Here is a 72,089-nt window from a genome sequence, read left to right on the forward strand (position 1 = left end):
TAATAAGTTTCATTTTTTCATATTGTGACTAATATTAAGTTGCTATAAGTTTTAAATAACTTGTTATAACAATCGGATATTTTTGTAAGTCCTTTGCTAATCACAAAGCAAACTTATAATAGATACACTATTTTTTTAAAAAAATAAAATATACCACCAGAGATAAAGGAAGACAATAATAAATACAGCAAGAAAGCAAGAAAGAATGAAAACAGAAAAGGAAGGAAGGAATGAGGGAAGGATGGGAGGAAGGAATGAGGGAAGGATGGGAGGAAGGAAGGGAAGAAGGAAAGAAGGAAGGGGAGGAAAGAAAGACAGAGAGAAAGAGAAAGAAAGGAAGGAAGGAAGGAAGGAAAGAAGGAAGGAAGGAAAGAGAGAGAGAAAGAAAGAAAGAAAAAGAAAGATGGGGGGAAGGGAAGGATGTTATAAAACAACTATAAAACAAGTAGTAAAATGGCAATAGTCCTCACCAATCAATAATAGCAATCAATGGAAATGGACTAAATTATCTAATTAAAAAAATAGAATAGCTGAATGGATTAAAACACAAGACCCAGCTATATGCTACTTAATAAAAACTCACTTCAACTATAAAGACACAAATAGACTGAAAGTGAAGGGATTGAAATAATTACTTGCAAATGAAAACCAAAGAAGAGCAGTCTGCCCCTTTCTATTTTATCTGATAAAGTATAAACTATAATTATATCAGATAAAATAGATCATAAGTCAAAAACTGTAAAAAGAGACCAAAGGGTCATTACATAATGATAAAGTGTTCAATTCAGCAAGAGTATATAATAATAGCCAATATGCAAGACTGGACCACCCAAAATATATAAAGCAAATATTAATATATCCAAAGGGAGAGAGAGAGAGACTGCAATACAATTATAGTGAGGGACTTCAACAGCCTGCTTTTGGCAGTGGATAGATTATCCAGGCAGAAAATCAACAAAGAAACACTAGAGTTAAAGTATACTGTAGACCAAATAGACCTAACAGGCATTTTTAGCAGATTTCATCCATCTGTGGCAGAACACAGATTCTTTTCATCAGCACATGAACTATTCTCTAGGAAGGCCATATGTTAGGCCACAAAGCAAGTATCAATAAATTCAAAAAAGTCAAACTCTTATCAAGTATCTTTTATGACCACAGCAGAATAATACCAGAAATCAATACTAACAATTTTGGAAACTGTACAAATACATGGAAATTTAAAAAGATGTTCCTGAATGAACAAAGGATCAATTAAAAAACTAAGAAGTAAACTAGAAAAAAAAATTAAAAAATGAAGATGAAAATGAAAACAAAACATACCAGAATTTCTTGGATACGTTAATAGCAGTACTAAGACAGAAGTTTAATAGTAATAAACACATGTATCAAATAAATAGAAAGACTTTAAATAAATGATCAAATGATATACTTCAAGGACTAGAAAAGCAAGATTAAACCAAATCCAAAAATAGCAGAAGAAAAGAAATAATAAAGATCAGAGTGGAAATAAATAAAATTGAGACCTAAAACAATAATACAGAAAATTAACAAAATGAAGAGTTGTTTTTTTGAAAAGATAAATGAAATTGACAAACATTTACCTAGACTAAGAAACAGAGAGAAGACCCAAATAAATAAAACCAGAGAAAAAAAAATTATAACTATTACTACAGAAATACAAATAATTATTAGAGAATACTAAGAACAGCTTTATGCCAACAAAATGAAAAACCTTGAAGAAGTAGATAAATTTCTAGCCACATACAACCTACTGAGATTGAACCGGGAAGAAATAGAAAACCTGAACCACCAGTAATGAGTATCAAATTTGAAGCACAAAGATTCTCCCATCAAAGAAAAGTACATGACCTGCTGGGATTACTACTGAATACTACCAAACATTTAAGTAAAAGTGAACACCAATTCCACTCCAAATATTTCAAACAAAATGAAGAGAAGGAAACACTTCCAAACTTATTATATGAGGCCAGCATTACCTAGATAACAAACCAGAAAAAGACACAACAAGAGAAAATGATAGGCCAATATCTCTAATTAGAGTATAGATTTAAATATTCTCAACAAAATAGTGGAAAAACAAATTCAACAACATTTTAAAAACTTCACTCATGGCCAGGCACGGTGGCTTACGCCTGTAATCCCAGCACTTTGGGAAGCTGAGGAGGGTGGATCACCCCAGGTCAGGAGTTTGAGACCAGCCTGGCCAACATGGTGAAACCCTGTCTCTACTAAACATACAAAAATTAGCTGGGCGTGGTGGTGGGTGCCTGTATTCCCAGCTACTTGAGAGGCTGAGGCAGGAGAATAGATTGAACCCGGGAGGCAGAGGTTTCAGTGAGCCAAGATTGCACCACTACACTCCAGCCTGAGTGACAGTGAAACTCTATCTCAAAAAAACACACACAAAAAATCCTTTACTCACTATGATAAAGTGGAATTCATCACAGGGATGCAAAGATGGTTTAATGTACGCAAATCAATAAACATGACACATCACATCAACAGAATCAGGAATAAAAGCCATTTGATCATTTCAATAGATACTGAAAATGCATTCAATAAAATTCAACACCCCCTCATGACAAAAACCCTCAACAAGTGGGTGTTAAAGAGCTATAACTCAACATAATAAAGGTCACATATAACAAATCCATAGCTAATATGATACTAAATGGGGAAAAATTGAAAGCTTTTCCACTAGGATCTGAAACAAGACAAGGATGCCCAGTTTTATTCAACATAGTACTGGAGGTTCTAGCCAGAGGAATTAGTCACGATAAAGAAACAAAAGGCATCCAAACTGGAAATAAAGAAGTCAAAGTATCCTTGTTTGCAGATAACATGATATATTTAGAACGACATAAAGACTCTAACAAAAAACTCTCAGAGCTGATTAATAAATTCAGTAAAGTTGAAGGATGCAAAATCAACATGCAAAAATCAGTAGTATTTCTGTACACTAATAGGATTTTCTGAAATAGAAATCAAGAAAGTATTCCCTTTTATAATAGCTATAAAAAATAAAATACATAGAAACCAAAGAAGTGAAAGAGCTCTACAAGAAAAAAATTATAACATATTAATGAAAGAAATTGAAGAGGACACAAAAATGAAAATATATTCTATGTTTATTGGATTTAAACAATCAATATTGTTAAAATGTCCATATTACACAAAATGACTTACAATTCCTATCAAATTGCCAATGACATTCTTTAGAGGAATAAAATAAGAAACCAAAAATTTCCTATTAAATCACAAAAGACCCTGAATAGTTAAATTAAGCATCAGCAGAAAGAACAATGGTAGAAGCATCATACTACCTGATTTCAAATTATACTACAAAGCCATAGTAACTGAAACAACATGGCACTCTCATAAAAAACAGACATCTAGACCAATGGAACAGAATAGAGAAATCAAAAATAAATTCACACATTTACAGCCAAATTATTTTCAACAAAGCCAGCAAGAACACAAACTGTGGAAAAGACAGTCTCTTTAAAAAATTGTGCTGGAAAAACTGCATATTCATATGCAGAAGAATAAAATTAGATCCCCATCATTCACCATATATAAAAATTAAGTCACAGTGGATAAAGACTTAAATGTAATTCTGTAGGGAAATGCTATTGAATATTGGTCTGGGCAATGATTTTTGGGGTAAGACTTCAAAAGCACAGACAGCAAAAGCAAAAATAAATATATGAGGTTACATCAAACTAAAAAGCTTCTGCACAGCAAAAGAAACAATTAATACAGTGAAAAGACAACCTACAGAATGGGAGAAGATATTCACTATCTATTTGACAAGTGATTAATAATCAGAATATATGAGGAACTCAGACAACTCAATAGCAAAAACCCAAAAATCCAAATAACAAAAGGGCTAAACCTGTATAGACATTTCTCAAAAGATGACATACAAATGGCGAATGGGTATGTAGAAAACATGCTCAACAGCAGCAGTTATCAGGGAAATGCAAATCAAAACCACAATGAGATATCATCTCACCCAAGGTAGGATGGCATTTATCCAAGAGACCAAAAAAAAAAAAGAAGTTGATGAAGATGTGGAGAAAGAGAAATGCTTGCATACTATTGGTGGGAATATAAAGTAGTACAGCCATTCTGAAAAACCTTTTAGAAGTTCCTCAAATGAAAAATACAACTATAATATGCTCCAGCAATTTCACTACTGGGTACACACCCAAAAGAAAGGAATTCAGTATATTGAAGAGATACATGCAAGCCCATGTTTATTGCAGCACTATTCACAATAGCCAAGGTATGGAATCAACATCAGTGTCCATCAAGGAATACATGGATAAAGAAAATGTGGTACATATACACAATGGAATATGATTCAGAAAACAAAAAAAAGTGAAATCCTGCCATTTGCAGCAACATGGATGAAACTGTAGGTCATTATGTTAAGTGAAATAACCCAGGCACAGTAAGACAAATATCACATATTCTGATTCATCAGTGAGAGCTAAAAGAGTGTATCTCAAGGAGGGAGAGAGCAGAAGGGTGGTTACTAGAGATGGAAAAAGAAGAGGAGAGGGAGAGGGAAGAGAATTTGGTTAAAGGACACAAAATTACAGTTTGATAGATGGAATAAATTCTACTATTTTATAATACAATAGAGATATTATAAGGAATAATTTATTGTATATTTCAAAATAGCAAGAAGAAAAGAATTGTTATGTTTCCAACATAAAGAAAAGATAAACATTTGAAGTGATGACTATCCCACTCACTGACTGGATCATTACACATTATATATAAGTATCAAAATATCACATGCATCCCCAAAATATGCACAACTACCATATACATTAAATATATATTACAATTATATAGAAGGTTTTTTGGTAATTATCCAATTTTATAAATAATTCCATAAATTCTGTCATCAAGAAATAAGTCACCAGACTCTGGAGCAGATATTAAGCAGCAGCTGTAAAATACATGTCAATAACCATTAGGGAAATTCATATTTTGGCTAGCAAGTTGGAGTATTTGATCTCCAAACCATTATTAATTTTAAGTTTTTCCATTTTTTGTTGAAATGTAGATGGGCTTAAAAATAACAACACAACATAGAAACATATTACTAGATATACATAGATACAGTCTAACAGTGAACTAGTTTTACTATTAGTGCTTTAATATACTTTTATTGCAGATTCCTAAAATTAGAGTGCAAAACAAGTTTATCTGAACAATTAAAATCTGTTACCTCGTATTTAAAAGGTTACCCTTATAAAATGCAGAGAGTCATAATTTCAAAAGAAAATAGATCCTTGAATTTGTATATTGGACTATTCATAGGGAATGGCTTTATGGTTTACTTTATTTTTCATTGTTTCACATAATTAAAGCAAATATTTTACATATATACACACACACACAAAAGCCACATATATATAATACATTATATTGTATAATTACATATAATTATATAATATGAATATTACATATAATTATCTATTGCATATAATTAAATATATTATTTAATATTGCTATATTTAATATTAATATAGTTACCATAAATTACTATAAATCTACTTATATCTATATTATATATAATTATATTACATATAATTATATAATTACATAATTATATGTCTATCAATTATTATATAATTATTTTATATAATTATATGTAATATATATTATTATATGATATATATTATATTTCATACTTATTAAATAATATATATTATATAAAATATATTAAATACTATATATTATATAAGATATATTAAATAATATATATTGTATTTAATATATATTAAATATTATATATTATATATCATATATTAAATAATATATGATATATAATATATACAATATATAATTATATATTGTATGTAATTATAAATAGAATTATAAATATAATTATATAAGTATATGTAATACATGATATATTATGTATAATTTTATATATTTTATAATTATATTTATAGCAATTTATAGCAAATATATATTTTATTATATAAAGATATATATTATATAAATTACATTATATAAAGATATATATTATATATTATATTATATATAGTTATATATTATATTATGTATTTATTATATAAAGATATATATTATTATATATCCATTATATTATCTATTATATATAATAGATAATATAATATATGTTATATTATCTATTACATATATTATATATAATATAAAATGTATTATATTATATATTATATAATATAATTATATATTTCTATTATACATAATATAATTCTATATTTATATCATATATAATATATTATATACTTATATATACTATGATTATATAATTATAGTATATACCATAATTATATAATTATAGTATATACTATAATTATATAATTATGGTATATACTATAATTATATAATTATGGTATATACTATTATTATATAATTATGGTATATACTATAATTATATATTATAGTATATACTATAATATATAATTATCTTATATATTATATAATATAATTATATATTATATTATACATAATATAAATATATAATATAATTATATATAATATAATTATGGAATTATAGTATGTATAATATAATTATATATAATATAATTATAGAATTATATTATATATAATATAATTATATATTATGTATAATATAATTATATATTATATATTATATGTACTATAATTATATATTATATATTATATATAATACACATATTGAATATGCTATGTATCCTATATAATATATAATTATATAATATGTCTATATATGTTTTTTATATATTATATAATATATATTTTATATATATTCATATATTTATATATATTTACATATTATATATTTATATTTTATATATTTATATATTATATATTTATATATTTATATATATTTACATATGTTCATATATTTATATATATTTATATATTTATATATATTAATATATATTTATATGTATTAATATATATTTATATATTTATATATTAATATATATTTATATATATTTTATATATTGATATATATATTTATATATATTTACATATATTTCTATATATTTATATATTCATATATATTCATATATATTTATATATATTTATATATATATTTATATATTTATATACATTTATATATTTATTTATATATTTATACATTTATTTATATATTTATATATTTATGTATTAATATATATTAATACATATTTATATATTAATATCTATCCATATATTTATATATTTACATATTCATATATTTATGTATTTAGATATTAATATATATTAATATATATTTATATATTTCTATATATTTATATTTATATATATTTCTATATATTGATATATTCATACATATTTATATATATTTCTATATATTTATATATTCATATATATTTATATATTTCTATATATTTATATATTCATATATATTTATATGTATTTATATATTTATATATTCATATATATTTATATATATTTATACATTTATATATATTTATATATTTTGATATATTCATATATATTGATATATTTATATATTCATATATAGATATATTCATATATATTGATATATTCATATATATTTATATATATTCATATATATTTATATATTTATATATTTTTATATATTCATGTATATTTATATATTTACATATATTTATATATAGATATATTTTATATATATTTATATATTCATATATATTTTCATATATTTATATATTCATATATATTTATATATATTTATATATGTATACATTTTTATATATTTATATATTTATATATTTCATATATTTTATATAATATATAAATGTATTAAATTTTTATTATAGATTATATTATTATATTTTATATAACGTTATTATATTTTCATATATTATATTATATTATTATATATAGTAACATATTATATTATATTATTTTATATAGAAATATATTATATTATATCATTATATTTTGTATAATATATTATGTAAAATATATACTATATTATATAAAAAATAAAATGTATACTATATTATACAAAATATAAAATATATACTATATTATAAAATATATAATATATACCATATTATATATAAAATAGATAATATATATTATAGTATATAAAATATATAATCTATGCTATAGTATATAGAATATATAATATATACCATATTATATATAAAATATATAAATTATATATATAATTATATAATTTATATAAATATAAATTGTATTTATAGCAAATATATTGTATAATGTGTGTTGTAGTATATGTAGTATTTGCTTTATAACTAAAGCAAATATTTCATATATACACACACAAAAACCACATATATAATGTATTATATACATATATAATTACATATAATTATATAATATAAATATTGCATATAATTTATCTATTGCATATAATTAAATATATTAATATTTAATATTGCCATAGTTAATATTTATATGTTTGGTATAAATTGCTATAAATATAAATTATATAATTATATAACAATCAATATAATTATATAATAATATATTATTATTTATTAATAACATAATATATAATAATATAAAAATAATAGAATTATATTTATAGCAATTCATAGCAAATATATATAACTAAATATTTTATTATATAAAAATATATAATTATATATAATAGATTATATATTTTAAAAACAATATATTATATAATATATAAATACATAAATATATAAATTATACAAGTATATATGTACATAATTTATATAAATATAATTTATATTTATAGCAAATATATTGTGTATGTGTATTGTAATATATATAGTATTTGCTTTAATTATATATTATATATTATATATAATCTTTGCTTTTACATATTTATAATCTTTGCTTCAATTATATATTATATATAAATATAATTATATTTGTATGTAAATGAGAAAATATAGAGAGTTTAGAAATTTCAGTAAAGTGAGTTTTTAATTATATGCTCTTACCTTATACTCTTTAGATATATTTGTTATTTTAAATTTTTTGAGCAAATATAGATAGCACTGAAGATCAATATTAATAGGGGGCTTACAAGTTTTAATGAACTTAAAATGTAAAACAAATTAGTATTCAACCAGCTAAAATTAATAACAACATAATTAACAAGTAATTAATTTGATGAGTAATTGGCTTTCATAAATACATAAATTAATTTTAGCATGGAAGCATATTGACAATGACAAACGTAATTCTTCTTGGAGCCTTGTGTATGAATATGGAGTGTCTATGACCGTGCCACATAATAATACATTATTTGTAGTAAATTGAATTTTTTTGCATGGAAACTTTTTAAGTTATTAAATAAAATCCTTTCCTTTTTAAGAGAAACCCGACTACCACAATAGATATTTGAAAAGCATAGTTTCACAGGTTGCTACACAAAGTAAACAAAAAAAAGTTTGTTTTAAGCATAGAGATATATTTCAAACTTCATGATGAATGATGCCACTGTTATAGTTTAAACGATCCCGAAGGTATTCCCAAAATTCATGTGTTGAAAGCTGCCCCCAGTGCAACAGTGTTGAGAGGTGGAAACTTTAGAGGTAATTAGGTTATCAGAGCTCTGCCCTCTTGTCATTATTGTGGGAATGTATTAGTTATTTTGCAAATCTATTCATGACAAAATGATGAGATCAGCCCCTTTCCCCACCTTCTCCCAGGCATGCACATGTGTACAGATTCTTTTGCACTTCTGCCTCCTGCCATTACGTGATGTAGCAAGAAGGTCCTTGCCAAATGTTGGCCCCTCAACCCCAGCTTCCAGAAATAAACCTCCGTTCTTTGTAATCCAGTCTCAGGTATTCTGTTACAGCAGCCCAAAGTGGACTAAGATGCCAGCCATTACCGGAAGCGTTTTGTCTAAAACTTGATGATTAATTCTTTGCTTGTTATGCTTGAAATTTATTTATCTTATAGCATTTTACTTGAGTGCTTGTTATTTTAAGTCCTGCTGCAAGGTAAATTGAATGTGGTACAAGTTATGCGTACATGTATAACCGGAATTCAGCTTATGAATCGTGGACAATAAAATATCCCATAAGAATATAACATGGATTAGTTTTAGAGAGTCTAGAAAAATCAAATAGAACATAGCCTCAAAAGTCCATGTGACCTTTTCCAATTGATGCTTGAGAAATGATTTATTTATGAAAGAAATTGCTTACTCTTCAGATAATTGGCCAAACCAGCGAGGTAGCTTCTATTTGGCCAGTACGTTTCTTTCTCAAAGGTAACCTTATGTGGGTTAGTTCTGTTTCCTAAGTTGATCCATCTTGCACATAAATGTGTACTTTGGAAGTTATGCTATAGACCAAAGAGTGAGAGTAAAATGTACCATTTAAGTGTATATATATTTATTTTGGAATTTAGAAAGAAAGAAAAAAAAAACAAAAGAAAGAATAGGTGGAATTCAACCCAGCAATCTCATTACTGGGTATACATGCAAAAGAATGTAAATCATTCTATTATAAAGATTCATGCATGCGAATGTTCTTTGCAGCACTACTCACAATAGCAAAGTCATAGAATCAACCTAATGCCCATCAGTGATAGACTGGATAAAGAAAACTTGGTATCTATGCATTAGGGAATATTATGCAGCCATAAAAAAGAATGAGATTATGTCCTTTGAAGGGACATGGATGGAGCTGAAGGCCATTATTCTTAGCAAACTAATGCAGAAACAGAAAACTAAATATTGCATGTTCTCATGTGTAACTGGGAACTAAGTGATGAGAACACATGGACACGCAGAGAGTAACAACACACACTGGGGCCTATAGGAGGGTGAAGGATGGGAGGAATAAGCGGATCAGGAAAAATAACTAATGAGCACTAGGCTTATTCTCTGGGTGACAGAATAATCTCCACAACAAACCTCCATGACACAATTTTACCTAGATAACAAGCGTGAACACGTACCCTTGAACTTAAAAGTTTAAAAAAAAATGAGTGGAAAGGAAAGGCCTTAGCATTTTTTTATATATATATGGTTCCTGGCTGGGAAGTATAAGGGGAAAATTTCAACTGCCTTTTAGCTTAATAGATTTCTGTTGTTTTCTATAGGTATGATTGCTATAGTTACCTAAAACTTGATCTTATTTATAAGTGTTATCTTACTGTTTATTACTTTTTTGAATTTAGAAAAAAATCAATAAATAATGAATCCTGGCAAGTGTTTAATGCCAAGAAAAAAAGTATATAATTTTTATTTCTGTTTTTCATTCAAATTAAAAAATCAAACTGTAAAGTAAATGTAGAAGTTACTATTTAACTGTTTCATTTCCTCTGATATTTTTCTGCTTACTTTGTAAATTTGTGTAGTTTTAATGATATGTTTATTTTACTTAAATTTTAATTTCATGCATTTTCTTTTTCATCTCAACAAAACTTTCAATTTTACATAATCAGAATGAAGGGAATTACCAGCTAAAACAGAATCTTTGGGAGGATTAATTTAGCTTTGTAAAGTCAACTCCTTTGAAATGACTTTTTTGTTGAATTGGGAGAATTAGTAACTTTTTCCCATGAGTTATACAAATAGCAAAAATAAACAAACCAAAAAAAAACTTTCTAAATAAGAATGCTTACTAATCTAAACAGGATGAAATTGGAGATGAAGGGTAAATTTGAGCATAGGATAAATTTATCTTATACAATGACATTTATAGAAGTTATTTAGTACAAAGTCAATCATCACTTCAATAGGGATGTTCAGGAAGTTTATGATTGATGGATTCAGATTTATGTGAACCTGAGCATCGCTATTCAATGCCAATTGAATACTGATTCATTCAGTTTAGTTATCATTAATTGAAGAATATAATTGGCAGATGTTTAGAATAACTTATAACATTATTTTATGATAATTCATGTACATATTTGTCTAAAATCATCTCAGATACTGCCATCCTTTTCTGGGTCCTTTTCTGGGAACTTTAATGATAGGTGGTCATTAAAAGTTTGAAAATCAACACTATTTCCTCAAGGCAGTAATAGAGCAGAGGGCATTTGCAATGCAAGCTTTTAATTATTATAATTTTGTTGCTGCCCTTATTTGAGGCAAGTGGAAAGCCACCAATTCATCTTCACCTCCACTGTTCACAGTTTTCTCACACCATGACTTTACTGAGACGTAACCCCCAGTTGCCAGGATGGCCCTAATGCCACAAAGTATTGTCAAATTTAGCTCAATGACCACATTGTCAGAAAATTGCTAGACTGGTGCCCATATTATACAATACTGAAGATAAAAAGCTTATCACCCAAACTTTTCTCACTTACAATAATCTTTTGAAAACACCTCTCATTGAAGTGTGTAGATTTCTCTTATGACTTGAAGTTAACTGACAGCTCTCCTGACATGAACTAATCTTTTAAAAGTCCCTCAAGGTTTGGTTCTAAGACCTATTGACAATCTACATTTTTTTCCCTGGGTAACATCATTACTATACCATCTACATTATAGATTCCATATTCTTTAAACCATCATATTTACATATTCAAGCCCAATTGTTTTTCATAAGTTCATGCTTGTATGTCACACTGCTTATTTATCACTATTTGATAGTTCACAGTCAGAGAAACATTACAACATGTTTGAAGCTTTCTTACCTATACCTCCTCTACCTGTTCACTCTCCCAGCATTGTGAATAGTTACATCCCTGTCTGCATACTTAGCAAAGCCAGAAACTAGGAGCATTCCATTTGAAATGTTTTTTTAAACCAATATATTTAATGGCTCAGAATGTTCTGTTGATCCTTTTTTCAAACACATATTTATATACTTCTCACTCTCTTCAACCTTTGACCATTCTCAAATGCTTTGCAATGTTATACAAGCCTATGACACATTTACCTCTGGGGCAGCATCTGGTGAGGCGCCCCCTCTTATGAAGATCATTTTAGATACAGTGGCTTTCTGAATGGCCCTAGAAAATTTTATGCTGTTTTATACTAGGCATGTCTGTCCCTTTGGACTTGAAAAAAAATTATGTAGTTCTTTTATTCTGGCTCCTTCCCATCTTTGATGTCTTTGATGCTGTCATTTAGGTCTTTCCTGAACCCCTTACCCCATTACTACTTATTTCCTTCTTAGTTCTTATCACATGTATTATTATTTTTTCTTTTCTACTTTCTTTATAATCAATCGTGTATAATTTAAATTCGGTAATAAAATACACTTGCCTGTTTTACACTCAAATCCAAAACACAGAGCTGAAACATAAGAGATTCTTAATAAATATCAGGTAAATAAAACAGTAAGGTGTATCACATTATTTTAAAACATGTTTTTATAAAATTACATAGTAAAAAATGGTAGATTGTAGAAAACATAGTTAATTGTCCAACACCTCCTACTCCTCATTCCTTTCCCCAGAAATCAGAACTCTTAGTACTCTTAGTCCTTCCAATTTTTGGTTCCAGGTCTCTAAATTCTATGTATGCTGTAGCTATTATTTCATGTGTCAAAGTTAGATATTGACCACTTTCTGCTGGGGTGAGTGAGGATTTTCTCATGAACTCATATCCCTTCAATCTTCATTCCCTAACTGCTTTCATTGCTTGTTCATCACCACTTTCATTTTCTTTAGTGGACATACAAATTTAATCTTCAAAACAACTTCCATTACGAATAGGCTGACTCTTTCGACCATTCAGTTTTTAACATTTACTTTCAACATGTATGTTTTCACTATTTTGTTCAATTCAACTCTCCTCTTTATACCTCCAAACTCTGTTCACTACACTTTTAAATTCAAAAAGAAAAATAATTTTTAATTTTTAGTTTATAATCATATATGACAATAAAAGTTTAATTCTAAGTGATAATGGCTGCATTAATATTAGAATTAAATATTGTATGTGCTGATGATATGGTAGAACATAATTCCTTCTCTGAGATCCCAATTTCATAACCCAGAGGCCAGTAAAAAAAATATAATCATGATAAAAAGTCCTGTGTTTTTCTGTTATTCTCTCTCTCTTTCTCTGCCTCTCTTTTTTTCCCTCTCTTTCACACACATGTGCGCGCACACACACACACACACACACACACTTGCCTTCTTATCCACTCACCTCTTCTTCCAAATTAGACCATGGTTTTGTTGACTTCCTATTTTTAACATTGCTTTCATGTATAATTTTTGTTGTCTTTTCTGCTAGAGTAATGATTGTTGCCATTGTATTGATTGATTACATGCTATCTCTTTCTTATATCATTAATTTCACCTAAAGTGTGAATTCTACCAAAAAAATCTATAATCTGCTTTTTTGCCTTTTCTTCTCTTTTTACCTCTTTCAAAGACCCTCGACCACCTCTTCTTTTTTAATTGTGGTTGCTTTCTATTTCGTCTCCTCTTCTGTCTACCTGAAACTCATGTCTCTTCTCTTGTGGATCAGTCACTGTATTCTATATTCCATGTCTTCTTTTTTAAAATTTTTGTACTTTAATATTTTCTGGATGAGATACATTATCAAATGAGTTCTAAAAATTGAATATATTGGGCATAGCCATACAGACAGAGAGACAGACAGAGAGATGTATCTGTGTGTTGTGTGTGTGTGTGTGTGTGTGTAATGTCTGTCAGTGGGTGTATATGTATAAATATATTGAGAGAGATGGGGAGGAGAGAGGGAGAGATCTATTAGTCACTAGCAGAGAGCAGAGTACAAGTTGAAAAACACAAACATAATCCAATAAGTGATTGACGATGAAGAAAGATTTATAAAGAGAAAAACGATTATAAGGAATGTGGTGTTCATAAACTGGAGAAGCAGAAATAGAGAACATTGAGCCATACTAATGCCAATAGACTGTGGTTAGTCAATTCAACTTAGCTCACAGAAAGGGGTGAGCTGTGATGGAAATTGTGGATGTGGCACTGGTAAGAGTTATTAGTAGATCTCTGTTGCATCCTGCAAGTAATAATATTTTACCTTAGATACTGTCAAGCCTGGTTGATCCTTTTCTTTCAGTTATTTCTGGCTTTTGTCTGAGTTCTTGCTTTCCTTATTGCTAATGCCCTAGAATGATACCCTCATTATTTGAGTTAAATTTAATGGACATTGGTCTTCAGAATCAAAAGAAATTTCACTCATCTAGGTGGAGAGCATGAGAAAGTAAAAGGCAAATATTTAAGTTTCTGTCATGTTTCCAATTTGACTTGTAAAGAGCTTGGAATTTGCCACTCCTATCCTCACAAGAAAAAATAACAAACAAACTAAAAATCAACTTCTTTTCTTACATCCATCAGATAATTGAAGTCACAGGGCAAACTGCTTATCCTAAAATTGAAGAAACAGACAGGCAGATAAGAAGAATAGCACTTTACCTCAGTGGAAGCCTAGGAACAGAAGCCCACAGATAGATAATAACTTAGGGAGACTTAAGCTGTACTTGACAAATTGACGGAGGCTCAATGTAGAATAGTTTTTGAGTAAAACACTCCAAGGGGGCCAGACTCAGGGGAACTTCTACACTTTCCAGAGTTTTACCACTAAGGAGCCGTACTGCTTCTCACCATAAAGATGGAAGATAAACACCATCCTGATTTCAGTGCAAAGAGGGGAAATATATTTTTAGATATGCTCAGAGCTCTCTGTTATCCTTCACAGGGCCTGCCCTCAAGTGAAACTATTTCACTGGAGCCTAACTGTACTGGCTTTACCAAAGCCTCACCAAGGTGGAGAAAAAGAAATATTCATCTCCAGTTCCCTCTGTCCTTCCACATGGGGGAAGAGAAATAGCTAACTCGGCCTCACTAAAAGACTAAGACCCAATCATAGAATTATAGAAGGCTTCTCTCTGCCAACACCTTCCCATCACATCCATAGTGTTCCTTACAATTACGAGTTATTACAGTTAAAACATCTACAAGCCTCAGAATCTATTTACGAGTCTTTTATTACCAAAAACAACAGGGGAGACAACAACAAGCATACTAGAGGAAGTTTTATTACCCAAAAACAACAGGGGAGACAACAACAAGCATACTAGAGGAAATTTTAGCCTCAACGCTAAAGCTACAGCAGAATGCAAACAAAGCTGAACTCTTAGCCACGTAAATATAAAATTAAAGGCCAACATACCTCACTGCCTTTCACCCAATACATCGTATCCAACCTTCATCAGAAGAATGTAAGCCATTCTCTTTTGTGTAGTTAAAATAAGGTGATGAAAGTATGACTTCACCAATCAAATGTTTTGTTTCCATACAAAGATATTTCTAGAATTATTTTTCACAATACTTAAAGACAAGGAGAAAATGATAAAACGATAACAAATCTCAGGGAATACACTTGACAGACAGGGTACATTAAACACACAGTGAATGAGTTCCAATTTTGCTTAGAGTCCAGTATTAAAGACTAGTTGCTAAATTACAATGGAAGCAGACCTCTGTGCACATATAGTATAATAGAAGTTTGAGGCATAACAGGGTCTCGTTCTGTTGCTCAGGCTGGAGTGCAGTGGTGCAATCACAGCTCGCTGCAGCCTTGACCTCCTGGGCTCAAGTGATCTTCCCATCTCAGCTTCCTTAGTGTCTGGGACCACAGGCACATGCCACCACACTCAGCTATTTTTTTTGTATGTTTTGTAGAGACAGGGTTTCCCCATGTTTCCCAGGCTGGTCTCAAACTCCTGGGCTCAAGTGATTCTCCCACCTCGGTCTTTCAAAGTGCTGGACTTATTGGTGTGAGTCACCACACCCAGCCAAGACACACCTTTCTATGTGATGGGTTAACCATTACAGTGGAGATTCACAACAAAGCCCAAGGTCCCTAATGCTAGGGAGCAGCGCCATGGGACATGGGCAAGGCTTTGGAGAAAAGCTTACAGGCAGGCAGAGTAGTCCTGCCACAGTCTACATTGTCAAATTGTATGTCAAAATATTGGTTTTATATGTGTTTGAAAGTTCAGTAGTTGAAGCCAATGGCTCACACATGTGCTCTGATAAGGTGTGATGTAACATTTTTGTGGGGAGAGAGATTACAACTATGTTTTTTTATCACACCAAGTCATGTGGTCTCTCATTTAGCAAACTCTGTAACTGTTTGGAATCACTTCAGTGTTACATGACACATGCTAAAAGGCATGTAATCTAAATTTGGTAATGAAATACATTATTAAACAATGAAATGTTATTAGCAAATTCCAAGAAGATCTAAAAATCTGAAATCATTAGTCTAAGGCATACTGAGAGGAATGGCTGAAGTTGAAACTAAAGATAGAGGATTAATCTAGGTTGTCAAAGAACCTACCCTATTGAGTATGAATTTTGTTCTATAGTTAAGGGTATGTGTTTTTTAAAAAATATATTTTTAAGTATGCATTTTACATGCTAACACTGTAGTGTCAGAAAGAGCAATTATTACTCTCAGTTGGCACGTATCTATTATATATTTCTTTTAACATGCTGAATTTATATTTTTCTATAGATATAAAATCTTCCAATTTTTTTTCTCTGTAATCTATGCGATGTGAGAATAAAAGGAACTAGCATTGGTAAGCTCACAAATACGCTTCTATGGATATTTGCAATACGCTTTGCATATTTTTCACTTTAAAGCAATATTCTAGTTAAGAATTAAGAGGAATATGATTTATTCCCTGCAAAATAACCTACATATTCTGTAATATAAAATATAAAGATAAATGTGCTTCTTCTATCTAAAGTTTTTGTAAATACGACATTGACAAAGAATAGTAAACTGTAAAGTGCTAATATAAATTCAAACACATGCGCAGACATTACCACTTCCTACATACCTTGTGATCTGAGACATGTGGTCTTCAAATTTTAACTTTATTATTGTTATTTTTATTTTATTAACAATGAAATTATATTAATAGAAATCTTATTAATCATAACATTAGAAATTATATGGTTTGAACATAAAATAATTTCAATAATTTCATGGATTCTTACAAATAGATCAGTGAGACGCAGACATCACTGACAAAGAAGGATTAGTACATTATTTTATTGGCAGTCAGACAAGCACCAACTAACTTTCCTTTTTCATCTGCAAATGTAAGGCTACTAGGAGTTTGTGGCAGAAAGAATAATTATACAGTTTCCTGTATGGAAGTGGCAGACAGAAAGAGAATGAAAGCTCTCTTTTCTGTTGGTTCACTTCTTGGAAACAACCAATATAATAAAAAACTAGAGTGGGTCATTTTTTTTTTCCTCTTTTAAAGAATTACACATGTACACGTAAGTCCTACAAGCAAGAGCTTGCATTGTACAAGAACAGTAACCATTAGAATTTTTTTTTTTAGGTTTTAATTTATATTTTACTGACGGGGAGAGAAGAGCTCCAAATGCTTTCTATAACTCTTTTGCGTACTGATAGAATTTTCTATTCTATTTTCGACGATGACAGAGAAATGTTTTCTTTCAAATATTTCTCATTTATTTTGTTCTTACTAAAAATGCTCAGTCTAATTAGCAGTATGTCTATTTTGTTTATGAGAATGCGATGTGACTTGTTCAAAGTTATCATTATAGTCAAGGTTGGAATAAGATTTTGTAATGCCAAAGTTTGCAACATATAATGCCTTCACGTTAACATCTTATTTCATACTGTTGTCAATGTAAATAATACTTTATCCATTTAGAATTAATTCTGCCTTTCATAGTCTTTCAATGTTGAAAAAAGAAAAACAACTCATTATTTTTACTACATTAAAATTTGACTCTGGAAACATTTATGTTCCCAAAAAATATTTTCTTTAAATATATCTCTTTTTTATTTCATAATGTAAGGATATAGTTCATGATGATAAAGAAAATGAAGACAATTTAAAACATAACTGTAGAATCCAAATGAATAGTAACCTCTGTGGGTCAAGTTTTCAATAGAATAGATGGATGAATAAGTAGATATAGATAGAATTTGATTAAGTAAGGAGTTGGTGTTTTTTGTTTGTATGAGGGAATGTTGGAAAACATGGGAGATTGGCAGAAATGAAAGTACAAGAATCTGTCCAAGAATTTTATGGAATTCCATGTAAGATATTACAGTGGCTTGCCTAGAAAAGTGGTTCTGGAGGTAAAAATAATTATAGAGGTCTTTAATTTGTATATTAAAGAGTGAAATGACAGGACTTACTGATTGATTAGGTGTGCTTCACAGAGTGAGAGAAAGAGGAGATATCAAGGAGTATTCAAAAAATTTAACATAAGCCACACAATAAATGAGTGGAGGATAAGTGACATGGAGAGCATAGGTAGATTAGTTTGTTTTTTGAGAGATGTATTTATTTTTGAGCATTTTGTGCCTTCATGACAAAAGTTGGAATGTCTTGTGTGTAAATATATATACCTATATGTTTGATTGTTTTATAGATAATTCTAGAGTAGGAAAAAAGGACAGAGTTAGAAATTTAACTTGAAACCACTGGAGTGCATGAGTTTACTGAGGGAAAGTGTGTTGAATAAGAATTTGGGAAAAACAGACAAAAAACAACTATGAAAACTTAGGGATCAGGTATAGCAAGAAGAATCTGCACAGTTAATTGAGAGACAGAGTTTTAAAATAAGTAGAGCATGGAAACATAAAACCTAAATAAAGTGTGTGCTCTAAAATAAAGGAGAAATTAACAGTGTTAAATGATTCTTAAAATATATGCAAGGTAAGGATTAAAAATGCTATATTTTATTGAGAGACTTTTGAGACCTTGCCATGGAAAGATTTATTGGAGTGCTGGCTTAAATTTCAGTTCTTAATGTGCAAAGAAATGAATGGGAAATGATGTAATGTGAATGAATAAAGATACTTATTTTTAAATGAGACATAAAAGCAGCTGGAGTGTGATATTTCATTAACTCATGCATGCACTTGTGTTTGTGTGTGTGTGTTTGTGTGTGTGTGTGTATGCTTCATGCTTGTTTGCTTTACAGTATGGGGCATATTAACAGTGATAAGATCTAAGAAACAAAAGACTGAGAAAGCACAAATAATCAATGAAATAAGATTCCCGAGAAAGTCAGATGAAATACAAATCAGGTCCATGTCAGCCAAGATATTTTCCTCCTCAGATTTCCACACTGCAGAAAATTTTAGTCTTTAATATTTTAATGTGCATTTTGAAACACCAAGAAGAGAAAGCACTGAGGTCATATCTGAGTCAGAACTTCCTTTCCAAAAGCTGTTTCCCTCTTACCCAACAGTATTATTAAACCAACATAGAATAAGAAATGGAAGGCTATTTATTTTGCCAAATAGCAAAAGTACATTGCCTGTGTTTTACTAAGAAAAATTACAGTATGTTTTCACTTCCAGGTTTATACTTAGCTTGGAAATATATGTCTTCTATAAAGGAAATTGATAATTGAATAAAAAGTCTACATTAACATTCCCATCTCATAACCATACAATGTGCTCATTGAGTCAAATGGCAGCATGACCTACTTAATTTACATGGGTTTCTCTTTTTCTCATAGTAAATATGATAAGAAAAATTTGAATAAGAATAATACCGTATGATTCTACTGTACTGTAGTATAATATGCAACATTCTCCAAATTACTTATTTAGTACGTAACACATTTTACATATTACAGAACTGCATTTTACCTAAGGCAGGGCATACACATTCTCATTCAAAATGGAACAAAGTACACAATATATTCTCTTGAACACTGTACAGAATGTGAAGGACATTCTGGAATTAGGGCTACCTTAGTCACTGCAGAAACTGTTAGAAACAAGTGAGTGATTTGTTTTTCTCACTCTTACAGACAGCAAAAGTAAATAGAGCCAGGCACAGTGGCTCATGCCTGTAATCCCAGCACTTTGGGAGGACAAGGTGGGCCGATAACCTTAGGTCAGGAGTTCAAGGCCAGCCTGGCTAAGATGGCGAAACCTTGTCTCTACTAAAAATAAAAAAATTAGCCAAGCATGGTGGCGGGCACCTGTAATCCCAGCTATTCGGGAGGCTGAGATAGGAGAATCACTTGAACCATGAGGCAGATGTGGCAGTGAGCCTAGATCGTGCCACTGCACTCCAGCATGAGTGACAAAGTGAGAATCCATCTAAATAAATAAATAAATAAATAAATAAAGTAGCAATGCCATTTTCAACACAGGTACTGAAAAACTGTTAGAAAGCATTGGACATACAAAACATAGGTATCTAAAAACATAATTTTCATATTGAGTGCTCTGATTTTGCTTCTGTTAATCTCTGCCAGTGATTATTGGAAATGATTCACCAGGGTGAATCTTTTTTCCCACTAATGCACATAAGTCTAGTATGATACTATCAGCATGGATAACAAGCCTACATACAATGGATGTGTCTGTGAGAGCTGATTCCCATTGAGATAAGCACTTTGAAGTTAGCTCAATATGAGTTTTCTTTGTTCTCTTTGATAGAATTATAAACTAAAGGATCACATAAGATTATCATTCCTAACGATCTATATTCTAAGACGCAAATTGAATAGTGTATTCAAGAATTCTAACCACACACAAAATGCCAAAAAAAGGAGATACTAGAATAAATGTGAAACCATTATTTTAGGAGAATAAACTATTCATCACTATTCTTTATAATAAGCTCACCGAATTTTGTGCCTTTGAAATAGCTATAGTAAATTTTTTTGTGAACATAAGTATTTTTTTAATAATAAAAACATACTCCATAGCAGTAATAGCCAAAAGCACAGCATAGATTAGAAAGCAGACATCATTCTTACTCCTGTAGAGCAATTCTACAAAATTACACACTATGCAAGTTGGTAAAATGCATAAGGGAACTCAAGAGAAATACAGTAATAATTTAACTTGCGTTATGAATCTCTGGATGCAGATTTCCCATGAAAGCATTGGTTATATCTAGAGTTTTAAAAAATATAAGGGCTTTCATAATGCTTCCCTTAGTCTGGCATAGCATGTAGGCTTTGTGTGGCATGAAAAGGTTCTTATACTGAGTGCCTGTGCACCATGTAAGACAAATCACGTTTAGAACAGAGATAATGCCTTTCTTTTTTGTAAAGGTACATATCCATCTACTGGTTCAAAGGTAAGTATTAAAATAATGTCTAAAATAGGAAATGGTAATAGAAAATGTGGATAAAGAACAAAACAGATACTTAACAACAATTCACATGGTAAATAAAGCTAATGTCTTCAGCATCTTCAAGGAGTAGACGTCTTAGAAATCAACTTGATGAAGAAAAAAGTTATTTATCTCAGAATAGAACTTTATACAACCAAAATGTCACAATGGTGAGTAGGCATAAGCTACTTCTGATTGTCAAAGTAACTATAGTTTTTGTTTCTCTACTAAGCAAGCTTTCTCCATTATCTTTAGTTGCACCATGGGTGTGATCCAGAGTGCCTTGTTCTCCTGCAAAGAGTTTCAGGATGCTTTTCCCACGAGGACTTAATCAATATAAAAAATTCCCCATGAAGATAAACCAGACAAAAACAACGTGAGCTAATTTTCCTTTCATCTATCCAGTAAATTTACTGTGATAATAAGAACTGACCCATGTGTTTGTGGGTTATAAGTAATTACAACTGACCTAATCAAGATTAAGAATATCTAATGAAGAATATATGCCAAATCAGGAAGAAATTAATAATTTATTATGGAACTTTAGCTGAATTTTTATTTGTTATAGGTGAATAAGGATTTTGAGGGTGAGGGGGACTCTTGATATACACTACTTCTTTGCAGAGCTCTGGCACAGGTTAGAATTGTATTAGAACACCAAGGCAATGGTAATATAAATTTAGCAGGCTCTATCAATATTTACAAGTCTAATAATTTATCTAACATCTTTAATTATGCTATGGCAATGTCTTATACTCTTTCTCTTTTGATATCCTTAAATAATAACCCAAATTATTTTGAGATTCTACTATATTCTAGACACTTTACTATGTGAATAAATCTCAATACTTCTTTAGTAGTCGGAGAAGTATAAAGTAAAAAGATTATTATCACGTACAAACACTTACAAATAACAAAAACACATGGAATGAAGCATGAACACTAGAGTATTCGGTATTTGAAATTTATCTTCAAAGGGGAATTTCTAATTTAACCCATATTACAGAGTGAACATATGAATGAATAAGATAGTTAAAACAGCACAGCATTTATATAGAGTAAATAACATTTTTTCTTTATATTTTTCCTGTTTATATTTTAGTGATTCATGTAAAAGTAAGTTGAATGGAAGCTGGGTTCTTCCAGTATACTGTTTTTTAGGAAGTGACTCTGGATTGAGACTTTTTAAAGGTTATAGACTGTGGATAACTTAGGCATCTGTTGAGGGCTGTTATTAATGTGAGTGAAGATGGGAATAAGTATAATTTAATTAAGCAGAATGACAAAAAAAGCATAATGGACATTAAAGGAGAATGTATTAATTCATCAATGATTTTGTGGCATAATAAATAGACATACGGAGATACAAAGGATCACATAGTGTTTTTCCAAATCAGATTTAAACTTCCAGTAAAAAATGAAGCTGCCTTTCTAGCTTGTAGTGATTTGTAGTTTCTATATGGAATTCAAATTATTTATTTTGAATTTATAAATTTGTGTCTCCATACATAAGGTGCAAGAAGAATACAAAACCATTACTTAGAAGATAGTGTGGATAAATAAAGTTAAAACACTTTCATGAACATTTAAATAAGTAAATGACATTTTCTTCATCAAAGTTCACAAGAATGTGTAACATAATTCTATGTCAAGTCCTTAGATTATTTGAAGGAATTAGAAATAATGTAGGTGCTAAAATATAAAGTGTTATACAAGCCAATGATTTTGCAAAGGGGAAAGCGGGACTGCTGAGGCACAGACACACGTGGGAAGATATCTTCCCAGAGGCAGGCTAAGGGCAGGAGAAAACATTGTCCCTATTAATAGAAATTCATAGTTGTCACTCAAGGAGCAATTATATGTACATGGAAATGTTCCTCTAGGTGAGAGAATGGTGCTGTCAGAAACAATTTTTCTATGATCATGCAGCATATTTGCATTATTGACTCATCCATGTGAAATTCAAATGAAAGACTGCATTAAACGATGTGAATTCATAAATGTGCTTCTCATTTAAGTTTAAATATTTCAGAGAGTGTGTTTACTTGCATATTTGGGCATTGTATTTCTTGCAGATGACATGAAATAATTTGTCTAAAACAAGAAATTAGTAAAAATAAGGATTGGATATAAGAACATCCTTAGAGAGAATTGTTGGAGCTGGAAATATCACAGATATTTATCTTAAGATTTGTATAACTTCCTCTTACTTAGAAATAATGTTTCAATTTAAAAGAATAACAAAGGTAATATAGGGTTTTCTTATATCCTTTACCTAGCTTTCATTACTGTCAAAATCTATGCTTTGGAATATATTTCTTTGGATTTGTTCTATTCGAGGTTTACTTAGCTTCTTAATTTTGTAGGTTTATATGTTTTGCCAATTATCAAAACTTAGTAATTATGTTTTGTGCAATTACAAACTCTATTTAGATTTTCCCGATTTTCTCACTAATGTCCTTTCTTCTCTCCGGGATACAATGCAGGATATTGCATTGCATTTAGATAACATGTTTCCTTAGCTTCCTTTACTCTATGACAGTTTGTTTATTGTTTTTTCTCCATGACATTTTGAAGAGTACTGGACAGGTAATTTACAGAACATTGTTCTACTTAAATATGTGTGAATACCACAAAGTGGAATGCCTTCTTATCCCATTATATCAGGAGGTGCTAGATATCGTGTGCAAATCACTAATTTCAGCTACACTCCAGAGGGGAAAAAAAATTATGCCTCATTTCTGAACATGTGTTAAAAATACCATAGCAATACAATATTTTGAGGTAAATACTTTAGAGCTCTGAAACTTCTGATTCTCTTTAAAGTTTTTGAATGTGAATTTTAACATTGATCAGCCTGCAATACTGTAGTGCTTTCATGACGATTTTCTTTTTAACTTTTTTTTTTTTTTATGAATCAGAATTATCTTATAAGGAAGGTTTTTACCTTGTCTTCAATTTATTTATGAAATTCTTTATTATATCAGTTTGAAATCTTTGATGTTTATTTTTGTGTAACTCAGATGGCCACAAATTATCTTAGTTTACATTCTTTTGAGGTTGTCTTCAATTCTCCTTTATTCGTGAAGGTGTGTTTTTTTGTTTTGTTTTGTTTTTGTTTTTTGGTTTTTTTTTTTTGCCTGATGTAAAATTCTGAATTGGCAGTGTTATTCCTTTAGGATTTGAATAGTACTGTGTCCTTTAATTCTTATCTCCCTGGTTTTAATAATATATCTACGATCATTTCTATCGTTTCTCTCTTGTAGGTATTGTGCCTTTTTTGTCTCTCTGGTTTCAAGATTTTTTTCTGTGTTTTTATTTTTCAGCAGTTTGTTACTGGTGGATCTTTGTTCTTAGAGCTCCCAAGATGGTGGCAGGCCTCTCCCAAGATGGCAGTAAGCCTTTTGTTCTATGAACAGGGGTTCTTGGCCTCACAGATTCCGAGGAATGGAACCTTGGGCCACGCGATGAGTGTTATAGCTCTATTAGAAGCCGAGGGTCACGGAAGAGAATCATGGAACCCAGCAACTAGTGTTCAGCTCGATTAAGATGAACCCAGGCACTTAGCTATGCAGGAACAATGGCAAGCTTTTAGCCTGATTGGGAGTGGCAATGCGCGCCAACTCGCTGGATCAGAAATGCAGTGGACACCCTGCTGGATCCAGAGGGGTGGAAGTCAATGGCTGGTCTGGGATGGTGGCAAACAGCAGTGGCGGACAGCGAGTGAAAGCTCAGCTCAAGCCATAACAAACACGGACCAGAAAAGTGTGCAGTTGCAAGATTTAATAGAGTGAAACCAGAGCTCCCATATAAGGGTTGCCCCTCCCTGCTCAAATGCCTGGGTTTATATCCCAATCATTTTCAACACCCCCCGACTTCCCCCTCCGAACCCCCATGCTCTCAGGTGATATATGATTTGACTATTTCTTTACCTCCTGCTTTTAGCCTAATTTGTATTTTAGCGAGCCCTCTTTACTACCCGATTGGTTGGGTGTGAGCTGAGTTACCAGGCCTGTGTTTAAGGGTGGGTGCATTCACCTTCCCCAGCTAGGCTTAGGAATTCTTAGTATTCCTAAGGAATACTAGGAAATCCAGCTAGTCCTGTCTCTCCCTTTGATTATAATGTCTCTTGTCCTATACTTCTTTGGACTTATCCAGTTTGAGGTTTACTCAACTTGATTTTTTTATTATGCAGGTTTGTGTATTTTTGTAAGTTTTTAGATATTTTCAGCCATTATGTATTTATATACTTTTTCAGCCTCATTCTCCTCCTTTTCTTCTAGGATTTCAGTGACAAAAATGTTTTATTTTTTGCTATATTCCCACAGGCCCCTGAGGCTTTTAGACTGTTTTTATTCTATTTTCTCTTTGTTGTTTAGATTGGTTGATTTCTAAAATTCTATCTCCGTATTTACAGATTCATTCTTCTATCTTACCCATTCATCCCATACAGTGATTGTTTCTGCCACCTCTGTATCTACCCTCAGGGTAGATTTTTTTCTTTTTTTCTATTTCTTTCCACCTACTTTCTCTGCAGTGAGTTTCCACCAATGCCTGAAGAATACATTTGTTATTGTTGTTATTCCAGTATATTAAGACTTTCGTTCCATATGGGAAAGATGGGAGATAGATCTGGAAGGATTTCTGCAGTGCTGGTGCCTCCTACCTGAGACTACACCACGTGGGAATGGTTTCTAAGGATTCTCCCTGATCTTCCATGTGAGCACCTGGCGGGGTTCCAGGAGGAACAGCCTGAAAGTGCAAGCCTAAGAAATTCCTTTTTGTCTCTGGTCAGCTGGAGCTTCACACTCTCATGCTAGCTCATACTTAGCATTTTGCAACTTATTTATACTTTCCAGTTGAATCTACTAACTAGGTGTTATGACACTGAAAGGTGTCTATCCAAGATAAGCAAAGGTCTAGATTCTATCTCCCTCCTCAAGGACATACATTTTCTCAGATTTTAGGTTAAGTTGCTTGACCTTCAGTTCTCTGATGGTTTCAAGAAAAGTCATTAATTTGTAGTTGTATAGCTTTTTTATCTTGCTCTAAGGGTGGGAGCAACACTCCAGCTCTTTCCAAATCTGGTTGGAAAGCTGAAAAGTGGTTCTGTTAGAGGCATTTAAACCAGAGCAACTCCATCTTAAACAGGAGCTGGGTAAAATGAGGCTGAAACCTACTGGGCTGCATTCCCAGATGGTTAAGGCATTCTAAGTCACAGGATGAGATCACAGGATGAGGTCAGCACAAAATACAGGGCACAAAGACCTTGCTGATAAAACAGATTGCAGTAAAGGAGCCTGTCAAAACCCAACAAAACCAAAATGGCCATGAGAGTGACCTCTGGTCGTCCTCATTGCTACACTCCCCGCAGCACCATGACAGTTTACAAATGCCATGGCAATGCCAGGAAGTTACTCTAGATGGTCTAAAAAGGGGAAGCATGAATAATCCACCCCTTGTTTAGCATATCATCAAAAAATAACCATAAACATGGGCAACCAGCAGCCCTCAGGGCTGCTCGGTCTACAGAGTAGCCATTCTTTTTTTCCTTTACTTTCTAAATAAACTTGCTTTCACTTTGCACTGCAGACTTGCCCTGAATTCTTTCTTGCGCGAAATCCAAGAACCCTCTCTTGGGGTCGGGATAGGGACCCCTTTCTGGTAACAGTTCCACTTTCAGATCAGCATTTTAAAAGGCTATAATGATGGATGCTCTTATCCTTAGAAAAAGATTTTTAAAAAGCTATAGGAACTATACAAAGGATTATAAAGCAAAAATATAAAAACATGTAATCTGTCTGCTATCTCTTCCCAAAGACATCTCCTTAATACTTTGGAAGTTAAATAAAATAATCAGAAGAGTTATTCTTTTTGTTTTACATAAAATTCTAAAATTTAAATGACCAACTTGAAGAAAATGTTATGGGAAATTCTATTAAATTGGTTTAAGCAGAATAATAGTGCATTGGATTCAATTATTTTCCACCTAGAGCAAGCATTTTTTGACAGATTGATCAAAACAGTAGGATAGAAATTGATAGTGCTTTTTTCACGAATTGAAAAAAGTAAAATGCACATTAAGGTGACTGGGTAATTTCTATATGAATAATACTATTATTATATACATACAAAATTGAACAGGCTCATTCAATTGGATGAATCAGAATTAATTATACCATGTCTTATTTAATTATAATTTAGCATTTCAGCATGCTTTATAACATAATGTTCCTTAGATCTGATGAAATATAAACCAGTAGATGAAACATTGATTTAGTTAACTTAACCAATGTTATCTCCCTAAGCAACTGCAGAGTTGTTTTCACTCTTTATCAAACACATTTTTCCTCAAATACAATATTGCAATTACAGGCCATGCATGAAAATGTCTGTGCATTGTACTAGTGCCAATGAGTAATCTCCTGTTTGGGGCTATAAACATTTCAGTTCAGCTGTTCAATGCATGTTTACATAAGCTCACATCTTCCCACTCAACAAAATTTCTAAAAGAGCACAGCTCAGTGAAAAATTGAAGAGAGAATGATGAGTGGAAAACAAGTCTATTCTTAACAAGCTATAATCAAATCATTACATGAAGTTCTATTCTTTATTCTGCATTTGGTATGATAGTCCTTCAAGTGAAAGAAAAAGAATAGGGAAAAAAGTTGAAATATAATGTTACAATTCAAATTTAAATTCTATGTATCTTAAAAAATAGATGCTGAGTCACAAAAAGGAAAGTTATTAACAACATTTTCAAATGGCTCTGTAAGATGTTTTGTTTCCAGATACGAGTTACACAGGGATTATTGCCAGCAAACATTTGTTAGGTGCCATACCTTGAAAATCACGATAATTTATTTAGTAGGTATCATGTTACATAGATTTCTAAATCCAATATTAAGAACACAAATGTTAAGCTGGATATTAAAAACAAACACTGTCAAGAAAAGTATAGACAGCTTCCACCAAATCACTTATTTTGATGAATTAAATTTGAGCTCTTTTGGTCACCAAATTCTGTTTTTGTGTATTTATTAGAAATTAGTGGATGTTGAGAAGGATTATGGGGCAGAATGTGGGACAGGAAGGAGAGAGGCTTTTGATCAATGATTAGAAACTGCCACACTAAAGGATAGGAGGTGACAGGAGTTGTCTTATATACTTAAAGATGACCACATATTCTGTTGGCAACAAACTTAGATTATACCTGTTGTCTTAAATTCCCATTCCGATTTTTTCAGGTTTTTTTTTTTTTAATAACAAGATACTCTTTCTTTTCTTCCTTAACACTTTCCATATGCAAAAGAGTGTACACTTCCTTTCCATGAACAAATTGTGCATTTAATGAAAACTTAAGTATTATATTTAAATTTCTCAAGATATAAGATGAATAGATAACATGAATAAAATGTTTGTCTACATTCACAACCATGACGGAAGCTGTAGGAATGGCCTTGACCACAGGAAAACCAGATGACATAAATCTATTGAGGAAACGGTAATAGTTATTTTAAGAAGATTATCTCCAAGGAAGAGAAATTATCACAGTGCTTGTCAAAGAATTCTTTGCATATCACTTTTTGAAGTCTGTCCTCCCTTTTAGATGAAATGACTACTATTTTAAAGGGATTTTACTCATATATGAAGTTTTCTTCTGTACATATGCAGAGTGGAAAATGGGTATCAGCGTGTTATCTCCATAAGCTAAAATTTAGATTTGTTTTTAAATCTTGGTTTCAACTGTAATTGTTTTTTCTCCTTTTACTGCCAGTTATTGATCAGATTTAGAAGTGTTTGACTGCTGGATTTTGGTTGTATTTGGTACAATGCCAATTGAAAATATTTAGTAAAATATTCTATTATTAAAACAGCAACAACAGCTTTTGAAGCTTTTTGTAAATTGCAGTTATTGAAAACAAATATTTCAAAAGGAAGCTACTTACAATTTTTCTTCCAGAAGCAAAAAAGAACCTGAAAACATTAAATGAAGTGAACTGAAATATTGTGCATGGTTTAATTTTGAAGTTTGAATATATTTTATTTTATTTTTTGTCACCCAGGTTGGAGTGCAGTGGCATCGTCTCTGCTCAGTGCAACTGCTGCTTCCCAGGTTCAAGCAATTCTCCTGCCTCAGCCTCCCAAGTAGCTGGGATTACAGGCACCTGCCACCATGCCTGGCTAATTTTTGTATATTTTAGTAGAGACAAGAGTTTTGCCATGTTGGCCAGGCTCGTCTTGAACTCCTGACCTCAGGTGATCCACTCACCTTGGCCTCTCAAAGTGTTGGGATTACAGGCATGAGCCACCGTGCCTGGCCTGAAGTTTGAATATCTTAAATTGTTGGAAGCATACTTTTATAGAACACACATTTTTAAATTGGGTCAATGAATATTCTTGAAACTAAATGGAGTAAATCTGAAAAGGCCTTTCACTTTTAAGTCTACAAACTCTGGAAAAAGTATTGTTAATAATCATAAGTAAAGGGAGCTTATAAAACAAGTTGAGTTTCATAAAATGTTTATCAAAAAAGATACTGTAAATGAAAGAAAAAATGCACCATCTGTGAAAATGCTAGAGCTTAAGTATTTACACATTAAAATGCAAAAAGAAAGCTTTAAGAAAATACTTCATTAGTAGAATTTGTTTTCAGTTCAACATTTTAAGATAAATTACTTTTTCAATAAAAAACATAGATTAAATAAAAGACTATCTCAGTTTCAAATTTTGCAATAATAAAATACAATTTTGAAGAGGTTACTGGCACTTTTATAAAAAATAAACTAATACAATCATATTGAAAATAAATGTATAAAAATGTAATTATTAGAAACAATTAGAAGTTAAGAAACTAATCCGTGTGATAATATGTAGATTACTTTCTCTGTTCATTTTATTTGTAATTTGTTGCTCACAAAATAAAAATAAAAATTTAAAAAAATCTTGTTTTACTATACTGATAAGGTTATATTTGTTTTAGAAACAATTTTATTTTTGAAAATATAGTAATATAAATTCTACACCCTCCAAAGTAATAATAATGGTAAAAACGAAATGTTTCAACATTAGATCATTTTATTTACTTTTGTTTTCCCTCTCACTCTCAAAAGTGTCTCTGTTTAGATGATGAGCTATGTAATCAATCACATATCAGTTAACCTTCCTTTAGACTTTTTCTTTCACCATCAGGATGGGAACGGAAAGAGAAATTGCAGGAGTTCACCACGTTTCTATTTTAATTGCCTGAGTCATCTGGGATGCTCCTGTGCATTCTGAATGCTTTGTGGAAAGTACACTTGAGTAACAGAAGTTAAGGGTCATGAGTGAGAATCAACACGATATAGATGGAAAATGCTGTGATGAAGCTACTCCATCACACCATGGCTGCTTTAGTACCGCATTGGCTGTAGCCTAAGTCAAACATTTAAAGGTTCATTTGTTGTTGGAGGAGTAACTCATTTCAAAGTAAGAAGACAGTGGACTTTTCTGCAAGTTAAGGACCAAAATATGTTCCGATGGTACTATGTAAAGATGTGTGAATTGAAAAACAAGAGTAACTGCAGGTCAGGTGGAGAGAAATAATAAAAAAAGTCCTTCTTTTTATGATAAAATTGAGCACCCATTGTGTGCCAGGTAGCAGATAAAAGTTGTGAAGTAATTACAGTCTCTATTACATTGAGTATATTTTAGAGACAGATATTGAAATGATAGTAAGATATTTATAAGTAAACAAGAATTTATGATACATCATAAATGACAAATAAGTGGAAATAAAACTATTTATGAACACCGTAATCTTATTACAGTGGGATTTACTTAAAAACAAAAGAAAATAAAAACTTATCATAGAAAAATATAAGTAAGAAACTGGATTCTCAATAACCCAGGTTTTGAGTTATAGTGATACATTTTCTGCTAAAGTTGGCTACAGATCTGAGATTTTCATGGGAGCCTGAAAGACTTTATAAGAGTCTTCAATCAGAACAGCATGCGCCTATGTTCCCAAGGACCTGATAATCATCAGCAATATTTCAGGGCTTAGATCTATCACACTAGCATTAAAGAATTTACATACTTACCTCTCAGATTCCATCTCTGAGAGGAATATCTAAGCTTTGGTATTCCTGGCTAAGTCCAGACATACAAATCAAGAAGGAGATTCTTGATAAATTGGTAATAGAGCAGAGTATGATCTCCATGCATAAGTGTCTTTCAGATCTTACAAATGGAAGTAGATTTATAGACTTGCAAATATGTGGGAGGCACAATAGAAAAATATGCTCACAGATAACAAGAAATCAAATACATTGTTCATAAGCTGCTTGGAAGAACAGAGTTTTTCTTTGCAAAATCCTGAAAAGAGCTGAATCAGAGATAATAACATGTTCATCTGAGAATACGGCTTAGAGAGCTTCATGTCCCTGTAATGAGACATATCCTGTAAGGAAGCAGAAAATCAGCAAGGGACGACAGCAACTGCTGAGAGGTAATGAAATGTACAGAGGATAGGGGCAAGAAGATTTCCAGCTAAAGCCCTCTTTCTCTGAAACTTGAGCTGGAAGTTCTGACTCCTTACCAAATCAGGGAACGATCAAACAGAAGAGAGCACATGGACCCTATTGCATCCGGTTTAGGGTATCAGTGAGAGAACAACCCAATTCTGCAAAGGTAAATTAATGAGCAAAGAATTCTAAGGCATGAACAAAGTTTAAACAAAGAGAATTTGCAGAAGAACCAGATTAATTCCAAAGAATGAAAGGCAGATACTCATTTTGTTACACAAAGTAGGTCTCAAGAGAGCCAATCAGACAAATTTCCTTCCTGAAAGAAATCCTCAAATAATATGTGTTCATCACAGTTTTTCGTTTGAACATCATGGAGTTAGCTGGCCACTCTGCTGGTTAAAATTAGGAGCCTGTGGAACTGAGTATGTGAGAGAAGTTATTTTCAAAATTTTCAGGTTGATATGTAACAGGGAATAGACACACAAAGAAGAGAAATATTTTAAATGCAATTCCTGGTCAAGGGGCTTCATGCAGCACTCAGTTTTTAATGCATGATCTACAGGGAAAAAACATTCATATGTCCTATCTACTTAAACAATTCACTCATGAATTTCACTGCAAGGCTGCAAGAAGATCCATCCAAAAAACAATCACACATTTGAAAATACTTAGGAAAAATGCTTGACCATAAGATAAATCTTATATTTCCCAGATAATGCCTGGGTACTAAACAATTATCTTTCAAAAATGTAAAAATGTAAACACAATTGAGTAATTACAACTTCCATTCATTGCAAAGAAGGGGAAGGTCACAGTGCATGAAATAATAAAAGAATGTAAGTGTGGATGATAAAATGTTCTAGGTTGATAGCTCAAGAAAGTTCTCTCTAAGATAGAAGCATTTAAGCAGAAATCCGAGCAATAAGTAGAACTTAATTTTAAGAAGTATAGTAGAAGCGTGATTCTTCTGCCTAACAGAATAAAGGAAGAGATTGGGTTAAGAAATTACCTAATCTAATCTAAGAAATGATCAAGGCCAACATGGCAGTTACCTAGACTCCAAGGAATAAAGCCCTGTCAGAAGCTAGAGACCTGGTAGGTTCTAAGATTCAGTCATACAGGCCTTTCAGGCGATGTGGTTAGTTAACTATTTGTTTTTTTGTTTGTAATATAGTTAAAGTTTTTATTTTTTTTTATTTTTTATTTTTATTTTTATTTTTTGCCACTCAGAATTTGAGCTAATCTTTATTGAATACTTACTCTGTGGGAAGGCACAGTTCTAAACTCTTTACATGTATCAGCAACCTTAATTCAACAACTTTATAGGGTAGATATTATTATTAGCATTATTTTATAAATAATAAAGTGGAGACATGCAAGGTTATGTAATTGTCCTTGGCAGTAGACTTTGAATCAAATTGACAAATTTTTTTGGGGGGGGTTTTCTTTTTTATTTTATTTTATTATACTTTAAGTTTTCGGGTACATATGCACAATGTGCAGGTTAGTTACATATGTATACATGTTTTTTAAAAGACATAGTGTCTTACAGTTTTACTACAGTGTGTCTAGATGTGTGGATTTATTTGAGTTAAGTGCCTTTGGCTTTCACTGGACTTTTAAAATGAAAGAGAGATGCTAATCTTAAAGCCAGGACAATTCTCAGCAATTACCCTCAATAATAGCTTCTCTGCCATTGTCTCTATGCTCTTTCTCAAAAACACCTATTGATTGTTTGACGGAGTTTCTCAATCGCCCATCCAGGGATTTATACTTAGCTTTTATTCTATTCTTTTATTGTTTCTCTTTGCTAACTTAGAGTGAATTCTTGAGTATAACTAATTGATCAATTTTCTTTGACAATGACTAGATCAGAGCATATCTAATTTAGGAAGTCTGAGTTTTCACTTTTGTTTTCTTTCCTGTGGCAATCATAGTATCTTCCTTTACAAGGAATTTAATTTATGAAAACAATAATTTTCTCAATTGACATTATTACTCAGTCATTTAGACTTTTCAAGACAATGAAGATATTGAAAATGTCCAAAATTAAAGAGAAATAAGAGGAGCCTGAAAAAACTGGCATACACACTTTTCAGGAAAACATCCTGCAAGCATAATCTAGATCTCACTGCCACGTTCATGGTTATTTAACGAGTGTCACTACATATAAAAAGCACTGGAATAGTACAGCACAATAAACATCTCACAGGTCATCAGAGTAACCTTAATAAATTTACCAAAGAAAGTAGCTTTTCAATGAAGAGTTTTTAAGACATTTAAAAATTCCTAGCTGAAAAATCAATACTACTTTTTATAATTGTTCTGTGAGGTGGTTAAAATTATAATTATTCTGGACATGCAATACTAACTACAAACTATCTAAATGCCATGTCACCTCTGTGAAAAAAATTTTTGAATTATATTTCATTTAGAGATAGAAATATTTACTCAAATATTTTAAAGTCTACAGCTATCTCAAAATTTACAAAATTGTAAGTTAATTTGTAATTGACTCTCCTCCTGTTCCCCTCTCCATTTCACCTTGCATTTCGACATCTTTTTCAATACGGTCATTTTCGTTGGGACAAAGAGACAGAAATTTATACTCTCTTTACGGTAACAACTTTGCTTGTTACTCTGACCTCCTACCTTCTTGTTGGCATTTGCCAAGGCTTAACACAGAGATTTTCTATTTGCACATCTGCCCTTCACAGAACATAAACCATGTGTGGCAATCTCAGATCAAAAGCCTACTGCTGGTAGTGGAAAACTTTGCTGATTGTAATTGAACTCCCTTCTTCCCAGGAACTGTACAACCCTCCCCCCACAACCAAGCTCAGGAGGAACTTTAAATTTCAAAGTTAAGGGAGAAGTTTCTGTGTGTACATGGCTATGCTGAATATATCTGAAATTCTTGCTATCTTGTCAAGTTATGTTCCTGTAGTTCTTTTTTTTATTTGAATGATAATTTATAATTTCTGTAATGGCATATCATTTATTCTTTTCTGACAAATGGGCTTTATTCTTAATAATTACTGTACATTTCATAATTCTTTTATTTTTCTCCTACTCATTTTTTCCCCTTTTAAAACTGCACTTAAATTTACAGGTGTTACGTTTAAAAGAAAGATAAGTTATTTATTCCTTTTTTATAGAGAACTAGTTTTTTATAGTTTATAGAGAACTAGTTCTCTATAATTATTTCACTTCATTCACATTTATTTACATGTGATGTATTTTTATTCCCACTAATTAAAATGCAGGAAATTACAAAGATTAATATCAGAGCGTGAATGCACCACTGGAATTGACCAATAATTTTGTGATGTTTATTACAGCTATATTTTAAAAATAAACATAGGATTGCAAATACAGATCAAGTGCTCTAGAAATCTGTCCGGAGAGAGACAATAAATATTACAAGTTGTTTACATTAGGCAATAATTTTCTACATATTGTGATAAGTAGAATAATGTTCCCACCCCAAAATGTCAGACCCAAACCCGTAGAATCTATGGATAGATCCTGTTACATGGTAAAAGTGAACTAAAGATGTAGATGGAAATAAGTTTTCTAATTAGATGATCAGCTTAAAATAGGAAGATTATCTTTGGGTTATCCTAGTGGGCCCACTGCAACCACACATGTCCTTTAAAGTAAGAGTGAGGCAGAAGAGGAGTTAGACAGAGATTTTTTTGAAGATGCTATGCTGCAGGCTTTAAAGATGGAGGAAAAGACCATAAGCCAAGAATATTGGCAGCCTTTAGAAGTTTGAAAAGGCAAGGAACTGAATTCTCTCTTAGGGCTTCCAGCAAGGAATGCAGCTTTGCCAACACTGATTTAAGGACAATGAGATTTCTAACCTATAGAACTATTATAGTGTATTTGTGTTGTTTTAATCCACTAAGTTTGTGCTAATGTTTTATAGCAGCACCACTAGGAAGCTAAAACAAATACACATCCACTATAAATGTATGTTTTCAAAAACCATTAATTGTATTTTTATATAATTAGATTTTACAGTTTATCTATTTCCTTTACCTACAAATCATACCACCTGATTATATTCACAAGTCTTGTCTTTAGCTGCTTTCATGAGACTGAGTATGACCAATATGATGTGAGTAAAAGCAACCTACACCACCTAAGATGAAGCCTATTGAAAAGATCACAGAAAATCCTCTAAACTCTCTATCCAACATTTACTGACTGAATACAGAGGAGTAGGAGATCCTAAAAGCTGGAGAACCCCATGATCAAAGGAGGCTTGATACCTGAATGACTGTATGGAACACAGCCCCTACTCTTTTTTTTTTTTTACTGCCCACATGTAACAGTCAGCTGTGACATGACCAAAATTCTATAAGTTGCTGACATTTCACATTGTTTAATCCTTGTTACTCTTTCTCCTACCTTCTCAAAGGCAGTTCCCTAGTCAGCATGACTTGAAAAGTACAATATCTAATTCTAACTAAATTTTTGAGATTTTTCTTTCCACACAATACCATATTTGGTACTTATTGATGAGGTTATATAAAAATTTAATTACTTATTTCAATTACTAGCAAGACATCATTGTAATAATAAACTATGATGTAATATATTTATCCATTTTAGTAGTAGTTTTGGGAAGATATACACACAAACACACATATATGATATATAGATATATAGTAACTGTAGTTTGGAAATATATATACACACACAAAAAAGAGAGATAGACGTGTATGAAATAGTTTGGGATTATATATATATACATATATATGTATATATATAGAACAACTTTGCAAATTCTGAAACAACCACACTATAACCAACAATATATCCCAGAACTAATAATATGGATAAATAATTTTTAAAAGTTGGTAAGAATACAGCTTTTTGGAGATTTTGCAAAATTGCTCTCTGGTTTTTTCTTAAATACTATCAAAACTGAAATCACTACCAACAATGTAAAGGAGCTCAAGTTGTACCTATCCTTGTAATTATAAGGTACTGTCAAAAAAAATAACATACATATAAAATATAAAGTTTCATCCCCAGTTTGTTTTTAATTGCCATGACTATTAGATTAGCAGGATGGGGTTATTTTGGCATTGTATTGCCTTTGTAGATCTCATTGCTCTCGATTGCCTGTTAGAATTTTGTGAAAACATATTTAAAATCTCAGTTTAATTGTTACTCATTGTTCTGAACTTAGTCATATGGCTACACTTGATTCAAAGTGGGAAATTGGCATTTAACTTGTATTTTTCTCCCCCAAATAAAAACTAAGCTATATTACAGTGAGAAAAGGATAAGGGGAGATTGGATGAATAGTAGTGGTCTCTATCTTCACCCATTTTTATAATTTTAAGTTGTCTATAAGCTTTAAAAGTAGATGCAGATATATGGGAGAGTTGCCTCCAAATTTATGTTTTAGCTCATTAAAAAAAACTGCTTTATTCTATCCTATTTTAAGATACTTGCTCTAACATTTTTATAAATGTATTGTATTTTTTTAATTTAAAAGTAACATTTATTCTTCTGATTCAGAAATTTACTCTACTTGGGGTTTTTGTTCATGATGGATATGAAGGAAAAATCTATCTTTTAAAATATGGACAGCATGTTGTTTAATCACCATTTATTAGTTCTTTCCTTCTCAGTTTTATTTTTTAAAATTTATCTAACAAATACTGTATTAATTTGCATTTGATTTAAAAAATAATGATTTTATATAACCTATTAGGGTTTACATGAGTGTTAGAAGACTTGGGGAGTGAAGTTTGGGGAGACTCAAAGAAGTCAGGGAAGCTATATCTGGCAAGTTAAAGGAACAGATACTACACATTTTTATTAAAAGATTCTCAGTTGTAGTTCTCCTAATGCCAGTAGGAACCTGCAAGCAATTCTTAGGATTCTTTGTTTCCATCAACTATCTCAAGCTACAGCTTAAAAGTTATTTGCAAATCACTGTCAAGAAGCTACTATGAATCACAAGTCTGCACATTCCAGATATCTCTAGCCTCATCTGCTTGGTATGGAATCTGAATCTCATCCCAGAATAGCAGAAGGAAGGGAATTCTAGGAAATACTTCTAGGAAATACGGTATCAGCTTTTTCTCTTTTCTGCAGTTCAGAAGGAGGACAATAGAAGTAAGAAGAGGGTTGTTTAAAGCCGAAAATTCAACATAGATGCCATGTTTCCACTTCTGATATATACAGATGTTGTGAATCTTTATATATTATATATTTGTATATATATAATATGTAATTGTATATATAATTATATATTTGTATATATATAATATGTAATTATATATAATTATATATTTGTATATATAATATGTAATTATATATAATTATATATTTGTATATATAATATGTAATTATATATAATTATATATTTGTATATATAATATGTAATTATATATAATTATATATTTGTATATATAATATGTAATTATATATATAATTATATATTTGTATATATAATATGTAATTATATATATAATTATATATTTGTATATATAATATGTAATTATATATATAATTATATATTTGTATATATAATATGTAATTATATATATAATTATATATTTGTATATATGTAATTATATATATAATTATATATTTGTATATATGTAATTATATATAATTATATATTTGTATATATGTAATTATATATAATTATATATTTGTATATATGTAATTATATATAATTGTATATTTGTATATATGTAATTATATGTATAATTGTATATTTGTATATATAATATGTAATTATATATAATTATATATTTGTGTATATAATATGTAATTATATATAATTATATATTTGTATATATAATATGTAATTATATATATATTTGTATATATAATATGTAATTATATATATATTTGTATATATAATATGTAATTATATATATATTTGTATATATAATATGTAATTATATATATAATTATATATTTGTATATATAATATGTAATTATATATAAAATTATATTATATAAATAAATATATAAATAAATATATATATACTTATATATAATTACATATTATATATATTTATATATATAAAATATGTAATTATACATATAATATTATATATATAATATTAACCTTTAGACTTTGACTTGGGCAAGGCTTCTTGAACTATGAAATCTTTCTAGTTACCTCTGGAGAACAGCCCCAGGTTGTGGGGCTCAGAGTTGAGGGAAGACAGCTACATGTAAAAAAATGTGAATATTTTCTTGATGGTATTGAGATAGAGTTGTGAATCCAGAAGAACTGTCATAGAAAAGGCTACATTTAAATGTTGCTGGTTTTAAAGACGGAGGGAGTGGGCAATGGGTCAAGGTATGTGGGAGAAAATGTTCAAGAAATAGAAAAGAATAAAAAAATGGATTTTCCCATAGAGATCCAGAAAGAAACATGGTGATTTTGACACTTTCCTTTTTGGCCAAAGATACCGTTGCTGTTTTTATAACCCATAGAATTGTAAGATAATAAATTTGTATTGTTAAAGCCACGAAGTTTATGGTAATCAATTACAGAAGCAATGAAGATGATTTAATATTTTTATGACTCCATTTTTGAAAAATGGATAATTTATATGGTTATTCATATATTTTATATTTCTGGCATCAGTACTTTTTTTTTCTACAAAAAGAGTTTAGCTCATCTTTTGAAAATATTTATTCTCAGATAATTTTTTTTTTTTTTTGAGACAGAGTTTTGCTCTTGTTGCCCAGGCTGGAATGCAATGGCCCGATCTCAGCTCACCACAACCTCCGCCTCCTGGGTTCAAGCGATTCTCCTGCCTCAGCCTCCCAAGTAGCTGCGATTGCAGGCATGTGCAATCATGCCTGGCTAATTTTGTATTTTTAGTAGGGACAGGGTTTCTCCATGTTGGTCAGGCTGGTCTCAAACTCCCGACCTTAGGTGATCTGCCCGCCTCGGCCTCCCAAAGTTCTGGGATTACAGGCATGACCCACCGCGTCCAACCTATTCTCAGATAATTTAATATTTTGTTACTACTCCTGACTTGCTATTGGTGACAGATATACAGACTATTGCATTTAAATGCACATTATTTTTTTATTCAGACACATTGCTGAGCTTCCATAATGGTTCTAACAGTGAATAAATTATGAAAGACACTTTGTCTAGACCAATATTTCCTCACCTACTTACAATATTTTGTTTTTTAAATTTCAGACTCTGTATAGACAAAAAAGATTCTCTAGAATTCCTGATGAAATAAAAATGGGACCACTAACTAGTGTATATTAATAGTACAAGCCTTCATTGGAAGATCCTTATGTGGTTAAAGATTCTTCCTTAAATTCTTAGTTTGTATATATATATACATATCCTTAAGTTTTGTTAATTTTAGTTAAATTATTACTTATATTAGTTCACAAAATAATATTTTGTGGTTTTCTTTCTTAAACTTTCAGTGTAGTGAGTAACATATACAATTTTTATACTTGAAGTCTTGGTGAAAAAAATAATAGTTATTGTTTATTATTTTGCACCTGTTTCTTAATTTAAGCTACTTATATTTATTTGAGAAGTTTGCATACTTGTGCATGAGATAGATGTATGCATTATACTTTTGTGTACCAGAACATATGGATATAATAAATTCTGAGTTTTGTAAAACAACTGTTACAAGCATATTGCTGACATTTAATGAAACTATTTTTAAAAATTTTAATGTTGTTTAGAACAAAATGTATAAAGCTAAAAAAAACAGTTATTTAGTTTTATTTTCCTCCTCTTCTGTTCTTCTTGCATGTACTCTCATACCCATTCAGTATGAATTGAATGGAGCTAGATTATCACATAGCATGCACTTACTGAGGATTCGCAGTCTTCCTTTCCTTGCAAAGAGTCATGCAAAACAGATACACAATCAGTGTACCTGTATTTCTTCAATATTTCAGAAAACCTTGAACTCAAAATGTTAACAGTGACAAATCTTAGAGAGTTGCTTATATTCACATCTCACTATTATACATAAAGAAAGCTAGCTCTCCAAGGAACATACTTGTTTGAATTCTGTAATGTAAGATCTGACAACACAGATTTGCTGCTTGGCTTATAGATGCTATTAAACACTCCAATTTGGCAAATGTATACTCAGAAAGATTATTCTCAGAGCAGCGCAGATAGTGTCATAATGGCTATTTTTTAAGACAAATCCAACAGCCTAGATAGAGGGAAATGTGTAAAAATATTTTCAACATCAATCTCAATTCAAAACTCACTTCAAAACTTAGTGAACGGAAGTTCAATGGAAATTACATTAATGGGATGACAAACAGAACTTTTTTTTGTGTTATCTTTTTGCCTAATTTATCACATCTTTTGACTTGACATATATAATGCTTTCAATGCTACCACATTGAAATAGCTGCACAGAGGATCATCAGAGCATATTAGTATCAATTTTATTATTTGAAATTAGTGTCGATGAAGAGTCAAACACTGTAAAATATTTTAAGAGATTTACTCTAAGCCAAATGTGAGTGACCATGGCTCATCACACAGCCCTCAGGAGGTCCTGAGAACATGTGCCCAAGGTGGTTGGGGTGCAGCTTGGTTTTATAGATTTTTAAGGAGGCATGTGACAATGAAACATCAATCAAATACATTTAAGGAATACATTGGTTTGTTTCAGAAAGGCAGGACAACTTGAAAGTGGGTAGGCTCCCAGGCTATAGGTAAATTTACACAGTTTGTGGTTGAAAACTGGTTGGGTTTTTGTCTGAGAACCTGGGATCAATAGAAAGAAAATGTTCAGGTTAAGATAAAAATTGTGGAGACCAAGGCTCTTTTGAAGTCTCATAATGACTGCCCTTAGAAACAAGAGATCACAAATGTTTCCTATTCAGACCCTGTCAAAGGTGCTAGACTCTCAGTTAATCTATTCAGAACTGGAGGGGCCTGGAAGGAAAAGATCTGGCTACGTTAGTAGGGATTCTTTACAGATGTGAATTTTCCCCCACAAAGGATGGCTTGCAGGACCATTTCAAAATATGACCAAAAAAACATATGTTTTGGGGGTGAAATATTTTCACTTTATTCCTCATCTTGTAATGTTATGCCAGAGTCAGGTTGGGAAATAAGTCACGATATATAGGGTTAAATAAAACCTATCTGATGAAAATTTATGGTTTGTAGGGCATGACGCCCAAGACCTCTTGGACGGGAATTTGGGCGAGATAAAAAAAAAAAAAATCAGAGTTTAGGCTTCATTAGGAATAGAAAGACTGGATTACCTTGACTACTTAGTATATCTAACTTTTTTTTTTTGTAACCTGGACTATGGATCACATAGCAATTTTTGATTTAATATAAAGTCAATTAAAATCAAGACAATCTTCCATTTGATTGAAGTAATTTGGCAGCAGATTCAAAGTTAGAGTAGCCATTTTCTATGTTGCTTTGCATACTAAGTAAGAAATATTAATTGTTACCAATGGTATTTTATTTCTTTTCAATATTTCTGATAGCTGATACCAATCCATATTTTGCAAATATATGTATCTACAAGGCCTTCATAATGAAATTTAAGCCATTCAATTTTTTCTTCTCTTTTGTTTTGTGTAAATAATTATCATTATCTGTTCCATTGAGTCAGAAAATAAATCCGAAAGGTCACGTGGTATTGCATACGGGACAAGTAAGCAAGCAGAAAAACAGACTAATACGTAAAATGGAAAGGTCAGGTGCTTAATTGCCTCAAGTGGTTTCTTTTTCTATTTATTTCAAATAAATGTACGAGAAAGTGTGTGTCTGTGTTTGCAAAGAAATATGTTATAAATGGATATTTAAATTTTAATTTCTGAATTTAAATTAACAGAGCAAAGGAAATTGTTCATGTTTATTCTAACCTTAATCATGTTATTCTTTTCTTTCTCTAGGTCTGTTTAAAATTATTCATTTAACAACATTTTTTAAGTGACAAGTACTAGCCCAGCACTTGGGAGAGATACATCAGTGAACAAAACAGACAAGATCCATGTCTGCAGAGAGATTTTATTATATAATAGTATGTGGGGCCGGGCACGGTGGCTCACGCCTGTAATCCCAGCACTTTGGGAGGCTGAGGCGGGCAGTTCACTTGAGGTCAGGAGTTTGAGACCAGCCTGGCCAACATGGTGAAACCCCGTCTCTACTAAAAATACAAAAATTAGCCGCGCCTAGTGGCGCATGCCTGTAGTCCCAGTTACTCCGGAGGCTGAGGCAGAAGAATCGCTTGAACCCAGGAGGCGGAATTTGCAGTGAGCCGCGATGGCGCCACTGCACTCCAGCCTAGGCAACAGAGTGAATCTCTGTCTCAAAAAAAAAAAAAAAAAAAAGTATGTGGGAAAAATAAAGACAAGCAAACATGGTAAGTAATTAAGTTATGTATACATTATAAAATAAACATTTTTAAAAACGCAAAAGGGGCTGCAGGAAATTGGGAGGGGAGGGATTGGTTTGTTGTGTTAGCTGGGTTGTTCACGATAACATTAAGAAGTTGACAAAGATTCAAAAGGATGAAGGTATTAATCAAGGAGATGTTTCAAAAAACATTCCAGGCAGATGGAATATCTTGTGCAAAATCACTGAGAGAAACATACCTGGCCACTTCACAGAACAGCAAGTGGGCCAAGGTCGTTGGTGAAGGTGGGCAAAATCAAGATGGCTCATGCCTGTAATCCTGGCACTTTGGGAGGATCACCTGAGGTCAGGAGTTCCAGACCAGCCTGACCAACATGGCGAAACCTCATCTCTACTAATAATACAAAATTAGCCAAGTGTGGTAGCACATACCTGTAATCCCAGCTACCTGGGAGCCTGAGGCAGGAGAATTGCTTGAACCTGGGAGGAGGAGGTTGCAGTGAGCCAAGATCGCCCCATTGCACTCCAGCCTGGGTAACAAAAGCGAAACAAATAAAAAAAAGAGAAGAAAATGAGGTTAACTGGTAAACAGAGCGCAGAATATGGGGTCTTTACAGATAAGTGTAAGAACTTTAAGTTTTATGAAATTAAATGGGAAGTCTTCGCAAGGTACTAAGCAGAGAATATCATTAACAGAATGCTGCACTAATCTAGGGGAAATGTGATGAGGTGTAGCATTGGGGAGAATGAGAATTCTTCAGTATCTGGATAAATTTTGAAGAAAATATTTCTGGGGATTGAAGTGTGAAGTGGCAGAGAAGAAGAAGAGTAAAGAATTATTTCAAATTTTTGTCCTGAGCAACTGGGAAGACGGATTTGCCAGAAATTTAATGGGGAATAAATAGATGGTAATTGAGATCATGAGACCACAGCCCTGAGGACATGAGATGACACAGGAGTGACTGTAGAAGAGAAAAGTAGATTAACGCTTCATCTTGGATCTTTCCAACATTAAAAACATTAAAGAGAAGCAAAGACACCTGCAAAGGAGACAAAAAAGGACAAGGCAGTGACATAAGAGGAAAGCCAAAATATGTTGCTGTCCTAAAAGCCAATGAAAGTGTTTTAGGAAGGAGGGAGTGATCACTTGTGCTCAAATCAGCAAATAGGTTACCTAAGACGAGACTGAGAAATCAGTGAATTCAGCAGTTGGAGGTTATTAGTGATGCAGTGAAGGAAAAACATCTGTTGGATATAAAAGAAATAAGTAGAGTGAACAACTACGACCTTTTCTTTTTGGCAGTTTGGTACAAAGAAATAGGAGAGTAGCTAGAAAAGAAAAGTTGATCAAGATTATATATATATAGGCCAGGCGCAGTGGCTCACACTTGTAATCCCAGCACTTTGGGAGGCCGAGGCAGGCGGATCACGAGGTCAAGAGATCGAGATCAACCTGGCCAACATGGTGAAAACCTGTCTCTACCAAAAATACAAAAAAATTAGCCAGACGTGGTGGCAGCCACCTGTAGTCCCAGTGCGGCTGGGGAGGCTGAGGCAGGAGAATGGCGTGAACCTGGGAGGCAGAGCTTGCAGTGAGCCGAGATCGCGCCACTACACTCCAGCCTGGGTGACAGAGCAAGACTCCGTCTCAAAAAAAAAAAAAAAAAAAAAAAAAAAAAGATTTTATATATATATAAAAAATACGGGACAAATAAAAGCATGTTTTTATGCTAACAAGCTTGATTTCGTACAGAGCAAAATATTGATAGTTAATCTGTGGGTATATTTGGTAACTGAATTTTTGTTCTAACTCAGGCAGTTTCGTAGGTGAAGTAGCAAATGCCATTCGTTAAGAAAAGGAAGAGGAGGTTCAGGGGATTGATAAGGGAGAAGTTGTGAAATAGACATCCGGGAGCATCAGGGAGTATTTGTGTTGAAGCAAGTCAGTAGGATTGACTGGTAGCCTTAAGGGCCTACTTGAGGTTTGTGGTCCTCTGTTTAATGTGGGACCAGCCATAAATGCAAAGTAGAATGTGTCTGCATTCAGCCTTACCTGCTGCATAGATATGGGCACGGAGTAGGCAGATAATTGTATTTAACTAGGGTTGAAGTTTTGCACAGTAGAAATAAGGAAGTAAACAGGGGTTGAGTGAACAAGTGTGCAGTCAGGACAGTAATTATACTGACTGACAATGACATTTAATCTGGGAAAGAAGAGGAATGAGGATATCAGTGAGGCTGGCAATGCAGAAAGGAGGTAGGAAGGATGAAGAACAGAAAGGGTCAGCAAGCTGTGGCTTGCAGATACATTCAGCCTATCATCCAATTTAGTAAATAATGCATAATTGACACAGTCATGCTCTTTTGTTTAAGCATTGTGTGTAATTATTCTTACTCTACAATGGCAAAGGCCATATTACCCAAAGATACTGAAATGTTTGCTACCTGGACCCAGGTCCCACATTATGATTTTTGTGAACCCCAGGACTTTTACATTTCTTAGCCCTTCTCTCCCTCTCTCTCCCTAATGATTTATAGATATACAGATATAGCTATATATCTACAGGTATATATAGAGATAGATATCTATAGGTCTATATAGATAGATGATTTTTAGCTCTCTCTGCTCTCTGTTTCCATAGAATAGCTCTCTGTCTCAGTAAAATACATTATTTATGAGTATGTATTTATAATATCTATCTATCTATCATCTGTCTATCTATCTACCTATCTATGTTTCTGAGAGCCTTTGCTTACTAGGCCTCATGGATAAGTCTAGTCATTTATAGAAAACGTTTGCCAACCCAAAACCCTAGAAGAGATGTTCAATTATATACATATATATGTGTTAAATATACACATATATATATATTTAACACATATATATGTATATAATTGGAACCAGGGTTCTAGAGAAAATAAGCAGGAAACATAGAAACTGATAGAGGAGCATGAATGAAATAAAAATTTTTAAGGTTTAAAAGAATGATTTTCTACCTATAGCACTATTTGCTTGATCTATATCAAAACGGAATTATGCATTTTACTACAACTGGCTTTGACCAACTGTGATGCTAAAGAGCTATGAACTTCCATCACATCTGCTCCGTTCTATTTGCCAAAATGGGTCACAAATCCAGCCGTGATTCAAGACCTAGAGAAGCAGATTCCATGTCTTTAGGGAGAAGAACTGAAGAATCGCATTGCTCCGAATGCAGAGAGAGCTGTGACTATTGAGGGATTTTGTTTTGCCCCATATTTCTTCTCCAGCTTGACTTTCAAGCAAGGTTGCTCTAGGAATTCTGGTAATTATCCCAAAATTATTATTTCTTGAGAATTCCTTAGGGAAAACAACCAAGCCAGATAATTCTGCAGTTAGGATCACTATTGACAATTCTCAACTGCATATGATATGGCCAACCAATTTTTAACACCCTATTTTAAATATGAACACATAGCTAAGAATTGCCAGACATCTAAATCTAAGAAATGTCCACAGAACAATAACAACAAAAAAAAACCAGAAACAAGCAATTTTGATAAAAATTATTATGCAGGGAAAAGAAACCTTTAAAAATGCCAACAACTTTATATATATTACTAATGAAGTATGCATATTTATATATAATCACATATATTTAATATCCATAATATACCATTGTGTACACATATACACATAAAATAGTGTCACAGTAAATGCAATTCTTAGAATATATCTGTTTCAAAATTAACCCTAATTACCTCCTCAGAACTTCAGTATCATGATTTTTAAGTTGAATTCCCCACAAATGCTTTGTTAGGCATTGAGGGGGTGATCTTAGTCTTTTTAGCTTGATATACTGTGCTTCCCACACTTATCCTTCCCCTTGATAAATTATGAGAAATTTACGTTAAATTCAAAGGAACTATTAATATTTTAGGGGAAAGAATTCATGGCTTAGACCTAATCACATAGTGAGTGTGGTTAAGAAAACTAACAGATCTTAGAAAGTTTCTCCCTGTGGAATCCAACATGAGTCTACTCACCCAGTAACTGGAGTAGAAGAAAAATATTAAACGTGTGCTGAATTTTCGAGAGGACAAAATAAATGAAACATACGAAAACTGCAGATTTGAAACTTGGAGTACACAAATATAATTCACTGTTTTCTCAAAACCATAATAGGCAAAACTATGGTTGCCCAAAGCACTGCTGGCCAGAAATTTTTATGCATGTAAATTAGAATTGATTGTTCTTTCCGATAAGTGAGTGGAAGGCTTGTGGGCCTGGGTTAATGAGGGATGTTCTCTGAATAAGTAAAATTTCGGCTGAGTGCTTACAGAAGACAGGAATGTGGAATGGAAAAGATGCACAGATTATTTTCTTCCAAATGTCAAGGACAATTTAAGTAAAGGAATGGAGGTGGGAGAAGGCACAATATGTGAAATGAATGAAAACTAGATTTGTCTAGGTGTAATATAAGGTGTAGGCAGGAAAGTTTTAGAATCCAGCTTATAGTGGTTAGATGAGTGAGCAGAAAATAATGCTGCAAAGATTTGTTCTTGACATTCATGAAGGCATATGGCACCTACCTGCATATATTTTAGGAAATAATGAACTGATATTCACGACTATAATGATATTTTATATTGTACAGTGCTTCTAAATATATGTGAAAATATGGACCTTTAGTTGACTATGACCCTTATAGCAATCCTGTAGTATACAAAAGTCAGATGTTTTTAAACTCACTTGCATACTCATTTAATTAGTTCTCCTAACATTTACTAAGCATCTTGTATGTACCATGCCCCATTTTATGCTCTGGAAAAAAGAGCATGAATGAGACACCTCTCTTATTTAAAAGAACAGTAGATTGAAAAGAAAAACAATCTCTGGTGAGAGGCAAACATACAAACAATTTTCTGTGTTCTAGGAGCCCAACATATTTTGATGAATGCATGGGTAAGCATATAAGCTAAAATTTTAATTTTCACCATTTTAAACTGACATTCTATAATTCAAAGCACACTATATACATAATATCCAAAAATCTCCACGTTATCCCAGTAAATGATGGGAAGATTACAACATAGATAGCACAACCTATCTGAAGGAATAATTTCTTATTTTAACTGTGTATATAGTCATAGCCTTCCTCTCAATTATCTTATAAGATGCTTAAAAGAGGGGCTTAATGTTTGAGTATTATTAATTATTACTTCTGGAGGGGATGATAATATCTTGCAGAAGACAAGACTTAATAAACTTAAAATGTCATTGAATTTAGCAGATGGCTTTGCCAGTGATATATTAAAAGTTACCGTTTAAATGACAATATTTAACGTTTTATTTGTATTCAAGATTTTAAAAATAAGGCAATACACACATAGAAAATTAACCAGACAAAAATAAACTAATTTGAATCAGATAATTGTTCATTTGAAAATGGAAAAGTAGAGAATATTCAAGCTGCAACATATAAACTATACAGACAGGTTTATATTTAGACTGCCATGTTTAGAAATGCTGTTAATTTTATTTATACTTTTATTCGATTTCAGAATTTGTAAAAGAGGTTTTCACATTACATTTAGTTCTCAAATGTATTGTCTCTGTAGAGCAGGGGAGTAAATTAGGAACAGGATTCACTGAATTAAAAATGAGTAGAGTTCTGTAGATTTGGAGATTTACTATAATGTAAAATGTTAGATATGGACACTGAGCAACAAAAGTCTTCTTGACTTCAAAGGTAAGTACTTACAAAATCTTAATCATTTTGTTCTTATTGGCTCTGTACGTACTGAAACATGGAGATTTTGGCACAGTACTAAGTAACTCAGACGTTTCAGTGTTAGGATACCTTCTCTGAAGATAAAGACCTGACCATGAGAACAGTTCTCTATGATACACTTCACTGAATTAACTTTAACAAATGCAAGTTTCCAGATCATTCCTAGAATCAATCTTCCAGTAGTGCATGCATATGCCAGGGAAATCATTGTGTAGTTCTAGATCTTCGTCTGGGCTGTGGATATGGTGAATTAATCAAAGCTATTCCAATAATGCTTAGATTTATCTTCCTTAATCCTGGAAAGCCTACGAAGCCTGTGCCATGCTCATGTACCTAGGCATTCTTCTATTGTTTTCTGAATGCCGTGTAACTAACAAAATGAGGAGGATGTCTCCAGGCCCTACCCTCTTGTAAAATGAATGAAAGAAGGGTATCACAAAACAGTCTGAAAACAGCATAGTACTGTCAGAGGCGTTTGAACCAGAGCAATTCCATGTTGAATGAGGGCTGGGTGAAATAAGGCTGAGACCTACTGGGCTGCATTCCCAGGTTAGGCATTCTTAGTGACAGGATGAGACGGGAGGTCGGTACAGGTCATAGAGACCTTGATGATAAAACAAATTGCAATAAAGAAGCCGGTGAAAAACCACCAAAACCAAGATGGCGACGAGAGTGTCCTCCTCACTGACCCCAAGAGTGGGTCGTCCTCACTGCTTATTATGCGCTAATTATAATGCGTTCGCATTAGAAGACACTCCCACAAGCACCATGACAGGTTACAGATCCCATTGCAATGTCCAGAAGTTACCCTATATGGTCTCAACTGGGAAGGAATCCTCATTCGGGGAATTGCCTACCTCTTTCCTAGAAAACTGGTGAATAATCCACCCCTTGTTTAGCATATAATCAAGAAATAGCTATAAGTATCACGCAGCCAGCAGCTCAAGCCACTGCTCTGTCTATGAAGTAGTCATTTTTTTAGCCTTCTACTTTCTTATAAACTTGTTTTCACTCTACTGTATGAATTAACCCCAAGTTCTTTCTTGCTCAAGATCCAAGGACCCTCTCTTCGGGTCTGGATCAAGACCTCTTTCCAGTAACAATACTAGAAACAACTCAAATCCCCGAGAACATAAACACATTGAAAATCCTTATTATATGCCTGTCGTGTTATATTTTTTACATACATCTTATCATTTTATGCTCACAACTCTGTATAAACAGGCCTTCTTATTATCTCACTTTTAAAGATGAGAAAACCCAAGTTTACAAAGCTCAAGTACAGTCCAAAATCACACTTAGAGTAAATGACAAAGAATTAAACACAGACTTGCTGAAGTTCAAAATACACTGTAATAGGGAAAATAGAACACAATATCCATTTTATGTATACTCAAAGAAAACTACATAATAAATTATTATCTAACAGTTATACTTTGCACTTTTTGAAAGCTGCACCTTATCACTTTTGTTCACCTGGTGCTTTTGATAAATATCAGAATTTCTCCATCCTGGATATAGTGACATTAGGGATTATATTTATTTTTAAGCGTTAAGAAATACTTCATAAACATTTTAGAAAGGGTCAAAAATTGCCTTGTGAAAATTATAAGAAACTTATAAAATATGTAAACAGAATTCTTCCCTAAAACACATATATTTCTATATGCATAAAACCTTGAAAATATATATGTATATATATATAGAGAGAGAGAGGGAGAGAGAGAGACTCCTATATTTCAGTGTGTATGTGTGTGTGTGTATATATATATCAATATCACAAATTTATGACAAATTCTTGAATCCTATATATATGTGTATGTAGGTAGATACAATGAAACGTTGAATCATATATATACAAAATATGTATTGAATCATATATATATATGATTTTTAGGAACAACAGCTTACAGGGAGCCATGGCATGCAATTTTTTAAAAATTCCTTTTTTTTAGAAAAATTACTTTTGCTTTTTAGATCCCCTATGTAAGCCATATAAGAAATAAATAGCAGATAATTGTTTTTTCATCTTTTTAATAAAAATTATGTTCTCATTGTTTATTGCCAATATGTCATTACATGTGTTTTTACTATATAGTCTATATGCAAAGACCACTAATTAAGTATATTAACAATGCATTAAAAAGTAAAAATGCAAAACAAGATTATAAGATTGATAACATTTTGAACATAGGTCTCAGAACTGTGTCTTCAATGGTGTTCTAGTAAACATTTTAATCAGTAACTTGGATGAGCATATAGAGAACAAGCTCCTATGTTCATTAGATTTGTGGGTCACTGGATTCTTGAAGGGTTGGTGAATGCATTGCAGAATAATTATAATACAGAAATGATCTTTATAACCTGTAATGATGGGCTGAATTGAACAAATTAAATGTAGTAGAGAGGCACACATGGAAGATACCATACTTGGATCCAAATTGCAAATGATGTAGGTACTGAATTAGCATCAGCATGTGACAAAAATGTTTAAGTGATTTACAGGACAGTAAATTCAATGTGAGCTAGCCTGTGATGTGGCTTTCAAGAACACTAATCGGGCAAGCTCAAAATAAAAGAAAGCGGAACTCAACTGAGTGTGTATTATTTCTGTTCAGATATTTCTGTTCAGATAATATGTGAGTATTGTTAATTCTGACTACTACATTTTCAACATGATAATAAGAAATTCTGGGGTATTCTGTTTAGGACAGTCTTCACTAAATAATTGAAATATCTTACAAAGAACATTTAAAGGAGTGTTATATTCTCAAAGGATATAACCTTTGAGGAAGAATAATTTTCTTTGAGAAGAGAATGGAAAGCATGAATGTGTTAATTAGACAGGCAGCTTAAGGTAGGGAGATGATGTTTACCAAACTTTAAAAAAAATCATTTAGAAAAGAAAATGCATTTGATATTCAGAGTTTGAATTGTTTGAATGAGAACCAGTGGGTGAAAATGACCAAGGAACCTATTGGGCACATATTTGTTTGCTTAACACCTGCAATGCCTTATATAACACAACTATTCTTCCAGGGCCTGAGTGTACATATGAAGACATTACCCTGCCCAGGAGATATCACATAGTTTAGGGTCTCAAAATAAGAATTTTGTTTTTAAAATACCACTTAAGTATTCCTTCTAATTTTGACATTTTATGACTCTTTTACTTATGATTTCATCTTATCTTAGCAATAATAATTATTTTTACAATCCTAATGACACATTTAAACACCAACAAATACTTCTTGATGAGTACAGATCCTCATCTGATGACTTGTATTGTAAGCAAACAAAAATAAATTTCCTAACTGACCTACAGAGCAACTGAAGACGCTGCTATAGTTGAGATACCAGGCATATTTCTTTGAGAACCCAGCTATTTCCTTCTGTGGCAGAGGTTCTACAAAACATATTCAGGCTTCAGTGAAAAGATTTGAGCACGTGGTTTGACTCAGCCAGAATGTGAACACATAGATGCTACTCAGCAGAAAGAGAAAACCTCACCTTTCAACGTGTTTGATAGAAGTCTTTCCAACCAAGAGACTAACTTTCACATATACCCCCATGATCTGATTCTTGTTAAAGAAAAATATCACACTGGACCATAAATCCACACAAGCTGTTTTTGTTGCCAGCAATAGGGAAGAGGGCACAGACAAAGTATGGGTACCCCGCTTCATGGAGACAAAAGCCTGGAGAGTTGTTAAGAGCTGGGAGGGGAGCAGGAAGAGATCATAGGCTTCTTTCTTTGCTGGTTCACCTTAGCCAAAGGAAAGTGGAAAATAACCTTTCTTCTATCTTTATGACAGAGCCAGTTTTACAACTTGGAGCAATATGCCCACAGAAGTTCAACTCCTACCCTTCCACAAAGACTGAGAGATAGGGACAGTTCTGTCTTCCTTGACAATGACATTTCAAAGGGATGCTCCCTAAGTGCTTGAGAAAGATATTACTGTGGTATAAAACTGTTAAAAAGCCTTTTAAAAAATCTGAATCTCACAGGGGCAGATAAACTTTGTGATGACAAATTTCTAAAGTAAATGCTCTAAGAAAAGGCAAGTCAGGGGACTTCATGCAGGGAGAAGCCTGTCTAAAGTTTAGTCAAGCAGGGGAGCATTTTAAGGCTGTCTTGGTCACCCTGTAAGTCCAGAGAGCTTTCCTATCCTAAGTGGACTGACTCAGTAAGTGTTAGACTCTCTCTGGAAAATAAGGCCTCAGAAAGGCCAAGATCTTTCTCAAAATGAAAGTTTACTTAGTTTTCCTTGTGGATTTGAATATTTTGTTACTGGTGATTCTTATGCTCCTGAGACAAAGTATACCCAATAAAGTGGATATAGCCATTTTTCAAGAGAGGTTAGAACAGAACATAGGGAGAATATTCACTTTTCAATTTCTGGAGAAAGCTTGTTAAGATTAATTTTAAAGAAAAATAGTGTGAAAGCCAAAATTTTCATTGAACAAAGTGGGAGATACTTTTTGCTTTGTTTTGGTTTTGTTTGTTTGTTAGATAAAAAAGCAAAGGGTTTAGATAACTCACAGCAATTTTTACTGTACGTGGTGGAATAATAGGTGGGGTAAGACATGAATGGAGTCTGTCACACGAGCAATGAAAATGTCATTCTAAACCTTGGAAAGGAGAGAAACCTGGAGAATTAAGCAGAGAATAGACAAAATTTGTAATTATGGTAAATATCCTACTTAGAACCCTAAAAGGAGATGTAATTCTCCCCAAACCCTCAGCTAACCACGTGGAAGATAGAGGTGAGATATCCGTAATACCAGATGGGTTCAAGAAGAATAATAAATAAAACATGTCGACTATCCTATTTAGAATTCTGGCTGGATTCTACATCAAAGCATACCTTGGGAGCTTGGGTAGCTATACTTATGTATAAATGGTGGCATGACATGGTGAAGCCATGAAAGTCCCCAAGATATAACTCCTATTTCTGCCTGCAAGTGACAAAATGAAAATGCAGATGTCCCCATGCATTTCAACTGTATAATTGCCTAAGTGTTAAAAGGTGCTAGAAGGGAAGAGTCCTGGGGTCAAAATGAGTAGGGTACAGAGTGTGTGGAACTTCAATGAGGGAACTTATCAAAGACTGTGGTTATCACCAGTAGTTGTCAGAACAAGACCAAAGGCCAGTTAGGGCCAGTTTCTGCCTGGATAGCAGTAGATACAGAGAGCCACGCCGGAAGTTGGATTTCCTGGAAAACTGTTGCTGAGATTCAGAGTTCCTTGTCGGAGGTTCATTAAGGAATACTCTGAGGAGCGTCATCAATGATGACAGTAGCACTGGGCAGAAAGAGACACTGAGCTGAATGCTGAAACTTAGGGAGTCCTTCAGAAATGCATTCACTGAACCAGCACATCAATCAGTTTTCGTATGCAGGCTGCTTCATGACTTGATAGGTGGCAGCTTTTTTCCACCCAGGGAAATACCTATATTAGGGTTTGATATGGTTTGGACTTTTCCCCAACCAAATCTCATCTTGAATTCCCACATGTTGTGTGAAGGAGCCCACTGGAAGTAAATGAATCATGGGGGCAGGTCTTTCCTGTGCTGTTCTTGTGATAATGAATAAATCTCACCAGATCTGATGGTAATTATAAGGGGGAGTTTTCCTGCACAAGCTTTCTTCTCTGGTCGGCCACCATGTCAGACATGCCTCTCACCTTCCACCATGATTGTGAGGCTTGCCCAGCCACCTGAAACTATGAGTTCTCCATTAAACCTCTTTCCTTTGTAATTTGCCCCGTCTCAGGTATGTCTTTATCAGCACCATGAAAATGGATTAACACAGGGTTCATTGTTCAACCTTCAGCATGCACCATCCTTGGAAGCTGGAGGAATAAGTGCCTTGGTTCTGAGGAGAGATTCATAGAATCTCCAAGGCCGTATCAGGTGGAACAACTCAGCAGAGGCCTTCTAGTTGATAGGCTATTATACAAGATTTCTCCAGGAAGCAGAAACCTCTAATAAAGCAAGACAGAGGGGAATTAGGAGATTCATCTTCATTTCTACCAAGTACCTGGTAGCCACTACCAGTCTAGGACCACTTTAAAAGAACTTATTTGAGTTATTTTGAGCTACGCAGATAATGAGGACTAGAAGTACAAGGCTGCAAAAGGTCCGGCTGTAGTTGCATTTTCATGCAGTCTTTTTATTATTACACACCCACGTAGTGTGTGTGTGTGTGTGTGTAGTTTACTTTTTGTTCATCCTTAACTTCAGGTTGCAACACTATGAGTGTCTCAGTCTAATGGCAGGGGTGGGGGTGCTCTCGTCTTAGTCTCCTAATTTTAGGCAGGTTTAGGATCCTTAGCTCTTTCTCTCATGCCACAGAAAGTCTTGAAATCTCAGCACACATTCCATAGAACAGCAAAGGCTCTCAGGGGAATGCTCTTCTTTTTTCTCAATTTGACTTTTTAAAAGTTATTATTTTAGAATCAGTGGGTACATGGGTAGTTTGGTTACATAGGTATATTGCTTAATGCTAGGGTTTGGGCTTCTGTGGAACCAATTACCAGAACGGTAACATAGTACACATTGGGTTGTTTTTCCACTTTTCTCTTTTCCCGTCTGCCCCCATTTTGGAGTCCCTGGTGTCTATAGTTTGCGTCTTTATGTCTTTGTGCTCCCATTGTTTAGCTCCCACTTGTTAATGAGAACACGCAGTTTTTGACTTTCTGTTTTGCAGGCACTTCACTTAGGATAGTGGCCTTAAGTCCTATTCATGTTGCTGAAAATCACGTGATTTTTTAATCCTTTTGTGTCTGAGTAGTATTCCATGGTGTATATATAAGAGTGTGTGTGTGTGTGTATATGTGTGTGTATCTATCTATCTACCTATCTATCTATCTATCTATCTATATATCTCCATTGCTGGAAACTCAGGTTGCTCTCACGACTTTTCCATTGTGAATAGTGCTGTGATAAACATACAAGTGTAGGTGCCTTTTGAGAAAACAGTTTATTTTGGGGAGGTGGATACTCAGTAGTAGGATTGTTGGATCAAATGGTAGCTCCGTTTTTATTTCTTGAGAAATCTCCATGGTGTTTTCCACAGGGGTTGAACTAATTTACATTCCCATCAATAATGTATAAGTGTTCCCCTTTCTCCCAATCCTTGCCAACATGTTATTTTTTGACTGAATAGTACCCATACTGACTGGTGTGAGATGGTATCCCATTGTGGTTTTAATTTGCATTTTTCTGATGATTAGTGATATTGAGCATTTTTTTGTTCATGTTTGTTGTCCACTTGTATGTCTTCTTTTGAGAAATATCTGTTCATATCCTTGGCTCACTTTTTAATGGCTTTGTTTTTTCTTGTTGATTTGTTTAAGTTCCTTATAGATTCTGGATATTATTTCTTTATTGGGTACGTAGTATGCAGCTATTTTCTTTCATTCTGTAAGTTGTCTGTTTGCTCGGTTGATTGTGTCTATGCTTTGCAGAAGTTTTTTAGTTTTCAGTTTTATTAATTCCCATTTGTTGATTTTTGTTTCTGTTGCATTTATCTCTGAGGTCTTAATCATACATTTTTGCCTAGGCCAATATACAAAAAAGTTTTTCCTAGGTTTTCTTCTAGAATTTTTATAACTTAAAGTCTTCCATTTCAATCTTTAATCCATCTTGAGTTAATTTTTAAATGTGATGAGACACTGTGGTTCCAGTTTTATTCTTCTACATATGACTAGCCAGTTTTCCCAACATCATTTATTGAATAGTTTTCTTTCCCCATTGTTTATTTTGTTCACTTTGTCAAAGATCAGTTGGTTGTAGGTGTGTGCCTTTATTTCTGGGTTCTCTATTCTGTCCCATTGATCTATGTGTCTGTATTTGTACCCGTACCATGGTGTTTCGGTTACTATAACTTTGTAGTATAAAGTTAGGTAATATGATGCCAACAGATTTTTTTTTTTTTTTTTTTTTTTTTTGCCTAGTATTGCTTTGGCTACTTGGACTCTTCTTTTTTTTTTTTTTTGGCTCTTTATGAATTGTAGAATTGGTTTTTCTAATTATGTGAAAAATAATTTGGTAATTCGATAGGAATTACGTTGAATCTTTAGGTTGCTTTAGGCAATATGTTCATTGAAACATACTGATTTTTCTGATCCATGAGCATGGAATGTTTTTGCATTTGTTTGTGCTGTTTATAATTTCTTTCAGCAGTGTTTTGTAGTTATCTTTGTAGAAATCTTTCACCCCCTGGGTTAAGCATATTCCTAGCTTTTTTTTCTTTTTTCTTTTGTTTTTGCTATTGCAGTCTTCATTGCCTCTCAGTCTGAATGCTGTTGATGTACAGAAATGCTACTGATTTTTGTAGATTGATTTTATATCCTGCAGCTTTGCTGAAGACATTTATTATTTCTAGGAGTCTTTGGGATGAATCTTTAGGGTTTTCTAGATATAGATAGAATCATATTGTCAGTGGAAAAAGATAAATTGACTTCCTCTTATCCTGTTTGGATACATTTTATTTCTTTCTCTTGCCTGATTTATCTGGCTAGGCCTTCCAGTATTAGGTTGAGTAGCAGTGGTGAGAGTGGACATCCTTATCTTGTTTTAGTTGTTAGAGGGAATGCTACCAGCTCTTTCCCTTTCAGTATGATGTTGGCTGTGGGTTTGTTACAAATAGCTCTATTATTTTGAAGTGTGTTTCTTTGATGCCTAGTTTGTTCAGGGTTTTAAATCATGAATGGATGCTGGATTTTTTTGAATAATTTTTCTGCATGTATTGAAATGATTATATGGTTTTTGTTTTTACTTTTGCTTGTGTGGTGAATGCATTTATTGATTTTTGTATGTTGAACCATTTTTACATTGCAGGCCAATATTTCTGATGAACATAGGTGAAGAAACTCTCGATCTAACTTTTTTTTTAATTTATAGGTTCTTACTATATTTTCAGTTCTCCAAGACATTAAAGAATATTTTTCAAAATATCTTCCAGCCTTTTTGTCTTCAGTAAGAGAGCTGATCCAGATTCCTTATAAATGTTGTAAACATAAAGTCAACATTTTAATGAAATTACATTAAGAAAAAACTAAGCTATTAAAATTACAACATTTTGGAAAAACTCTAATTTTTTAACAAAATGTAAAACATTACTTTGAAATACTCTATGTACTAAAACTATATATCTGTGTGTGCATATATGGAAAACAAACATTTGAAAAAAATCAATGACTTATTTACCTCATTTTATTTACACTCTACCTAGTGTTTACACAGAGCTAACATCAAATTACAGGTATAGTATAACTTTTATAAATATTACCTTTAAAAATAAAAACAGGACAGAACACAGTTGCTAACATCCATAATTCTAGCACTTTGAGAGGCCCAGGCATGTCAATCTCTTGAGTCCAGGAGTTCAAGATCAGCCTGGGAAACATGTGAGACCACATCTCCAGAAAAAAATACAAAAATTACCATATATGGTGGCACTTTCCTGTATCCCCAGCTACTCCAAAGGGTAAGGTGGGAAAATCATCTGGGCCTAGGAGATCGAGAGTACAGTGAGCCATGATCTTGCTACTGCACTCTAGCCTGGGTAACAGAGTGAGACCTTGTCTCAAAAAAATAAAGAAATAAAATAAAAACAGTTTCTTATGCTAACTCTAGTGCTTTTATAATATTAAGGACAGCTATGTACTGCACATGGCTCTCTTAAGCCTCCTTGTAAATCATCTTACAGTTTTATGCTTAAGTCAATTAAAATTTATTGAGGGTTTTTTTTGGTGATGATTCAGTGAACTAATTTTAAATCAAAATATTTTTAGAACCCCTTTTCACAAACAATAAATTTTATCTCTAGTAAAATAAAACAAAAAAACAAAAACAAAAACACTTTCTTATTAAGTGTACCAATTTTACTTTCTTGCTTAATCATGTTGATAGGAGAGAAAATTATAAATAATGATTAGAGGAACTCATCTTTCTTGAGAAGTGGTCCCGGCAAGTCTCAGAACTTTCCTTTTGTAAATGTATTGACTTCTCACATCAGGACTTTGAAACAGGCACTAGAACACTGAGCAGTAGACAAGAGCATTTGTTTTGAATCCAGAGATTTTAATTCAAATGTTCCTCAATGTCCTTCTGCCTGTGTAAATTCAGGTGAGTTAATTAAGTCATTGGCAACTATCAAATATAAGCAGTAATATATAAATCTCATGTGGTTGTACTTAGGGTCACATGAATTGATTTCTAACTCTTTCAGTGCCTGAATGATGTCTGACACATAGTAAGCTCTTAAGAGATACTAAAGGTGATGAAATTGAGGCACTGAAGCTTAACTAGCTTTCTTATGTCACAAAGATATTAAGCCCTACAGAAAGAAGATGTTGTACTCTAAACAGGAAATATGAAGAGAATTTCATTAAATAAAAGCAAGCCATGTAAGTATAGGCAGAGTTTAAGAAAACCATGCAAAAATAAACAATATCTTGTAGCATATAACAGCATCTGACCCATAGGCATGGAGGATAAATAGTGGAAACGCAGTACTGCTGTCTCACTCTTACTCTATGATTACTTATTCTCGAGGAAGCCAACTCAGTTTTTACATTATCGCTTTGTTGAGGCTTCTTCTGTCTTCTCTTTCAAATATACTCTCCCTATATGTGCTACTATAATTTTAATGTAGCATGCATTTTACAAGTTTTTGTTATTGGTAGTAGAAAATTTGTCTTGTGTTTATCGCTACATCCCCAGAGATTAGCGCAGATTCAAACACAAAATATAAACTAAATAATTTGTAGGAACAAATAATCAGTGATTAACCTAGGTTTCTCCACTGTAGTTTTTCATGTGGATAGACTAACTTATATAAGAGTATGCTGAAATAATTGAGATAGGAAAAGTTAACATGATACAATACAAACAGTGACCATTATATGTTAATGGCTAATATACCAAATAAGATGTTTATTTTCACTATTCAGAATTCTAAAAAAGCAAGCAATTAAATTTAATAGTTAATTGCATCATTTAATAAACGGCTATATTGCAAGTCAAATTGCCGTATTATTTATTTATACTACAATATTTCATATCCAAGTTTTGTGAAGCAGGCAGTTTTCTAGGCCCTTTAAAGAAATACATTTATACTGGATAAATAGAGCCTTTGGAAAAGAAGATATTACTCAGCTGAAACAACTCTGCCTTAATAAATTTAGTGGTGCCTGATTCTTTCAGAATTGTTTGTTTTTCTTTTTGTTGGCAAGTGCTAATCTTATTTGAACAGGTGGAAGAATGAAAGACAAAGTGAATGTGTCTCATGGAAAATATTTTGAACACATTATCTAAATTTTACCAGGATTGTTAGTGCTAATTCATAGCATCCGTATGTAAAGAATGTCTGCCTTAAATTTTCTTTGTAAAATAAACTGTCAGAGTTTTTCTTCTTGGTAGTTTACCAAATTTTGAAAAAAATGTGGTGTTTTTATTACTTTCTTTACTTCCCTTAATGACTAGCACCATAGTGTTTTAAATTAGATGTAATATAAGCAATATTCCCATCATTGAATTTTAAGAGTAAGGGACATTGAGGACTGTTTTAGTTGTCCAGCAGACTGATAGTTTCCCTCTATCTGCAGTTTTCAGAAAAAGACTGTAATGGTGACTAACTTGAAGAATAAGTGATAAGAAAAGGATATGTGTATAAGCAGACATAGCACTGGAACACTAGATTTTCCAGTAAATGCCACTGAATATTAGTCAGAATAGAAATAGGTATGTGTGTGATATGGTTTGTCTGTGTCCCCACCCAAATCTCATCTTGAATTGTAGCTCCCACAATTCCCACTTGTTGTGGGAGGCACCCAGTGGAAGATAACTGAATCATGGGGGCAGTTTCCCCCATACTGTCCTCATGGTAGTGAATAAGTCTCACCAGATCTGATGGTTTTGTAAAAGGGTATTTCCCTGCACAAGCTTCCTCTTGCCTGCTGCCATGTAAGATGTGACTTTGCTCCTCCTTTGCCTTCTGCCTTGATTGTGAGGCCCCCTCAGCCACGTGGAACTGTGAGTTCATCAAACCTCTTTTTCTTTATAAATTACCCAGTCTCGGGTATGTCTTTAATGTCAGTGTAAGAGCAGGCTAATGCAGTGTGTATCTATATGTGTTTGTATGTGTGTGTATATATCTCTGTCTATCTACTCAGCATAAATATGTTGATTTAACATTTTGTGTATATAAGTAAAGTAGTACCTATTAGTGAAAATAATGCAAGTTAACTGAGAATGAAAATTATTTCATGGGGTTTCTATAGTTCAAGGAGATTAATAGATGTGTTATAAAATTTAGAATTTCCTACTTCAAGTCCAATACAATTTTATTAAACCTTGCCACTTTCTCTAATGTTTATTCCACAGAAAGACGGGTTAAATTAAACATATGTGGCATTAATCATTTACGCAGTTCCAATTGACACATTTGAAAACCTGCCTCAAGAGATCTGGTTTGTTTTCTAGCCTTGCCACCTGAAGATGGCTTGCAAACATCCAAATAGAGTGAACATAATAAAACAAGTGCCTGGCTACTGAATGTGGAAATCCATCATTATCTTTGTGTGAGTCAAGCTAAGCGCAGTGAGCTTCTTAGGAGCCACAAGTCTTTTGTCCAAAAAGTCCCCAGTGTCCTTGACAAACTTAGAGAGCCCTAATGCTTTCATCCAAACTTCTTTCTTCCTCTCCTTCACTGGGTTAGAATTGTATCATACTCCGAAGACTCACCCAACCTTTTCCTCCAACCTCTTCATTTGCTCTCATAGGTGTTTCTTCTAATAAATTTTTGCAGATTTTTGAAATTCTTCCTCAGCAATTGCTTCTTGCAGGATCTGAAGTATCCCATTGTGGGACAATGTTTTTCCTATTTAAGGAGAGATGGACTTGATTAGCCATGAACAGGTAAGATATTACCAGAAAGTTTGGTGTTTTCAATTCTAATATTTAATTCAACAAACTTAAAACATGGCAAGAGATCAAAAGTCTGAGATTTGTTATGCAATCTTTTTAACTTGCTTATACCACCGAAACATTTAGATGCCTGATATGTGTGGTGGTTAACACTGAGTGTCAACTTGATTGGACTGAAGGATGCAAAGTATTGTTCCTGGATGTGTCTGTGTGGGCGTTGCCAAAGGAGATTAACATTTGAGTCAGTGGACTGGAAGAGACAGACCCACCCTCTATCCACGTGGGCACCATCTAATCAACTGCGAGAGCAACTAGAATAAAACAGGCAGAAGAAGCTGGAAGAACCAGACTTGCTGAGTCTTCCGGCCTTCATCTTTCTCACATGCTGGATGCTTCCTGCCCTTGAACATCGGACTCCAATTTCTTCAGCTTTTGGGCTCCTGGATTTGTACCAGTGGTTTGCCTTTGTCCATAGACTGAAGGCTGCACTATTGGTTTCCCTACTTTTGAGGTTTTGGGACTCAGACTGGCTTCCCCCTCCTGAGCTTACAGATGCTCTGTTGTGAGACTTCAAATTGTGATTGTATGAGTCAATACTCCTTAATAAACTCTCTTTCATAGATACTTCTGTCCTATTAGTCCTGTCCCTCTAGAGAACCCTGACTAATACAATATGTTTTTATATTTCTAATAGAAAATAGAACAGTATAGCTTAGGAAATCCCAAGTTTGGGGACATCATAACTGGCAATAATTTTCTGTAAAGAAAATAAAACTCATAATCCGGGTTGCTGGGAGAATAGTGACCTGGTATAATCCTGAATATTGACCATGAATACACTTTATGTATTTGTTTCTTATTGCTGCTGTAACAAATTACCACTTAGTGGCTAAAAAAACAGGCCAGACGTAGTGGCTCATGCTTGAAATCCCAGCACTTTGGGAGGCTAAGGCAGGAGAATCACTTGATTCTGTGAGTTTTAGACCAGCCTTAGGAAACATAGTGAGACCCTGACTCTAGTAAATACTAAAAATAAGCCAGCTGCAGCAGGCAGTTGATGTCAGGGTATCATTTGAATGCAGGCATTTGAGGCTGCAGCGAGCTGTGATTGTGCTACTATGCTCCAGCCTGGACAGCAGAGTGAGACTCTATCTCAAGGAAAAAAAAAAATCCACATATTTATTACCTTACTGTTATTGAGCTAAGTAATGATGTACAACATTAGTCTTGTTGGGCTATAATCAAGATGTGTTCAGGGTTGGTTCTTTCTGGAATCTCTGCAGGGGAATCTGTTTCCTTGCCTTTTACACCTTCTGGAAGCAGCTTGCATTCCTGGGCTAGAGACCCCTTCCTCTCTTCACTCAACTCAGATTATCCAGGATATTCACCATCCCAAGATCCTCAATTTAATCACATAGGCAAAGTCCTATTCTATGTAAAGTAATATATTAACTAGTTCTGGGATTAGGATGTGGAAACCCTTTCTTTTCAACCCTCCTAAAAACAGAGAGAGAAACATTGGATAATAGAAACCATTGCCCAGACATAAGAAGCAGTTTATAAGTAACTTTGTTGTTCTGACTCAGAAATCTGGAACTCTCCCATAAAATCCATTAATTAGTCTGAGACCATACAAGAAAAAGGGAGTTGCCCTTGATCTTTGAAAAAGAATTTTTTATGAAGTGAAAGGGCAAGTAAAAGCTGAGGGAAAAAAGTTAGCAAGCTCAAAATTAATCTAGACATAATATATTTATATTAATACTATCCTCAATTTGTTCTACCAACTATGTTATAAAATCTTTCTGTTTGTTTTTTCTTTCAAATAAGAGGAAAAAAATTTGGTAGCAATCATGCCTTCTTTTATACTCAAAAGTGAGAGTCCCTGAAGAATTTGCTTTTTCCAAATTATATATGACAAGCATGAATCCATAATGTTTTTCTCATCTATTTTGTTTAATAAATAATATCTCAGTGTGATGTTCAAGGAAAGGCTGCAAATCTTATATAAAGATATTTCTTTTTAACTTATACAAACAAAATAAATTTAGATAAATGAATTTCCTTGAAAATTGTGATAATGAATAAAACAGAACCTATGCCTAAAGAAAAGGAGACAGGAATTGTTCAGGTTGACTTTTTGTTGTTGTTGCTGTTATGTTTAGATTGTTATATTTCCCAAGTAAACTTTTTACAAGGGAGAAAAATTCTGAATAGAGCCTAAGTTTGTGTTGTAATTGACAGCAAAGTAATGAGTAAAAATTACCTTTAGTGTATTAAATAAATGCTCTTCATTTTGAGAAAAATATGTGATATCCGTTGAGGGTTAATTTAAAATGCTGTAGTTTAGGCTGGGAATGTGTTCAGAATACTTTAATTTTTAATTCCAATTTTCTACAAAAAATATATATTGTAAATGCGTACATTATTCTTCAACCATAAAATCAAGGCTATGATTATGTTAGATAGTTTCACACCAATCACTGATAATTATAGTGCATGATAAATTTGCAAAAAGCAAGAAAGTATTTTGCATATATTGCCATTATTGGAAAAATTGGTATATTAGAGTTGCAACAGCTTTTAGATCTCAAATTATAAATAACACTTATTTAAATTAAATTAAATTAATGTTACATTTACACACACATATACATATATATATTTAACTACATAATTCCAATACTTACTTACAACACTTTCTCATTAAACCAAGTAAACTGGCCTGGACTAAAGCATTAAAACCATTTTCATATACGTATTTATACTTTTTTCGCCTACTTGTTGTGAATATTTAAAATCGAAGTCGATAGAATAGAAAAAAAAACAGGTATTTATCCATTCAACTGTTAAATATAAATTTATCCTGATTCTATTCTTGACACCAGCTTAGTCATATGGGGCAGATATAAAACCAAATAATCTTGATCTTAAATAAGGTTGTAACTGTGAATAAGGTTGTAACTGTGATAAAATCAAAATTATTAACAGTAGTTTATTATGTGGCATAGATAGAAAGATACATTTACAAAGTATAGCGGTAGAGAATAATGAACTCTCTATTGTGACGTGAATTAAGTAGAAAACATCTTTCTAAGAAGTTAGCACTTTACGTAGCTTCAAAGATGAAGATGAGTTTTCAAAGAAAGTAGAGGTCGAGATTGAGGGGGGGTATTAATGAGAATAAAATTATTATAGGCAAAGAAGAGAATATGATGCAGTAAGAAGTTTTGAAATTACATGGTATGTCCAAGAAAGCCCAGAAGTTCTGTGATGTTTGTGAAAAAGTGTGAGGCAATCTATGGATATAACTGAGAATAGAGAAGAATATGAGATGCAATAAAAAAAACTTCGCATGTTGTATTAGAATCTATATACTTTAGTTTGTATGAAATGGGGATACATTAAAAGGCAGGAGAGAAAAATGAAACTCTTTTTAATCATGTTAGCATTCAATTGGGAAGAAGTTTGAGAGGGCCTGGCCTAGAGTAATGGTAGACTAGTAAGAATGGTATTATTTTGAGTGATAATAGAAATAAAAGGCAAAGAGCAAGGCAGACTAAATACTAAAATGTAGAAGTGGTGAGACTTGACAACTATCTATGGAAGGACAGGAAAAATTTTCATATAATTCTGACTTGGACAATTCTGTAAGGTGGGCTCCTAAGTTGACACTGACAAATGTATTAACAAATACAATTTCATGGGGGATGCAAGAATATCCCTTTCAGACTTTCTAGGTTTGAGGTGATTGTGTTAGCTTAAGTAGAGTTTATCAGGAAGGAGTTGGATGTGGCTGATTAGAATTTCATCTAGGCGCATGTTGTAGAATTGAGAGTTTCTACAGCAGAAAGATGATTAAAAATTTTACTATATAGTCTTGGGAGAAGAAAAGGAACACTAGTCTTGAATAGCGAGGTGAAACACATTAGAATAGAAAGTGTACAGAGAATGTTCCTATGGTTTGCCAAAACAACATTTAATGAATTGATGCTGGGGCAAAATTAAATTACAGCCTGTTAAAAACTAAATTGCAGATGAGAAACTGGAGACACGTGAAGTATAAAAAGTCTTCTAAAAATGAAAACCCAAGGGACAAAGAAGTATTTTAGTGGATGTTGTGCTAGAAAGGGTGAATTTTTGCATGGGGTACAGATATGAACATTTTGAGTAAACTCAAAGAAAAACAGTATAATAAAGGCTGTTAAGATATGAGAAACATGAAGGAAGACTGATGGAGCAATTGCCCAGATTAGATAAATGAGGACTTGCTTTCTACTGAGATAAGGAGAAATAGGGCAAAGTTGTATAGAAAGAAGTGAACTTAAGCATGATGGAGAGCTGCTGGTGATTGGAGGGCTTTGTAGGAAAGTGAAATTTCATCTGTTGGTATTTGAGAATGGTAAGCTATTTGAGGATTTTTAAGATAGTATTGCATCTCTTTTGAAGGGAATGGAATAAGGAGCTGAAAACATTTGTGAACTCCAAAAATCTGAGACAGGTCTCAGTTAATTCAGAAAGTTTATTTTTCCAAGGCTGAGGATACATGCCTGTGAAACAGCCTCAGGAGTTTCTGAAGACATGTGCCCAAGGTTTTCAGAGCACGGTTTGATTTTATACATTTTAGAGAGACATGAGACATCAATCAACATATGTAAGATGAACATTGGTTGGGTCTGGAAAGGTGGGACAACTCAAAGCAGAGGTAAGAAGACTTGAAGGGAAAGGGGTCTTCCAGGACATAGGTAGATAGGAGACAAGTGGTTACATTTTCTTGAGTTTCTGATTAGTTTCTCCAAAAGAGGCAATCAGATATGCATTTATCTCAGTGGGCAGAGGGGTGATTTTGAATAGAATGGGATGCAGGTTGGCCCTAAACAGTTAGCAGCTTGACTGTTCCCTTTAGCTTATTGATTTGGGGGCCATGATATTTATTTTTCTTTCACATTTCCCCCCTTTTCAGTTTAAAAAATATTTTGGAGAAAGCATTTTAGAAGAAAACGAGTCCCTGGTCTCAGGTTTTGTCTGATCTTTCATGTCTAGGATGGTTTATTCCTAGATGGGTAGGTCCCCCGTTATTAACAAAGCTCATTTTTAGCAGGTTGTGCATTCTCATGTCATATGAAGAGAAAATAGAGGGAGGAAAGGAGAAAAACAACAATAAACAAAAGAACAATCCTGGAAAATGCATATAGACCACATAACTCTGAAGTTCATACATTAGTAGGCAGGTATGAAAGTGGCTTATGTATATAAATAGGTTGCTGTTATTTTCTTCTGAAATTTAAATTGTTTAGCTTCAGTTCACAGGGCTTTGTGAAAACACACCTTAGTTTTTGGTGACTCCAAATTAGAAAAAATGAAAAAAAATCGATAACATCATTTTGCAGACTTGTAGCTTAGAAAAATTAGAATTTTGTCCAAACTGTAGAAAATAATACAAATGGAGAAACATTAGGCAAGACTAGAATCTAGCAACAGATATACTACAGTTTTTGAAACATTTTTTTTCCTCTTCAGTTTCCCATTTTTACTAAAGATAAATCATGGTAGGGCTGATTTGCTTTATTATACTTGGACTAATTATTTGTATACTACAGTGCAGCAAGAATAATTATTTTTACATAAGCTTTCAAATTGGCTTTGATAGAACTTTGTTCCATACTAGGAATCTCACATAAGGCTTTTTCTTTTCTTTTTTTGAGATAGAATCTCGCTCTGTCCCCCAGGTTGGAGTACAGTGGCGTGATCTTGGCTGACTGCAAGCTCCACCTCCCAGATTCATGCCATTCTCCTGCCTCAGCCTCCCGAGTAGCTAGGACTACAGGCACCTGCCACCATGCCTGGCTAAATTTTTGCTTTTTTTTTTTTTTTAGTAGAGATGGGGTTTCACCGTTTTAGTGAGGATGTTCTCGGTCTTCTGACCTCGTGATCTGCCCTTCTTGGCCTCCCAAAGTACTGGGATTACAGGCGTGAGCCACCGTGCCTGGCCCAGTTAAGGCTTTTTTAAAGCTGAGCTAACCTATGGATTTGTGCCATCAAATAGCTACGTATTGGGTGAATTTCCTCTACTCTTGAGGTACCGAGATAAACCTGGGGCTTCTGAGCCTTTCAGAAAGTGACATTCTTTACTTAACACAGGTCAGAAATCTGGTACAGGGACTGTGTACGCAGGATATGAGGCCAGTTTTTACAAGGGTTTTATTGGCACCATAAGGAAAGAACACCGTTCCAGTCAAAACCTTGGTAAAATGACCAGTTTCTCCAATTGTGTCCTGTTACAAATGCAAACAAATTCTTATTGCACTCATGCAAATAACTATTTGCCATAAGTTAAGAATACTCACAAATAGCTTCCAAATTCTGGAGAAATTAATTAGAGAGAAAAAAATATGCTACAAATTTTGTTCAGAGGAGTATAGTAAATTACTAAAAGCTGTTAATAGCTCAAAAGAAAAGTTTTCTTGCCTCTGAACATAACAAAACAAAGTATCAGCAATGTTTTAAGCAAAAAGTCAAAAAGATTACTTTATTCTTCTATTAGTTCAGTTGATGCAGTCAATTCCTGTTCTGCTTGATACTCATGAACATTTTAGCTCTCCATGAGAGCTAAATTAAAATACTAGGATGAGTGCTATTATTTTATTTTGTAAACTCTACATTTATGATATCTTGATTAATCAGATACTTAAAAAATGCCATTTCTACATATTTTTTCAAGGTTTTACTATAATTTCTATACGTATCCTACTTTTTTTAATCTGTTCAAATACTATTTATCTTATCCTTATCTTTAATGTTGCCTCTATATTTATTATCTCCACAATAAGGTACATACAAACATTTATGTGCTTTTAGATTCTTGGGGAAGTTATTTTGTAACAGGTTTAATGTTCATCAATTCCCATTTATCACATATGCCTATGCAATTGCTATAATCATATTTTGCCTCATATTTTCCCGAAGAGGACATTCACTTCCCTCATTGCCATTTTGTAGATTAGCAAATTTAAAGAATAATATAACTTCAGGTATTAAGTACTTGGAAAATAATTTATTATGTAGAGTACCGGCAATAAGGACAATTTGTTCCCTGCAGCAGGGTCATGTAATTACATTGTAATTACATGCCTGCCTTATGTGTTACAACCAAATATCTAATTTCTTCTATTTTTCACAGCTTCTATTTTTTATCCAATATTTTGATAACAATCTGATTCTCAAAATTACCTCATAACATTGTGACAAAGTTTATAAAAATGCTGAAAAATAATATATGTTTAAACATAGGTCTAGGTCTATTTGCTAAACAATTGTGCCAATTAAATTGATTGTTTTATCACTTTCCATTGGAAAAAAATATTCCCAGTTACTTCTTCCCCCTTCCCTTCATGCACACACACTGACAAAATATTACAACCAATTTGACATTCACTTTGAGAGGTTTTTGTCTACAAGCCCACTCCTAGTTCCAATTACATTAGACTTTCCATATCCTTGGGTTCTGCATCAGTGGGTTCACCAACCAACTTCAAATAAAAATATTAAAAATATAATAATTTCACAAAATTCCAAAGAGCAAAACTTGAATTTATCTTGTGCTGAGTACAAGGCAAGGTTGAATCCACATGAATAAAGTGATGTATAGATATTGTATTAGGTATGATAAGTAATCTAGAGGTGATTTTATATAAAATCATTTTATATAAAAAGTTTGAACATCCATGGATTTTGGTATCTGGAGTGTTTCTGGAATTACTCCCCCATGAACATGAAAAACTATATTCCTATCATTAGGCATGTATTTGTTGGGGAGTGAGAGAAAAAGAAAAGAAACGTGTCTAAGTCAGTTTAATACATGTGTACAGTTCAATTATGTTATGATCTAGAATTGCAGGAGAAAATCTTAGTGTCTGTGGCAGGTTATAAACTAACTTCTTCATATTTCTCTTACGGCATAGGTGGTCTTTCCCTCAAAATTACTAGAAATTTTTTTCCACAAAGAGACCAATACTGCTTATTAGAATAGCAGATGGAGATAGTTAATGGCACTAACATTTAGTTACAAGGCCAAAGGTGGGCAGGGTCCTCCTTTATAACTCATCTGATAAGCTACTGAGTAGCCCATGTTGCCTCCCCATGTGTGGTCTTTCCTAGTATGATTATAAAACCATTTTTTTCCTCATCCTCACATCACCATGGAGAGCATTTTTATAAAGCACTTTGAGAATAACTAGTGCATTTAGGACATTGACAATAAATATAAACATTTTTAAAAGGGTATTCAGTTTTTATTTACAAATTAAAGGTATTTATTTGGAATATAACAAATCAGAAGCTAATTCAAAGCCAAAAATGCAGTCAGCAAGATGAAAAGAAACAGGATAAGAAGAAAAAATCAATAAGAGGTGAGGATGTGCTTAAATTGCAGATGGACATAATGGACAAATTTTTCAGATAAGGAAGACAGTGACGAGATTAATAGCCATTTTAATGTGAAAAAAATTTACATCAGTATGAAGTAACTTCAAGAGACCACACACACACACACACACACACACACAAGAACAAAAACAAAAATAAGATAAAAAGAAAAGAGCAATGGTAGCTATATCCACCACATAGTATATGTTTCTTTGATCTAGACCCCAGCAGATCAAACAAAGAAGAGTTCCCTGAATGGTTGCATTGCAAAGGATGGGTCTTGGTACTCATAATAAGAAGTCTTCACTGTTGGACCAAGACACCTGATGGCCTGTCTGTGCAATAGAGACAGAAACAGTGCTATTCACTAAGTTTCTTATGCCATCCTCTCTCCACTCCTGCCACAGAGCAAAGTGAATGCACAGGGAAGTCTCAGGCACTCAGAACCTCTAGCTTTTATCTGTAGGCTTCTATCAACAAAATAAATTGTAAATATCTGCTGGACTCTATGTCAATTCTTTCCAGACAGCCCTTTGGACTCTTGTGTCCTTGTACTTCAGTTCACTAGGAATATGGCTAAGGTCTTCATTCACTCAAGGAATTCTCATTTTATTAGGCAGGCACCAGCCTCCTGCCCTGGTAACTGCATGCAGCATGTCTTCAGCTACTAGCTACTAAATGGCACTGCAGAGCCACAGCTACAGTTACCAACCTTGAAGAGCAGGTAACTCTCCCAGCCTCTGGTCAACATCTCTTAGAAGCAGCAGTGCCTGCAATACAGCAAAACCTGTCTGCATGAAGGTGAAGATATATCTCAGATATTGCTGATTTCAATACAGACCACCACAATAAAGTGAATGTCCAATAAAGTGAATACTCCAGTACAGCAAGTCATACTTTTTTTGTTTCATCATATAAAACTATCTTTATATTATACTCTGGTTTATTAAATGTGCAATAAGATTATATCTAAAAAGACACACATACTA

The sequence above is a fragment of the Pongo pygmaeus genome, chromosome 4 (assembly GCF_028885625.2).
Source record: "Pongo pygmaeus isolate AG05252 chromosome 4, NHGRI_mPonPyg2-v2.0_pri, whole genome shotgun sequence".
NCBI classification, from domain to species: domain Eukaryota; kingdom Metazoa; phylum Chordata; class Mammalia; order Primates; family Hominidae; genus Pongo; species Pongo pygmaeus.